The 72,089-nt window shown below is 36.2% G+C and overlaps 2 protein-coding genes across 3 annotated transcripts; one reads left to right on the forward strand and one right to left on the reverse strand.

The window, feature by feature from the left end:
• Positions 1 to 21,298: 21,298 nt before the first annotated feature.
• On the reverse strand, positions 21,299 to 21,796 carry LOC144353134 (uncharacterized). The gene has a single exon (XM_078009760.2). The coding sequence runs from the start codon at positions 21,794 to 21,796 to the stop codon at positions 21,299 to 21,301; it is 498 nt and encodes a 165-aa protein (XP_077865886.2).
• A 10,783-nt stretch (positions 21,797 to 32,579) lies between these two features.
• Positions 32,580 to 53,104, forward strand: LOC146742766 (death-associated protein kinase 1-like). 2 transcript variants are annotated; one of them, XM_085500507.1, is made up of 18 exons: positions 32,580 to 32,731; positions 37,034 to 37,135; positions 38,742 to 38,843; positions 40,265 to 40,363; positions 40,760 to 40,858; positions 41,363 to 41,461; positions 44,802 to 44,900; positions 45,121 to 45,219; positions 45,304 to 45,402; positions 45,913 to 46,011; positions 46,833 to 46,970; positions 47,571 to 47,678; positions 48,015 to 48,134; positions 48,557 to 48,838; positions 49,373 to 49,496; positions 49,584 to 49,747; positions 49,924 to 50,112; positions 50,285 to 53,104. In XM_085500507.1, the coding sequence occupies exons 1-18, from the start codon at positions 32,723 to 32,725 to the stop codon at positions 51,524 to 51,526; spliced, it is 3,273 nt and encodes a 1,090-aa protein (XP_085356633.1). In that variant the 5' UTR covers positions 32,580 to 32,722; the 3' UTR covers positions 51,527 to 53,104. The 2 variants fall into 2 exon arrangements, with proteins under 2 accessions (XP_085356633.1, XP_085356634.1); XM_085500508.1 differs by lacking the exons at positions 32,580 to 32,731; positions 37,034 to 37,135; positions 38,742 to 38,843; positions 40,265 to 40,363; positions 40,760 to 40,858 and having other exon boundaries at positions 41,443 to 41,480.
• The last annotated feature ends 18,985 nt before the right edge of the window (positions 53,105 to 72,089 follow it).

Below are 72,089 nucleotides of genomic sequence, written 5' to 3' on the forward strand. Positions count from 1 at the left end.
CCAAATAAAGACCAAACAACTAAACAATGTTCAAATAATGACACCAAGCTAATTTTGGCGGTATTCTCACCCCATATCTGATGTGACCTGTAGGTGAGTTGCATGTGATTTTCGCGCTCCTGTATATTCCAAGTTATCTCATTTTTGCTGAATATTATATCGATAATCATGAAATCTGAGGACTGTGACATGAAGAGGAATGTCAGGCTGTGCCAGGGTGAAATTATGCTGTGTCCTAAGTGTGAAACTCGGAGATTCAGAAAAGATCCATTTCAAACAGCGCATCCAAGGTGGCGGCACCCATACTGGATAAAGAGCACCGGGCAACAACATGGCGACTCGATCGACATGTAGTAGGTCTGAACCGAAGAGAGAGGAAGACAACATGCAAATGCAGGAGAGAAAACAGAGATAAGTAGTTGTAAGAACTGGGATAAAATTATTGGAGATAATGACAAGGCCCTTCAATGTGATTTTTGCGATCACTGGTATTGTTTGAGATGTTCGAAGATGACCATTGTATGATGTAATAAAGAAATATCAGGATGTGGTTTTGTGAGCATTGTAAAACAGCTTTCCCAGGCGTTAAAAGGATTATTTGCAAGATGTTCATGTTAGAAACTAGACAAGCCAAACTGGAAGAAAGGATGGATGATATTGAAAGTAGCATGGATAAACGTGTTTTTGAGGCTGTTGATGAGGCAAAGGAACGTGATAAGCGTAAACTAAGCATCATTTTCCATCGCTTGCCAGAAAGTGTAAAGGATAGTGTTGATGAGAGAAAAAAATGAAGATATGTCTAGTGTGTACTCAGTACAGCAGGGAATTGGTCTTACTGAACCGGTAAGCAATCTTGTTTGATTAGGAAAAAAAGGAGCCTAGTAGAACCAGACCTCTTCGAGCATCAGTGGTTAATTTTGAGGACAAACGTCAAATATTGATTAATGCTAAGAAACTTAATAACAGTGATAATGATAGTATGTAGATCATATTTATTACATCTGACCTTACATATAAACAACGACAGGAAAACTTTGTTTTTTTGTAGGGAGTTAGATAGTAGACGTGCTGCAGGAGAAATAGGTCTGGTTATCAGAAGAGGGAAAATAATTAACAAACATTCAACTAAGTCTCAGGATGTCCATGCAGTATCCCAAGACCGACCCTTTCGCTCCGGCGAAGACTAAGATATTGAAACCTAATAATGTTAATATTGTAGAAAGTACTGTAAATAAGTTGAAATTTATTATACGAATGCTGATAGTTTACTAAATAAGTTGGATGAACTTTGTGTTGTTATTGGGGAAAGCGATCCTGATATTGTCTGAATATACTTTACCTGGTTATGACTGTTGGTGTGAAACTATTAAGAAGCGTTCTCGTGGTGAAGGGATTTATGCTAAACATGGACTACCAATTACCCTCTGTACAGAAATATATAAGCACTGCTTCAAAGAACATGTATGGTGTAAAGTTCAGTTAAATAATGGAAGTAACTTGAAGCTATTTACCGTAGCCCACATTCTGATGATGATAACACTGAGTTGCTCTTTGATCTTTTAAATAACTGCTGTCTAACTTCAAATAGTTCTTGTATTGTTGGAGATTTTAATTTTCCAACCATCTGTTGGGATAGTTGGACTACATCAAGAAGTGAGAATCATGTATCCTTTCAGTTTTTTTAATGTGCTCGGGATAATTATTTACAGCAATTATTGTCAAAACCTACCCGTTACAGGGATGGGCAGACTCCCGGGTTACTGGACTTGTTGTTTATAGATAATGAGCATAATGCTGCGAATATTATATATGGTAATCCCATTGGACTTAGTGATCATGTTTCTATAATGTCTGAATTGAAGTATTCTTATTTCGTGAATAAGAATAATGCTGTTCATTATAATTTTTACCGGGGTAGATATAATTAACCCTGGATATTAATAATGGATGCGATTTGTTTGATGGGAAGATGAAAAATTGCATTAAACGTGTGATAATAAGGCACTGAGGGCTGTAAAAAAGAAATACAAAGCAAGGACTAGTGGATTGTATTGTGAGAGCTTCCTGGTGTTAAATATTTCTTTGAGGGCACTTGCAAATGTCATGTGAATTTTACAAAGGAAGATGTTCGTAAACACTTATTGAGCTTAGATGTATCCAAGTCATCTGGATCTGATAATTTTCATCCTAGATTTCTCAAAGAGGTGGCAAATGTCATCTATGAACCATTATTTGTTATATTCCGTTAATCGGTTGGCGAAGGAATTGTTCCAAGTGCATGGAAAGAGGATAATGTTACTTGTATTTTCAAGAAGGGTAAGAGGTCTGATCCTGGAAGCTACCGACCTATGAGTTTATCGTCTGTGATTTGTAAACTCTTAGAAAAACTTGTGAGATCAGCTGTTATGAGTTATATGGAAGTAAATAGCTTACTAACTGATTGTCAGTTTGGATTTAGGGAGAAACGTGCTACTATTCTCCAGCTTTTAACAGTTTTGGAGGATTGGACTTATTCTATGGATAGGGGTGCACAAGTGGATGTGATTTATTTCGATTTTCAAAAGGTTTTCGATACTGTTCCCCATAAAAAACTAATACATAAGTTGCAAGCATATGGATTTGGTGGATCACTACTTAGATGGATTGAGGACTTTTTGTCAAATTGACATCAACGGGTGGTTATGAATGGTACATTCGCTGGTTGGTTACCTGTATTGAGTGGCATACCGCAAGGTAGTGTTCTGGGGCCAGTTCTTTTTGTACTTTTTATTAATGATCTGCCAGATGTGGTTTAGTCAGTGTGTGAACTCTTTGCGGATGACACGAAGTTGTACAAGTGTATTTTTAAGTCACCTGGACCAAATAGAACATCAGAATGATATTTTCAGTCTTTGTGAGTGGTCAAGAAATTGGTTATTAAAATTCCATGTTAAAAAAGTGTAAGGTAATGCAGTTTGCCAAGAAGGACTTTGATGATTATAGTAACTGTTATAGTATGCGTAGCAAAGAAGGTTGATATGGTTATTGAAGAAAAGAATCTTGGTAATGTATTCCAGGACAATCTTAAATTTAGTAAACATATTGCTAAAGTAGTGAATAGTGCGAATAAGATGTGTGGTCTTATCAATCGTTGCTTTAGGCATTTGGACCAATCAGCATTTACTAAATTGTACAAGGCATTGGTGAGGCCCCCACCTTGATCATGGTGATAGCGTATGGTACCCCATTACAAAGCAAGATAAGAGAACTGTGGAAAATGTCCAAAGAAGATTCACTCGCTGTGTAACTGGGTTGAGTGATTTATCGTATGACGGAAGGTTATCTGCATTGAATCTACCTACGCTGGATTATAGAAGACATAGAGGGGATATGATTGTTTTAAGATCTTGCATAGACATTGTGATGTTAACCCAGCTGTGTTTTTTGAGTTCTCTACATCTGTAACCAGAGGTCACAGGTGGAAGTTAGTAAAACCACGTTGCTACAAATCCATACGTCGAAACTACTTTTCAACACGTATTGTCAATGATTGGAATGCCTGTCAGTGAGTACATTGTATACAGTACCATTAGTGATTTGTTCAAACGTAGACTGGATAAATTATGGATATCACATGTTTATGTTTATTGATATTTATTAATATTCAGCTGACCCACTGTCACAACAAACCATAATGGGCTTATTTTATTCCTCGAGGATTCCAGTAAACATATGTATCAACTTTGACTTTGTATTAACTTTGTTATTAATGCTCACAAGCATTTTTGTATCGTCCAATTTAGATCTCAAATAGCCCATGCATTAACTACACTAAGTAGAATTATAAACAATTATTAACAATAATCAACAAGCATGTATACTAGATTGTTTGTAAAAAATAATAATAATAATAATTAATACATCTATACACTAAGCCCCCCATACAACAACCACACGTTACATTACGTTACGTTACATAATGTGGTTGTATCAGCTAAACCAAGAATCTGTAATGCGTTTCCTTGACGTTCCAGACCTTTCCACAACATTATACGGTAGTAACAAAATAACCATAATCCACACTATATGCATATAATAAATTGCAAATTATTTGCATATTTGGCTATTTTATCATTTGCTAGCCACCTCAATCGTATCCAATGAAAATCCCTTGCAACATTTCAGTTGCACTCGTTAGAGATGGATATGTGTTGTGCACTCTCAAATCTTGGCTCAACTGACATAATCATTCTATTGAAAAAATTAAAATATGACTCATAACTGATTACATCAACATTGTTTTCTAGCCTGACCATCGCATTATTTACTTTAAAGTAAATAATTCTAAGTAGTTACAATAGCTAATACATCGTTAATATCTAAAATTATGCCCTTTCTTTCTAAATATTATTTCTTTGTTGCAAAGGCCGTAATGCTATTTCACTATATATATATATATATATGAAAATTATGAGCGCATAGTAACCAGATTAATTATAAATATATTTAGTTTCGATCTTCTCGCATGTGTCACTAGGTTCTCCAATATCACAAAAGTTGACTGTGTTGACATCGGTGTAACAAAATACAGTAGCTTGTTTAGCTGGATTTCGACAGTAGTTGTGTTCGTTGTGGCCCATATAATCATATAAGGGATTTGAATGGTATAGTTCAGACCACTTGATGCACTGATCCCCATTTACTGTAACATGTACTTGTCCACGGTAGTCACTACCATCATCTCTTAGAAAGCACCCGTCATCAACACCTGAAACTGTATGATGCAAGATGAACTATGGTGTTGTTTATGGACTGGATTGAAATGACAAGACCAGTTGTTGTTTTATTAAGATGTGGGTTCACTGAATTTGGTGTAATCATTAGAATACACACCATAATAATAGTTAAAATATCATTGTTTTTACTGAACATTCTATATTCTTGATAGAATTTTCCCATGTAAATTTACATTTTTCATCATTTCATTCGTCCGATCTGTCAGGGCAGTCCTCAAGCCCATCACAAACCCATCTGTTTGGAACACAACGCATGCCACTTTCACATGGTGACCAGGACCACATTGAGTCTCTTAAATACAATTGTAAAAAAAACATAATATGAATGAAACTACTAATTTTTAGCCAAAAATCGAGACACAATTTGGGTGATAATAAAACTTACCACAATCCATTTCGTCAGAGTAGTCTCCACAGTCATTATGTCCATTACACAGATATGACAAAGAAATACATTCTCCTTGAATGCCATTCGCACACGTGAATTCATCTACTGTACACACTGTGAGTAAGCAATATCACTATTAATATCAACAGTCGTACAATGCTATCCAGTGTAAATCACACTATAATAATTAATAAATATTTTACTGTTATTTGCAAAAACAAAAACAGCTTATTAACAAACATAAACTATGATCAATACGATTAGAATGTGACTTTGCTCACTCACAAGAACACTGTGGACCATATTCATCCGACCCATCTACACAGTGCAAAAGACGGTCACATGCGTAGTATCCATGAATGCAATACAGGCCATCACCACACTGGAAATCACTACCAGTACAATCTGAAGACAAGACATACTGGTTGTTATATAAAATCGAAAGATTTTTTGAAAGATGAAAATAATAGTAATATAACACAACATTTGTTATCCCCATAGCAACTATACTTGGTTCTAATCGACAATTTTCATTTTCATTCAAAACAATACAGCAGAGTTTAGCGCTATTTTAAGATTATCGCGATAATCATACTATATACAAAGAAACACAGAAATAAAGACTGACATCAGGTGATCAAGAGCTTAAAAAAAACAGGATTAGTGGCTGTTCCTATTTAAGTCTACATAAGAGCACAAGGCTAATGTGTTTTTGATAAAGACGTGAGTTCTTATAGGTGCTGTGTTATCCCTAATTCAAGAAGAAGAAGAAAAAGTCATAGCCGACTGTGGAAAGACCTTCTCGCCTCGTTAAACTATATACAGTATTACAGACAATTCTTGTTCTATAGGTAGCTTACTGTATGTACAAATCATGTTGTACACAAAGGAATGTTACAGTTCAAGATAATTCGGGGGGAAAAGTTGCCCGGAATAACTCATAGATCATAATACACTACGGTACTAAACCTACAGTGAAAGCTATGGAACCCAAAGTAATATTGACAGGAACAGGGTATGACATATATGCAACATATTACTGAGAAAACACAGCAGACCTAACATTGAGCACCATAAAAACAATCAGAGCTGTAAGGATTACATTCACAAATGCGGTATCTTGATCAACATCAATTTCTCTCTTGCAACTCCACAGCCAAACCATCATTCGTCGTTTTGTCCACTGCAAAGGCTCACCGAAGTGGGCGTGAATATTTTACATAAATTCGAATTCACCCTCATACAAAAAATATTGCAAATAAAATGAAAAAAGTTGCATATGAGATAGTTTTCACAAATACTGCTACGTTTGGCTTGCATTGATAGAACCACCAAACGGAAACTGTGATTATGTCTTACTGTATTTTCTGTGGCTCTAAGTGTAAGCTTGCGGGGGAACAATCATGAATATGTAGTTACATTGGACCATCACTTGGAAGTGTCATCTACCTTGTTCAATTAGCTGGCTTTCGTTGCATTTAATTAAATTAAAGGGAAAGTATTGTATATGAAACCAAATGTTGTGGCTGCCAATAGCTGAACTTTTTTTTGTTCAATCAGCTTCAAATTTGGAGATGTTATTCTTCAGTATAATGTAGCAGCACCCGCCTACCATTACATTATTATTATCTTTCAAGGAATATGTGGATATCTGTTTTCATTTCCGTGGCCACATGAATTAGTGTTTCTTACTCTGACATAGCCTGTTCGTTACTAGTTTTAAGTACATTCTATCGGAATAGCGGAATAGTACCGAACACTTCTTTGCTTTGCATTATATTCTGGGTATTGTAATAATGCGAGTACAAATAAAACGTGTTCAGACAACATGCTATTTGGTTTTAGAATTGCAATCGTATAATGAAGGTCCATGTATACTGAAAGTCCAGCCCCAAATCGTGCATTTATTCGTGTATTATTAAACGCCTAGAAACATTTTGAAGATACTATTTTATCTCATTTGCATATTTGCTATTAACAACAATCTCCCTCTCCCAACATTCCTCTTGATACTGGCTTGTCATGTGCGCATACATGCCATACAGTAGTTGCACCAGAGAAACGTAGACCCGACAGAAAACTCTAATCTCTAATCCAAATCCATACACTGTGCAAACAAAGTTACGACCACAAGAACTCAACTAGATTGTTGATCAATTAGAACACGGAGCGTTTCACACGACTTGCCCAGGCTTGTTTTGACACAGCAGCAGCACATGGCCATGACGGTAAAATATAACATTTTCTGCACGTAAGCTTGTCAGTGGTTTCAAACGTCAAACGCATGCGCTCTTGATCAAAATGTACGAATCAAGGTAGCTACTGCTCTGTTCAGCCGATCATTCCACCAGATGTCATTAACATAAACAAACACCATCAAAATGTGACAACTCAGATATACAGAATTTCAACTGACACATGTTTATATTGTGTTAAGTTGTCTCGACATGTTAATTTATGTGTTTTAGTGCATAAACATATTGCGTAGTTTGATATATTGCTTTTTGCAATGATACATTGACTAGACTTTATCTCATTTAATGACAACAATGTAGAATACTAAATATTATAGATTACATAACATGTGTACACACCTCCACAAACCATCTCCTCGATGTTCTGATTAGTTACTTCACAATCATAGTGACCATCACATGTTAAGTGAATAGGGAGGCATGTGCGAGCTTTACAAAACATTTCATTGACCCCACATCCTAGTAAAATGTAAATGATGAGTAAATCAGTAAACACAATAAAACATTACAGCTTGCGGAAACATTAAACTCAGTATCATTCGTATTCTCATTTCAGTTGCGTTGGATTGGCAAGAGTGATATTCCTGTGTCTTTAATCTTTGTGCTGATATTGAAAATAGGCAATACCGCCAATGCATTCTCGCTTTGTAGTGAATATTTTCAAAAATCGTCACGCATACCAGTGCTCGTTTGAGTAATCCCGACAGTTTCTGATTCTATCTCACACATACGAGTGCTACTATTACAAACTTGCCTTCACATCTCAGCTCATCTGAGTAATCCTTGCAGTCTATGATTCTATCACACACATACTTTTCATAAATACAGCCATCGTCATCACAGGTAAATTCATCGTCCCTACAAACTAACAACAATATAGGTCATAATGGTCACAAAAAATAGCTAATTCTATTTAACGAATGAATCAGGATACATTTAACTTCAGAGGTATATATTTAATTCGATCCACGTAGACGAATTATGGATACACACTATGTTTATTTGCATTCATTAACAGAATGATGGCAAAAAAATATGTATGCTCTAATTATGAATAGTCTTACCCGGACACCCTATTTCGTCAGAATTGTCAGGACAGTTCTGAACACCATTGCACTGGTATCCTTTAGGAATACACTGTCCATTACCACATTCGAATTGTGTATACAGACAACCAGCTTCATTTAAAATAAGAAATATAAAAAGGGTAACATCAATATGTGTTTGTATGAGCACAAAGACAAACGTTTTTGGCAACATTTGTTTAGGGCACTTGAAGCTTTACCATGAGAAGACATTTATGCTTTTAAAAAATACTTCTCAGTTGGTGTGAATCAACATATAATCCATCTACGTAGTGAATAAATGAGAAGTGAGTGAGAAGAATTTTTCTGGAATATAAAGCTTGACCCAAGATAACATTTCGAGGCTACAGTTTCAAATATGAAACAATTTATTTTTTGATAACTGAATTTGATGGCGGTTTACTTACGAGAACATCCTTTTTCATCTGATGTATCTTCACAGTTGATAATTCCATTACAATGTAGACGCAGTGGGACACATTTTCCATTATCACACTTAAAATGAGAGGATGGACAATCTAAAACAAATACATATCAGTAAATATTATAAAAATTACAATTTTCCTAGCAAACTTGACACCTGTTGGCGAGTATGATAGAGCATAGAAGTTAAAATTAAAACTGTTAATCACCAGAAGCATGGAACCATCTAAGATTGACTTTTAATTTATAGTGTGTGAGTGTAGTAGGGGTGATTAGTTTTTGTTTTTGGTACAAGTTTGAGCTTCCAATTGGAAATAAGTGTTGCGACACTTGCCATATATCGCCGAGGAGTTGAGTAGTCAACCAGTCATGCAGTCAAAACTCAAAGCATTGAACAGCCATAGATTAGGAATATAATACAAAATACTTTGCAAAAGAGCATGCAAATACTGTCTAGTTTAACGCTTGTAAAATAATTTTTTCAATAAAAAGCATGTAATATAATTGCTTTTCACGTCACATTTTCCAGCCGATTGTAAGTCATTACAAAGACATTGTATTATTTGTGTATACATATATGAACGGGCATGAAAATGCAGCCGGCGAGCGTCCCACATCGGAATGACTGGACTCCGATGCTAAAGGATACTATGTATTGCTACACTATAACCCTATTTATTGCTACACTACAATCCTATTTATTGCTACACTACAATCCTATTTATTGCTACACTACAATCCTATTTATTACTACACTACATTCCTATTTATTACTACACTACAATCCTATTTATTGCTACACTACAATCCCATTTATTTATTGCTACACTACAATCCTATTTATTGCTACACTACAATCCTATTTATTGCTACACTACAATCCTATTTATTTATTGCTACACTACAATCCTATTTATTGCTACACTACAATCCTATTTATTGCTACACTACAATCCTATTTATTACTACACTACAATCTTATTTATTGCTACACTACAATCCTATTTATTGCTACACTACAATCCTATTTATTACTACACTACAATCCTATTTATTGCTACACTACACAATCCTATTTATTACTACACTACAATCCTATTTATTGCTACACTACATTCCTATTTATTACTACACTACAATCCTATTTATTGCTACACTACAATCCTATTTATTACTACACTACAATCCTATTATTGCTAAACTACAATCCTATTTATTGCTATAATTCAGTCCTATTTATTACTACACTACATTCCTATTTATTACTACACTACAATCATATTTATTACTACACTACAATCCTATTTATTGCTACACTACAATCCTATTTATTGCTACACTACAATCCTATTTATTGCTACACTACAATCCTATTTATTACTACACTACAATCCTATTTATTGCTACACTACAATCCTATTTATTGCTACACTACAATCCTATTTATTACTACACTACAATCCTACTTATTACTACACTACATTCCTATTTATTACTACACTACAATCCTATTTATTGCTACACAAGAATCCTATTTATTACTACACTACAATCCTATTTATTGCTACACTACATTCCTTTTTTATTACTACACTACATTCCTATTTATTACTACACTACAATCCTATTTATTGCTACACAACAATCCTATTTATTACTACACTACAATCCTATTTATTGCTACACTACATTCCTATTTATTACTACACTACAATCCTATTTATTACTACACTACATTCCTATTTATTACTACACTACAATTCTATTTATTACTACACTACATTCCTATTTATTACTACACTACAATCCTATTTATTACTACACTACACAATCCTATTTATTACTACACTACAATCCTATTTATTGCTACACTACAATCCTATTTATTACTACACTACAATCCTATTTATTACTACAGTACAATCCTATTTATTGCTACACTACAATCCTATTTATTGCTACACTACAATCCTATTTATTGCTACACTACAACCCTATTTATTGCTACACTACAACCCTATTTATTACTACACTACAATCCCATTTATTGCTACACTACAACCCTATGTATTACTACACTACAATCCTATTTATTACTACACTACATTCCTAATTATTACTACACTACACTACAATCCTATTTATTGCTACACTACATTCCTATTTATTACTACACTACAATCCTATTATTGCTAAACTACAATCCTATTTATTGCTATAATTCAGTCCTATTTATTACTACACTACAATCCTATTTATTGCTATGCTACAATCCTATTTATTGCTATACTTCAGTCCTATTTATTACTACACTACATTCCTATTTATTACTACACTACATTCCTATTTATTACTACACTACATTCCTATTTATTACTACACTACATTCCTATTTATTACTACACTACAATCCTATTTATTGCTACACTACAATCCTATTTATTACTACACTACATTCCTATTTATTACTACACTACAATCCTATTTATTGCTACACTACAATCCCATTTATTTATTGCTACACTACAATCCTATTTATTGCTACACTACAATCCTATTTATTGCTACACTACAATCCTATTTATTTATTGCTACACTACAATCCTATTTATTGCTACACTACAATCCTATTTATTGCTACACTACAATCCTATTTATTACTACACTACAATCTTATTTATTGCTACACTACAATCCTATTTATTGCTACACTACAATCCTATTTATTACTACACTACAATCCTATTTATTGCTACACTACACAATCCTATTTATTACTACACTACAATCCTATTTATTGCTACACTACATTCCTATTTATTACTACACTACACTACAATCCTATTTATTGCTACACTACAATCCTATTTATTACTACACTACAATCCTATTATTGCTAAACTACAATCCTATTTATTGCTATAATTCAGTCCTATTTATTACTACACTACATTCCTATTTATTACTACACTACAATCATATTTATTACTACACTACAATCCTATTTATTGCTACACTACAATCCTATTTATTGCTGCACTACAATCCTATTTATTGCTACACTACAATCCTATTTATTACTACACTACAATCCTATTTATTGCTACACTACAATCCTATTTATTGCTACACTACAATCCTATTTATTACTACACTACAATCCTACTTATTACTACACTACATTCCTATTTATTACTACACTACAATTCTATTTATTGCTACACAAGAATCCTATTTATTACTACACTACAATCCTATTTATTGCTACACTACATTCCTATTTATTACTACACTACATCCTATTTATTACTACACTACAATCCTATTTATTGCTACACAACAATCCTATTTATTACTACACTACAATCCTATTTATTGCTACACTACATTCCTATTTATTACTACACTACAATCCTATTTATTACTACACTACATTCCTATTTATTACTACACTACAATTCTATTTATTACTACACTACATTCCTATTTATTACTACACTACAATTCTATTTATTACTACACTACAATCCTATTTATTACTACACTACAATCCTATTTATTGCCACACTACACAATCCTATTTATTACTACACTACAATCCTATTTATTGCTACACTACAATCCTATTTATTACTACACTACAATCCTATTTATTACTACAGTACAATCCTATTTATTGCTACACTACAATCCTATTTATTGCTACACTACAATCCTATTTATTGCTACACTACAACCCTATTTATTGCTACACTACAACCCTATTTATTACTACACTACAATCCCATTTATTGCTACACTACAACCCTATGTATTACTACACTACAATCCTATTTATTACTACACTACATTCCTATTTATTACTACACTACACTACAATCCTATTTATTGCTACACTACATTCCTATTTATTACTACACTACAATCCTATTATTGCTAAACTACAATCCTATTTATTGCTATAATTCAGTCCTATTTATTACTACACTACAATCCTATTTATTGCTATACTACAATCCTATTTATTGCTATACTTCAGTCCTATTTATTACTACACTACATTCCTATTTATTACTACACTACATTCCTATTTATTACTACACTACATTCCTATTTATTACTACACTACATTCCTATTTATTACTACACTACAATCCTATTTATTGCTACACTACAACACTATATATTGCTACACTACAATTCTATGTATTGCTACACTACAATCATATTTATTGCTACACTACAATCCTATTTATTTATTGCTACACTATAATCCTATTTATTGCTACACTACAAAGCTATTTATTGCTAAACTACAATCCTATTTATTGCTACACTACACAATCCTATTTATTTATTGCTACACTACAATCCTATTTATTTATTACTACACTACAATCCTATTTATTGATACACTACAATCCTATTTATTGCTACACTACAAAGCTATTTATTGCTAAACTACAATCCTATTTATTGCTACACTACAATGCTATTGATTGCTAAACTACAATCCTATGTATTGCTACACTACAATCCTATTTAGTGCTACACTACAATCCTATTTATTGCTACACTACAATCCTATTTATTGCTACACTACAATCCTATTTATTGCTAAACTACAATCCTATTTATTGCTACACTGCACAATCCTATTTATTTATTGCTACACTACAATCCTATTTATTGCTAATCTACAATCCTATTTATTGCTACACTACACAATCCTATTTATTTATTGCTACACTACAATCCTATTTATTTATTACTACACTACAATCCTATTTATTGCTACACTACAAAGCTATTTATTGCTAAACTACAATCCTATTTATTGCTACACTACAATCCTATTTATTGCTAAACTACAATCCTATTTATTGCTACACTACAATCCTATTTATTGCTACACTACAATCCTATTTATTGCTACACTACAATCCTATTTATTGCTACACTACAATCCTATTGATTGCTACACTACAATCCTATTTATTGCTAAACTACAATCCTATTTATTGCTACACTACAATCCTATTTATTGCTGCACTACAACCCTATTCATTGCAACGCTACAATCATATTTATTGCTACACTACAACCCTATGTATTGCTACACTACAATCATATTTATTGCTACACTACAACCCTATTTATTGCTACACTACAATCCTATTTATTTATTGCTACACTACAAACCTATTTATTGCTACACTACAATCCTATTTATTGCTACACTACAATCCTATTTATTTATTACTACACTACAATCCTATTTATTGCTACACTACAACACTATATATTGCTACACTACAATTCTATGTATTGCTACACTACAATCATATTTATTGCTACACTACAATCCTATTTATTTATTGCTACACTATAATCCTATTTATTGCTACACTACAAAGCTATTTATTGCTAAACTACAATCCTATTTATTGCTACACTACACAATCCTATTTATTTATTGCTACACTACAATCGTATTTATTTATTACTACACTACAATCTTATTTATTGATACACTACAATCCTATTTATTGCTACACTACAAAGCTATTTATTGCTAAACTACAATCCTATTTATTGCTACACTACAATGCTATTGATTGCTAAACTACAATCCTATGTATTGCTACACTACAATCCTATTTATTGCTACACCACAATCCTATTTATTGCTACACTACAATCCTATTTATTGCTAAACTACAATCCTATTTATTGCTACACTGCACAATCCTATTTATTTATTGCTACACTACAATCCTATTTATTGCTAATCTACAATCCTATTTATTGCTACACTACACAATCCTATTTATTTATTGCTACACTACAATCCTATTTATTTATTACTACACTACAATCCTATTTATTGCTACACTACAAAGCTATTTATTGCTAAACTACTATCCTATTTATTGCTACACTACAATCCTATTTATTGCTAAACTACAATCCTATTTATTGCTACACTACAATCCTATTTATTGCTACACTACAATCCTATTTATTGCTACACTACAATCATATTTATTGCTACACTACAATCCTATTGATTGCTACACTACAATCCTATTTATTGCTACACTACAATCCTATTTATTGCTACACTACAATCCTATTTATTGCTACACTACAATCATATTTATTGCTACACTACAATCCTATTGATTGCTACACTACAATCCTATTTATTGCTAAACTACAATCCTATTTATTGCTACACTACAATCCTATTTATTGCTGCACTACAACCCTATTCATTGCAACGCTACAATCATATTTATTGCTACACTACAACCCTATGTATTGCTACACTACAATCATATTTATTGCAACGCTACAATCTTATTTATTGTTACACTACAACGCTACAATCTTATTTATTGCTACACTACCACCCTATGTATTTCTACACTACAATCCTATTTATTGCTACACTACAATCCTATTTATTGCTACACTACAACCCTATTTATTGCTACACTTCAATCCTATTTATTGCTAAACTACAATCCTATTCATTGCTAAACCTGCTGTTACATTACAATACAATTTATTGCAAAGCTTCAACCCTATTTATTATTATACCCCAAACTACTAACGATAACTCGACAATCATATTTATATCAATGCTTCATTTCTATTTATGGTAACACACACACACACACCCAAAACACATTTAGGCTCGCAATTTTGTTCATATAATTGCTGCTTATTTTATGATACGATTTTGCATTCAATACACCAACGATTTTTTCTGAGCATGTTACGCAACCTCAAAACAGTGGCATTTGAACATATCAAATTGTTATATTTGTAAGACGTTGCATGTTACATGGACTAAACGAATGCTCAAGTAATGCTTACCAACTGTGGTATGTTCGGTTGTTACCATGGTCGTCGTAATACCAGACGTAGAGGAGGTTGACGGTGAATGAATCAATGCGGTTGTTTGTTTTGGCGGCATTGTAGTTTTGAGTGTTGGACTCTCTGAATAAGGACACGATGAACCCAGATTTGTGGTAGTCCCTGAAAAAAGAATTATCAGTCATAATTCAAAATGGAAATACCACACCAGATCGCCGGAATGCGACTGTGCGAAAAATAGTGGTAGTGTTCGGAAATTTCAGACCACTTGGTTGAAGCTGTTTTCGTGGGCCAAGTACGATCAAGTCAACCAAGTAATGACCTGCATCTACTGTAGTGCCTTTCCTGACAAGGCCGGAAATGCAGACCTGGTTACTGGATCATCAAAGTTTTAAGAAAGAAACATTGACTATCCATGGTCGAAGCAAAAAACATCAAAGCAAATTCCATCTACAGAACTCTACAGTCGTGCCCAGCGAATCAAATGGAACAAGCAGAATAGAGTAAGGCTTAAGAAGCACGAGATAAAAGAAGACAGTTGTTAGCAGCTCTTGCCCAGAATACAGAATCAGATACTGGTGTGGAGACTAGTGGATACTCGAGTCCTAGGGAGCCCACCTCTCACACGCCTCTCCGTATTAAGTTACCATTACCCAGTGCTCGTAGATTGGGTCCTCAGAGAAGGACAATAAGAGCATTAGCCAGTGCTTACAGGAAAATAGCCAAGTTAGAAGGCAAATATACACAGCTACAGAGACGACATGAAACTGTGAAAAAACGTCTAGGACGGCTCAGGAAGAAAACGTTTAAAGAACCGAACACTCCCAGAAGCAAAACTGATGCACTTATACGCAAAGCAAAATTGGACAGGAACCAAGCAAGTCGTGTAAACAAATTCTTCTTAGCAATGTTTTTTAGCAGAGGTCTCGAAAACCAGAAGTCAAACTTCGAAGTCAAAAATTCAAGTTCTGCATCACGTAATTGCTGGGAAGATAGTTAAGAAATATAGATGCATAAAATTGTTGAGTAGTAACAGTGGATTGAGTCGCAACTGCATGTCAAATGTATCCAGCAAAGGAAGGAATTACCTGGTCAAAGGGTAATTGTATTCGGATTACAGAGAAACACAAAAACACTGTTGTGGAATTTCTGGTGAGAGATGATAACAGTAGATCACAACCTGGTAAGGCTGATGCACGAAAGTGGATGATGGTCAAAAGTTTAATCCGTCAAAAACTAGAGTTTTGACGGATTATATTTTACATTTGTATGCCAAGTTTCAGTCAGAGAACCCCGATATAAAAAATGTCTCTTGAGACATTCAGACGTATGCGAACTAAGCATATATTACTGACATCACTAATAAGTCGACACAGAGATTAGAGCTGGGGAATTCTTCGATGAATTCAAGAAAAGCCCCGGATCATGATGTCATTGTTCATATGGATTTTGCAGAAAATTATTCATGCAAGACAGTAGATGAAATTCAAGTTGGTGTTACACTGCACCCAATTGTAGTGTACTTCAGAGGAGATGGAAATCAGCTTGAACATCAGAGCTTTGTTGCAGTGTCAGACGAAACGACTCATTCATCAGCAACAGTTCTTGAAATAATTCATAAAGTAATGCTGAACATAAAGACTGGTTGAATATGTTGAGACCATTCACTACTGGACTGATAGTCCTAGCAGTCAGTATCGCAACAAAGTAATATTCAATACAGTTGCTAACCATGAGAAGACATTTGGAATAAAAGCATGCTGGAATTACTTTGAAGCAAATCTTAGGGGAACTTGCAAACGTATGGCTGATGAAGCTGTTCGCAGTGGTAAATGTGTTATTCAGGATGCCAATGACTTCTATACATGGGCAAGCAATTCTAACATGAAAAGTGTGAAGTTTATCTTTGTTGCCAGTGAAAAGTGTAAAGATGTAACCAGGAATATAGATGTTATGAAACTGCAGACAGTGAAAGGAACCATGAGATTACATGCAATAGATGGTAAGGGTGAGTCATGCAGTTAGTGAAGTTAGCTGCTATTGCCCTTTGTGCGTATCAGGTGAGCTGTGCAGCAAATGGAGGGAAGAAAATGTGGGGATCACTGAAACACCAGCTTCAGACGTCTTAGTGGATGTACCAGTTGTTACCGACTTGAGAACATCTGAAATGCCAGTGGCAGGTAGCAGTGGAGCAGGCACTGCAGACAAACATGGGTTCCAGCAACCGACAATAGCTGACTCTGACACTGACATGTTAACCGGGCACTATGTAGCTGCAATTTATGAAGGCAATAAATATTGATATGTGGGAAAAGTATTAACTGTTGACAAAACTAACAATACCTTTGAAATTACCTTCATGGAGAAGAAAAAACAGTTATTTCAATGGCCGTCAAGAAAGGATATAATATGGTGTTGTAGTGAAGATATTTTGTGCAAAATAAAAGAGCCTAACCCAACTGGAAAGTCGAAAAGAATGCTGAAATTACATGAAGAGGACATTGGCATGATTAAAGAAAGGTTTCACCATTAAACATAAACAAGTCAACAGGGCAACAAAATATTCCGTTTTTCTCAAAAAATTCTCATATATAAATGTTCGTTACCATGAGTTAAAGTTCAATTAAGTTTGTTGTTATAAACATATTATACAACCAATATAGTATTATATAATGTTCGATATTTTACAAGACTTTAACAGTTATAATTGAATATTTTCAATAAAAATCTACTACATTTTTTACAAAGTTCATTGTTAACTGATAGTTTGCAGTTTGAAATATAAATTCACTGTTTTCGTTATATAAAAAGTGGAAACATTGACTTAGATCAATGTTTATATCACCCAATGCATATGGTCATATTAATTTCGTTGCATTCGCTGTAATTTTATCTGAACACGCGCCAAATAATATCACAAGAGCAGAACTTAAAATATCGCTTCAGTAAATAAGCGTTACGTTGGTTTCCAATTACGAATGATGTGTAATGTATTTAGTGGGTTACATTTACGCCCCATAAAAATACCATAACGTGATATGTACGTTAGTTTCAAGTATCAATGAATATTGGAATTTGAGAAGGAGTGTCGCCATTAATATACTGTTATATTGTTTTGGTTGATAGTTGTTTCTCGCATTAGCTATGCGTACAATTAGTGACTTACCATTTAAATTGTCTAAAATTTAAAGTAATATGTGGCTCAACACAGTGTGGCATAATCATTTAATACCAGATTAGTTGTTTGTTATTTAGAAGCCCTTATGCTGCAAGGAACGTTAAAGTAACACATTGGTTGTTGGTTATTTCATTCTGCACAATGTGTGGGTACACTTTGCCTGTGATTTTAGTATTATGATATGGGATGACCAAATGATAATGTCAACCTTTATTTAAACATTTGTGTGGTAACGTACATTTTTAGAGCATTTATCACTATTTTGCATAGTCTTCTCGTTCACTCGTCTCATAAAAATCTACAACAGTTAACTTGGAATGCTTTTGCGTTTTTGTTCTACAAATGTAGCCAAGTTCAAATAACTTATAATTGTCATGGTTTGATAATCTTTGATTTTCTGAATTTTCATGAGCGACTTGCACCCCAGTATTGGGTTTGGGTGAATACGCATTTCATCAGATGGTTCAAATCTAGATGACTTTGATACAGAAAGTGTTGCAAGATGCTGGATGAACAACAGCAAAAGACCAAAGGGAATGCAATACACTGCTTGGCCTGAGGACTAGCTACCCATCAGTATTGTTCAACATGCTTGATATGTGATATTTATCAATGTAGCCAAATAAAAAACTGAAATGAAACTTGTTTTGGTATTATGTTCTTTATTTTAAAAATAGCTAGTTCTGGTGACCAAACATTTGGCTTGGCGGCTAAAAATTTAGATTGGCCACTAAGACATTTCACTTGGTAGTCAAGGGCCACTGAAAACAATTTCAAGCTTAGAGAGAGGGCTGCTATAACAACATATATACATTTTTTTAAAGATTTTTAATCAATTAGTTTATTTTCAACTCAGTAAATATACATATTTGACGCAGATATTCTGTGGCTGTTATTAGAGGCAATATCGTATGGTTGCTATGGTTTCCATTCAATAGAGTATATACTTGTTGAACATTCAGTATACAAACGTTTGTATGTAATTAAATCCTATATTTGCACACAACGTATATATTCCATAACTCACAAGACTGCAAAAAGATATACATAAGAAATAATTGGAAAAACTATCAAAGGATGTGTTGCAGTGAGAAAAAAGAAAACATTGTTGTTGTAAATACAGTCGAAAAAGTAAACTCCAAGTAACATGGGTTAATTAAACTTTCGTATGCGTAACACAATGTCATGTAATTGTACAAGCGGTCATTCTACACGTTGCCACAGAGTAGCTACCATTCACATTTTGTACACTGCATTCTTTCGCTGATTTAGTATGTAAGAGTCGACGGTTAGCCCGGATGTTCAACAGCTTTTACAAACTAACAACATCTAGGTACTTCAGTCAAAAAATACCTTGATTTCCACTAAGATGTCAGTTATGAAAGTGGAGTTGTAGTCTCACCTCAAAAAGGCGTGTCAAAAGCAGTTAATGTGAATAAGTGCTATACTGAAATAACAGCCAACCAGTTCAAACACACTTTGAAAATGAGCGACACCCTGTGTCGAAAGATGCGATGGAAATGACTAAATACGATATTGTTAACTGAAGGTATAATTGTTTTGGTAGAAAAAGTTGCTTCTTCTCACAGATGAGCTACAGTGCAAGAATATATTTGTCATGATTAGCCAGGGCCAGTTGAAAAATAAAAGAGAAGACGGAGATAGAGAAATACAAAACTCCAACATTTCCACAGTCAATGGGGTCAGCAATTGTGGCTTTAGTTCCCACTTTCTTTGGTAGCGGTATGTATTATTGTATATTAGTCTAGACTGTTGGTATACACTTTAAATGACTTAAAAGTTATTACATGAATCTGTTGAACTTAGCCTGATATTGCACAGTATAAAAATGGCTCTATTGACAACGAGTGTATTTAGTAGCATACCTAACTACTAGGCTTTAGCGACATCTGTTATGTAGTAATAACTTTAATCAAGTTGGTTGAGAGAGTCATACACAATTACTAAGCAGTGTGTTGAAATCACGTGTTACAGTTTTTAGTGAATGCATAATGAAGCAGGTATTCCTGTATCTAACATCCATTCATGACAATAATTGTTGAATCCGCCAATCTATCAAGAAATATGGCGAGTAGCCCGTAGTGTCATGCCGGGTGCAATTATAGGCATGAACAAGCGGTGCAACATACGATTTTCAGTCCTTCTTCTGGTCATCACTGAGGGTACCTAACATCCCTAACAATGTGCGGTTAAATCTCTCCACCTGTCCATTACCTTGTGGCCGATAGGGAGTTGTTCTGGTCTTCTGTATGCCAGAAATCTTGCAGAGCACACGAATCACCTCACTCTCAAAATTTCTGCCCTGGTCCGAGTGCAAGCCATAGTGGATGATGAAGTAAGTCTTGCCGTTTGGTTACGAGTTGGTATGGCAACTGCATATCTCGTAAAATGTAATATATTACCAATATATTACAGATTCCACCCTTGGACTCTTCAAGTGTTAAATAGTCCATGCACACGAGCTGCATAGGTTGAGAACTGTGGATACTAACCATTGGCGCTATTGTTGGTTTACCCGAGGAGGCCTTTCTTAAAATACAACTCGGACAATTTCTGATCTTCTCATCCAAATCATGTGCCATGTGCGGCCAATAAAACCGGGAACGTAGAAGATCTAAACCCTGTTCTTTCCCAAGATGACCTATCTTATCATGAAGTCCCTCCATGGCTACTTGACAATATTCTGGTGAGAGGACCAACTGCTGGTGTTTTTGTCCATTACTATCAGTACGTTGACGATATAATACACCATCTCTAAACAAGAAGTGGTCCCATTCCTTCAGCATTAACTGCACATCTGCACTCTCCTTTCTCCTTTCTGCAAAGTTAGGGCACTTGTTTCTGTTTGAGATAATGGATGACTCTCATTATCGTAGGGTCTTTCTGTTGATGATGTTGCCATTCTTTCATGGTGATAGATGGTAAGGGTTTTGTGCCTTGAGGTGAAGGCGGATCCTTAACTGTTCTTGGCACTCCATCAGGATCTCTGCACACTGACTCAACTAGTGGTAGCGACTCTTTTAGAGCTTGTCTGTAGTTAACGCTACAAATATGGTATTGGCAAATCGCTTTGATGGCATCCTGTAGGAATTCTTGACTGACCTCTGTGTGTTGGTCATCATGATGAGGTCGCCGTGAGAGCCCATCTGCATCACTATTTGTCTTTCCTGGCCGATAGTGAAGAGTAAAATTGTATGTGGACAATGCTGACAACCATCTATGACCGGTTGCATCCAGTTTAGCTGTGGTCATCACGTAGGTTAACAGATTGTTATCCGTAACCACCTTGAACTGGTTACCATAGAGATAATCATGAAACTTGTCTGTAACTACCCATTTGAGGGCTAAGAACTCCAACTTATGTGCTGGATAGTTTCTTTCTGATTTTGATAAGCTTCTGCTGGCATAAGCAATGACTCTCTTCTTTCCCTCTTGTTCTTGACATAACACCCCACCAAGTCCTGTGTAACTGGCATCTGTGTGGACCTCAAACGGTAAATCATAGTCAGCGAATGCCAAGATTGGAGGTGATGTCAGATGATGCACCAGCATGTCAAAGGCGTGTTGACATTCCTGTGTCCATTTGAATTCTGGGGGCTGTACGTTTGCACCCCTAGTCTTTTGTCTGCTTTTGCCTTTCCTACCATATGGTCCTCCCGTGAGAGCATGAAGAGGAGAAGCAATGTTTGAAAAACCCTCCACAAAGCGCCTATAATATCCGGCAAATCTCAAGAAAGATCAAACTTCTAGTACATTCTTAGGTATAGGCCAGGTCTTCAAAGACTCAACTTTCTCTGGGTCAGTCTGGATACCCTGTGCAGAAACAATGTGGCCAAGGTACTTTACTCTCTCCTTAAAAAAATCACATTTAGAAGGCTTAACCTTCAGGCCATATTCATGTAGATGAGTGAGGACAGCTTCCAGTCTTTCCATATGCTCCTCGAAAGAGGATGAATAAATGATGATATCATCCAAATATACAAGACACAACTTCAAATTGTAATCACCCATACATTTCTCCATAAGACGCTGAAACATACTCGGACTATTACATAAGCCCATGGGCATTCGGCTACACTCGAAAAAACCTACAGGTGTTGTGAACGCAGTTTTTGGCTGGTCTTTCTTGGCCGCTCCAATTTGTCAATAACCACTCTGTAGATCAATGGATGAGAACAAACGAGCCCCCTTAAGATCATCCAAGGTTTCCTCAATTCGGGGCAAGGCGTAGGAGTCACGGATAGTGCGTGAATTTAACCCACGGTAGTCAATGCATAATCTGGTAGAATGGTCCTTTTTCTCCACCAGAACTATGGGTGCTGCCCAGGGACTATGGGACTCATGGATGACCCCACTGTCCATCATATTCTGTAACAGTTCTTTCAACTCTTTGTACCGTGATGGTGGTATTCTGCGGTGACGCTGTTTGATAGGTGGGCCTGCAGTTGTTGGTATTTCATGTTCAACAGCAGTTGTAAATCCAAGCTCATTCTTATGCTTAGCAAATACATGATCCATTCTCTGCAACAGCTCCTGTGCTTGTTCACGCTGACTGGACGTCAATGGAGACTCACTCAAATCAAAATGCAATGGATCATTGGGAGTCTGACTGTAAGCACGAGCTCGGGAAGTAAGCCCTGGATCAACCCCTCTCGCACACTGACCATAGGTCTCATGGTAAGAGTTGACCGTGTTCATCTCTACTTTATCAGATTGTCTGTGGGACACTGCTTCATAGTTCACTGGGTTTCCAGCCCAAGTGACAGCATGTATCTCACCGATCACATCACCTGGTCAGATGATGCGTTGTGGATGTGTACCGGAACAAATGACTTCCTACCCTTACACTTCAATGTAGCAGCCACAGGGGCAACCACCAAACTGCCTGACAGCCTGGAACACTCTGTTGATTCCACCACCGTAACATATTGATCACCAGATGGACCACCCTTAGTTTTACCACTGATGATAGTTGACATTCCTGGCTCAATTTGAACAGGTCGCCGCAAGTTGGCTCTCACATTTCCCAAGTTACCATCACTGCCTAAGTATTTCTCTCTTGCACACATGCGGCGATAGGCAGCAGCCCACGCCAAGGATTCGGTTTGCTTTCTGGTTGATCCTCGCTGGTTCTGATGATACTGATGACACTGATGGATTAGGTTAGTACCAATAGTCAAGGGCACATGCTTATTGTATCCGTTAGGACACTAAACACGTCATCACTTCCAAATACCTTAGGTGGAAAACTAATATCAATTCCAACGTAACCTAAGATTGGAACCTCTTGACCACCAGCACCCTCTACTTTAAGTTCTGCAATGGGCCTGATTGGACAATCAAACAGATGCTCCTTGTGAAATGCCTCACTGATTGTAGTCACCTGTGAGCCAGTATCAACTAGACTGGTACATGATACACCATTAACAAAGGCAGTCTCTTCATTTGGATCACCAACAATCTTCCCCAGAAGAGGTCTGACATTACCAAGCAGAATAGGTTTAGTCTCAGGACTGTTGGTACCCTGGAAATTACTTGTTGACTTAAACTTCTTACTTTGTTGCTCTGTGGTTGGGTTTCTACAGCTGGTAGATACATGGCCATCTTGACCGCAATTGAAGCATTTGATGGGTCTACGCAGCCTTTGCCGTCGACCCTGCTCCCTTTTATGGTCAGCAACATTCTCTGCACTCTGTCCCTGCCAAGGTTGAGGATTTTGTTTCCTATCAGATTCTCTAGCACTGTCTGGCTCCTGACCACTGAACTCCAACCTAGTCAGTCTATCTTGCAAGGCCTTCACAGTAGCAACCAGTTCCTGGACCATTGTACTGTCCTCAGACACCATGGAAGTGGTGTCTGGTGTGCTTGGCCCTGCTGTCTTTTGGTAGCAATTGGTGCACTTGGTTGCTCACGAACTTCTTGCTCGGCAACTCTGACAATTCGTAACAATTCATCAAAGTCCCTTGCTGCCTCATAACGATGCTTGGAGATATTTTTAATTCTCTCATCTTGTATGCCTTTCCAAAAAACTGTTCGTAGTGCATCATCAACTGCCAATGCAGCAATTCCACCTCGCTCACAAGCTCTGTGGATGTCTGACTCAAGTCGACAACTATACATAGCTATGGTTTCTCCATCTTCCTGCCTGCTATTGTAGAACTTCTGTAGAAGTGTGGCTCCCGTATCTACAACACTATATATACCTTCAAGCTTGTGTATCATTGCTTCTATGGTAGAGTTGGTTCCCATACGCATGATAACTTGTCCAGCCTCACCTCTCACTGATTTGCGAATAATAGGAGTGAGCAGTTCCTGGCTGTTTGTGTCTGCCTTATCTTTCAATAAACAATGTACCTCATGTTTCCAAGACTCAAAATTTGCATCACCCTTCGCTTTAGGATCACCCGAAAAAGTAGATACTCGTGGTGGGTGTATCAAACTAGCTGGGAGAATAATAGGAAGTGAACCAACAATCGTGTCCTGTTGTCCAACAGGTGGACTTGGTTTAACATTACCATTACTTGATCTCATCACCGGAGTCGCTTGTCTTCCAATGTCGGGATGAGGTGGCGGTGTGGGTAGGCTCACTTCAGGCTGTACATCAGAGTCTGTTTTAGAATCACTAACAGTAACCTCATGACCAACCATCTTCAGAAGTTGAATCATTTTCGCAATGTCCTCCTGTGACAATGATGGTGAAACTTGACCATCACCAGCAGATTCTCTCAAGGCAAAATCACCAGATGCACCCACAGCACCACCACTAACTTTATGTGCTGGTGCAAAGTGAGACAACATAGTAGCCGGAACACTAGAAACAGACAACTTCCCATCACCAACCTGCTTAGCATGCAATGACTTAATGGCACTGGCTGCGATTGCCTCATCCCGATACTGGCAAAACCCACAACCTGTATGTCTACCAGTCTCAAAATCAAAAGGTAATACAAACTCAACAACTTCACCAACCTCTGACAATATTGTCACCATCTGATCCTTATTCAATGATGTAGGAATATGATCAACCATAACAGTAGAGGCCACATTCTCAACGGAAATTGTTACTTGAGATGCCATGATGCTCACAATAGAAAACGTTACCTATGTTAATAAACGGTATAAAGATGGTTAAACATAAAGCATGTATGAACCAATAAATTACAGGCAGTATGCACAACAGTTCAGAAAAATTACAGTGCTCAGAAAATAATGAATAACTAATATGTAAAATGTTGTACATGTACTGAAAAAAACTACACTAAGAGTCCTGACCACATGTGCAAAAAAAAAAAAAGTGTACTAAAAAATGTCTACTCTAAGTAAATACACTTGTAAAAGTACATTACATGTATTCAAGTGATACAAAATGTCTGCCCATTCGTTTCCCACGTTGGGCGCCATAAATATGTAAGCTACACACACAGTAACGGTAGGATACAAGTAATATTTCGGGGCAGTGGGCTAAATGCGGTCGTGGGGACTCGGGTTCGATAACAAAATACCCAGCTCAGTGTTGCGTGTAAAGTCAGAATGTTGTATTAACGCATAACAAGCAAAAACACAATCGTAATGATCGCTACGTGGATACAGTAATACACAGTAATGTGTCACGTAACGCAGTTATTTCTCAATAAAAGTCTCAATAAAAAGTAGAAAATACAATTACAAGTATTCTGTAATGTGCTATGAAAATGTATTACAATATACTACTCATTACGTTGTTACTATAATGACTAACAGGAATATCTATGCACAGTAATGTATAGTGCCACTAACTGCTAAAACCATATAGGCCAACACATCAGTACAGAGTACTGAAGAGAATGTATGGCATACACAGTAATCCTAACTTACTCAATACAAATGACTACCACATACACAATACAGTATTTACTAACTAGAAACACTAAATGCAGATAGATACTACGTAATAGGTACTAAGGCTATGAATGCCTGAGTATTCCCTCAGTACATAGAAGTATATGCTAGTAACAACAGAGATCAGCACTCGGATACTAAATACAGGTAAAATAAAAGGAAAATACTTCAAAGTTACTATAATTGAAAAGATTACTTATCTAGTCTTATGGTAACAAAGGCGTACTAAATACAACAGTATGCATTAGCTTTAACTGTAAAATACTAAGACTATCGTAATGCAACGTATGCTCTCAAATAATACACAACCAATGCAGTCAGCTACAATACCGTAACAGTAGGGAAGTACAAATAATTCCCTCACAATCACTGAAATAGTATATTCACAAGTTTATATAAACAGAAAATAGTTAAGTATTCAATAATAAAATATTGTTTGAGTTCAACTACTGAATACTAAAAACATCCAAAATACAAAATGTTTTAAACATGCAAAGCAGACCAAAGTTCCAAATTATGCATGTAACACTACAAGTATCAACTATAACAATAGGATACCTCAGAAATAGTTTGGTTTAAGTGAATACCAAAATGACACAATTTAAGGTAATTATTCAGTAATAGCACTCACCAGAATGGTAGTCACAATATGTATGTATAGTAACATACACAATCCAGATAAAGTACTCTGGACTAAATAAATGTATACGACACAAAATAATTATCGGTAAAGAAATATCATGCAAAATGCAAACTACACACTGGCTTACGCAATGCCAGTGCAGGCGAATTACACTAAATGCAGACTAACGTTATAGAAGATAATAAGTTTGATCACAACGTAGATCCGGGAAATGCACAACAGTAAAATGTCACAGTCAATTCATGCACTTTCTACTTGATGCTGAATGTCCCACGAGTCAAAGTTTGGTAGATGTCTGGGACGGTAAACAAGTCAGTCCGACTGGATGTCGACAACAGAAAGTCACGTGATACGAATGGCGGGAATTTCCACAACGAAGAACAGTCTTTACTTTAGTTGAAATCTCGACGGGACAACATAATTGGTCGAGTCGATCTACTGGAAACAGTTAATACTGGCGTACAGAACTCAAAATGTCAACGATTGTATTCACAGGAACCTGGATACTTGGTTCAACCACGGTTTCGTTCAACACAATGGTAACAGCAGACTGCAACCTCTGCGGTAGCTGCAGTTCTGTAGCTCGCTTGGTTTCGCTGTCGGTTATTTTGTTCGTCGTGGTGTTAACGCGAAACCAGGGAGCTACAGTTCCATCCTATGCGAGTTACCATATTTTACCGACCTGAAATCAGGTCGGGCCATAAACAGCCGTTTTTTTTATTATTTTCGCCCCAAGTTTCTATCTTTCTACTGTCGATGGGTCCCGAAACTATTTTACAAATTATTCTGAGAACGATGGTCCGAAATTGGTCGATTTCACGACAAAAACCATGCAAAACTACAGCGAAATCTCCGCGTTTGCCGCCATCTTAACGTGACGTCACAAGGCGTCATAGTTTTTCCATTTCACGTGGTTTTCGTCGTGAAATTGACCAATTTCGGACCATCATCGTTTTCATTCCGGTTTTTGTACAATTTGGATTGTAAATTGCCCATTGAAAGTACAGTTGTGAAATAAACCAGTTTTGTGATTCATCATACTACTTGTAACTGTGGATATTTGACGTTCAGCTGTACTTGGTTCGACCGAAGTTTGAGACGCGGCGGGACGCGGTGTATCATGTACGGCGACCTCAGTTCCAACATCTGACCTGGATTCCTTTGGTATAACCAAAGTTTTGTGACAGTATGACTGAAAACTGTTGTCGTTGTTCTGGGGTAAGTTTGATGGTGTAAGATTGGATTCTCGCATCGTTTTTGTGACACGTACATGATATGCCTTGTCTCAACTCCGGCCGAAAAAAAGACTTTGCAAACCGTTGCTCCAATACAGTGGTTGGTATACATATGGCAATTAACTAGAATTCGAACGCCGCTACGGGACACCGGTTGTTATTGGTGGCATTCATTTTTGCCTGTGACTCATAGTTTTTTGCATTTTTTTGTCATTCAATCCCTCAATCTTATCTAGTACTTAAAGATCATGTTTTCTTTGTTGGAGGTTCGCAATCCATATCAAAGTCGCATCACGCGATCACGGAGAACACACCTCACGGTGTTGAGGGAGGGGACTGCCCTATGTTCCGACACCTCAATGTTCCGACATCTCTATGTTCTGACACCCCTATGTTCCGACATCCGTATGTTCCGACACACAGTATACTTGTGTCAAACGTAATCTGACAACATTCTTTGTTTGCCTCCACACGTTATACGTGTTCCTATCAATCTAAGACATTGATAGTTCTCAGAGAATTATCGGAGAATTATATGTTTAAAAAAATTAAACATCACCCAGCTGTAGACCCTGTCTAATATCAATCTAAAACATCGAGAATTATCAGATATTTATCCGATAATTCAAATGTACAATATGCCGACTTCCTCTAATGCGAGATGCCAGGATATTGCACAAGTTTATACTACCTGCAAATTTGATGCATAATTCATCGTTCAAGGTCCATATTATACAGATTTCCTTAAGGAAGTCAGAAAGCACTATTCTATTCTATTCTATTCTATTCTATTCTATTCTATTCTATTCTATTCTATATTCAAGTCATGTTTCCTTATGTCTCCGCGTTTTACTTTGTTGTTCCATTGCATTGTTCTGATATTCCGATTTATTCTGAAAATAATCTCATATGTTATAATTACAGTTGGTATTATAATAATACACAATTTAAATACTTGTTAAAACTTGTATATCTTTTATTTTTTATATTATTTATTTGTAAATATCCTTCATGTTCTGCAGATGTATTTGAAACTGCCTATTCGCTCCATTGTGCAGTCGTCGATTTTGTATTTTACGTTTGTGCAAATTACCCCCAACTTCTTTGCTACATATGTTTAATTTACTTATGTAAATCTTAGGTCAGGCAACGTCTCGCCATCTTTTTGAATTCCATTTTCTTCTATATGTAATTTATTGGCAGTATAATAACGTTCTCTTAAATAAATAAATAAATAAATAAATAAATAAATAAATAAATAAATAAATAAATAAATAAATAAATAAATAAATAAATAAATAAGTAAATAAAGTTTAAGAAAACATAGAAAGACTTATTTTCAAATGCATATAAATATGTCATAACTAGTTCATTTTATCATAGACAGAATTTGCCCAGAAAATGCCGTTTGATGATTTTGAATAATGTATAATAAAGTTAATGAATTCATAATGTCAATAAGAATTGGATTATACGATGTAATAACCAACGTAATACTTGTACGCTACACCAATATAGCTTTAATTTGATATATAACATGATGGTGTTTGTCTGAGGTATTCCTATTTAATATGTGACAGGCTTATACGTAATTATGCAAATATTTTGAAAAAAAGGTGTCTGTCACTTAAAAAACTTCCAAATCCAGATTCTTTGTATAAGGTTAATCCCATTTTTTAAAAGTAACACATTTACCCTGATTTTCGGCGGCAAATTATACCCTTTATATCTCAAAAACGGCTCAGATACTACAGCCAAAATTGACAAAATAAATTCCCATGTTTCTGTCTATTTTATGGCATGTAAATTTGACAGCTTTGTCTTAAATATTAATTCTACAACCAGTATTCTGTAACTAGACTCATCGCATTGAACAGAGAAAAAAACATGTTGCTTTGTTCTCCCATGGGGAGGGGTATTTGGCCACATTTGGCTTCCAACCACTAGCGTAGATATTTTCATTCGGAACATAGGGGTGTCGGAACATAGGGATGTCGAAATATAGGTGTGTAACCTTGAGGGACGGTGGTTTAGGTTTGTGTGGCGAACGACAATCACCCAACGACCGACGCTCACAACTTGGATCCCACCATTAACAACAAGCAATATTATGGTTATATAACTTTTCAGATGTTTTTAATTCAGTATTTTTTTCAATATTCTTCCAAAATTCAACCACTATATTTCTCTAAAAATCAAATAATGCCGGTTGTATGCATTTCCGTATTAAACCTGTAGTCAATTCATGTTCCAGGGCCACTTAGTTTAGCCGTGCATTATCAGCCAATATACCATGGATTGCATATGCAAATTTTGTGTTTGGACCAATCAAATCAATGGATTAACACCATCAATATACTGGTATAATATAATACAGAATAAACCATATTTATATATAAAAGAGGTTATTAGATAATCAAAACTTTAAACTCGTACTCAAATATACTAATCCATAGATGTAGCAAGCCATATACTCTACACACTGTCATGCAGGCATATCACCATGCACATGAATGTTTGGTCGCAGATCAACATTTCAGATAAGACGATTTTTGTGTCGTCCTCATAACCCAAAAAAGTCGGTTTGTCGGGTAGATAACAAGTAGGGTCTTGTACATATTGATTGATAGGAATGTGTGCATTGACCCCTCCCTCTTCCATGAGATGCCACAATTGGGTCACAACTTTTTACTTTTCATATGCAACATTTACAGACGACATGGTTATTATATAGCATCCTTTTTCGGGTAAAACTGTCCAGGTTTACCAATGTACAACTGTCTGTTCCAACGTGCAGATAAAGGCGCGATTTTGCCATATAAATCATTATCGTCTAATCTATCTAATGACATGCTGACATCACCAACTCTTGTTTTTTCTCCGATATTATCGATAATATTAATTTAGTCTAACAAAGTTATACTTCACCTCATTTTTCGGTTTTATTTAATATTATCGTCTAAGCTTGTCTAGGTTAGATATCCCATTCAACAACCGCATCGATGTTCTTATGTTTTTTTAAACTGTTTGTCTAATTTATTTTTGTATACATCACCGTACATATACATCTTTCGTTAAACACTCAATAAAGAGTCAATTCATTTACATTGTATATATGTCACTTGTAAATATTTTTATATGATACTTTCATCTGGTCAATACATTATATTTAAACTAATCATGTAACATGAAATCTTTCATGTAATTTTGCATACACCACCACGTGTTGTTTCAATAAATACCGGCCGCTCCAATGGTATTTAAGCATTATGTGTCTGTCACACTTTTTGATGTATTGTTTAAGAAGAGTTTTATATTTAATTTCAAACAATGTCAGTCACTTTCAACTTTGTTTATTATGCATTTTATGTTTTGCTAGTTCTTTAGAATTATTGCTTGAAGCGCGAGTTTACTTTATGCAAATGTGTTTTGAGTATTGCTCATTATGCTTTGTTTGAGATGTAATCCCCCCTTTGTTTCTTGATTTTCTTATCTATTCAAACCAACCTTAGCATTGACAGTTATTTATGCTACTCAGTCTGCCCTGTATTTCAGTTCAACTTGGCACCCTAAGAGGTCAAACATCTTAGTCTTATATGACGTCATAATTCAATGGCCGCTGTGGATTATTGCAAATGTAAGCGATTCTGCAATATATGTATGAATAACTTTCGAAAACTGTCATTGAGATGATAAACAGTAAAAACAGAAAAATATCTAAAATTAAATAAAATTAAATTTAATAAAATGCCACGTCCCTTCTCATCCGGGTATTTTTCCCACGCCCTCTAGTGGTATACGTTAAAGATATCGAAAGAGAAAGCAAGTTGAAAGACCGATAATTGACATGTGTAGAGGGTGTCGCCGATTAGTAACTACACTGTATGTGACAAAATATGAACGGCTGACGTCATATTGAATCTATATTGAATCAGTTTGGGCGAAACATTTGAACAATGTCAGAGGTGGGTAGAAATTTAATTTACTGTCTACTTCCGCATTGAAACCAGCTCAAGCTAGCAGGCACGACAGGTCATGGATTACAGATCTTTTGTTTAATGTGGAGTGGTGGGGTCTAAAAATTATGATGAATTTTTCTTTCAAACATAAAATACATCGTTTGCTGGAGCTATTATACGGGCTACCGCGAGCAAGAATTTTCCATTGTATTTTATATTCAATATCTTTTTCTTTGAGTGACCAGACGTGTTTACTTAGTTCTGTCGCATTTCTGGAGGCCTGATTGCGAAATGAGGCCGTGTGGTTTCTGTATCTTGTTTTGAACTCATTACCAGTAAGTCCGACGTACGTTTCACTGGTGTGCTTGTCTAAACGCGTAACTTCCGCTTGGTATACGACGCCGGACTGCAAACACTTCCCGTCTAGTGGGCATGTTGTTTTTTTCTGGCAATTACACAACTTGTTGGCTTTCGTTTCGTCAGTGGTAGTGTTATTTTTGGTCGCGAGGTGGTGTTTGTTTTTCTTGTTGATGGTATTTTTGATGTTGTTCATACAGCTATAGCTGACTTTGATTGTATATATATATGCTAGACATGTGCTAGATATATGTATATCAGACATTCCAGACAGACATTTGAAGCTAGCATATAAGCTAGCATTATGCACTATAGGAATACAAATCTTCCGATTTGCTATTTTTACGTCTCCATTCATTCCGCAATATCTCAGATTACCTTCATAAGTTGGTACGACGGCCCCTAGGCGGTGAGAGCGTACATTATGAAGATATACAGACACATGTCTAGTATGCAACGCTTAATAGGTTTATTCATAATAATATACAGTAGATCCAATCCACAGCTGATTTAATCACTAAATATAAACGAGTCCAGTATGATGGCCTAAGCAGAGTGGTAAGTTTGGACGGTTCGCTGACAGTCCATTTGACAGCAGCTCCCCTCGTCACACATCGAGTTGATGTCACTGTTGACTAACTCGTCGTTGCTCTAATGATCCTCCCTACTCGAAAACAGTTCTTAACCTCTATAAACATAAACAAGTAAATTGCATAGTTTCTAATTTTAGATATCTACATGTATTCATTTCATCATGACTCGGTCATAGTTCAAACTCATTGTCAGTTCAAGGGTTGTTTAGATTGAGCAGTTAATATCAATTTCCATTCAGAAGTAGTATACAATGAACGATTGACGTCAAGTTCTAAATCGTTTTCTAAATTTTCGGTTTAACAGTACATATTTATGACGTAACACAAACTTGATACCAGTGCACACTTATACGTATACTGAATAATATTGATAGGACTGTCGAATATAACCACCTGCTGCAAGTACTGGCTCTAATACACCTTTATAATTGTGTCTAAAATAGTTGAAATGAGGCTAATTTATACACTGTATGATCTAGATAATTTTCACATTTCTATAATATATTGACTGGAAAGAATCTCTGATCCAAAATGAATCTCATAGCATATTAGTATCGACAACATTTCTCCTTTTGGTGAAAATAATTATGCTTTAAACCAAGAACGAACTGTTTGTTTGTTTGAATATTGTGTTAATATATTCATTCTTGTGATCATTTTTCACGATAAATTATTTACATTGACCAAAATGTCGGATAGTCATGCCGATGTTCGATAGATACATCAGAGTTTGCTGAAAATAACGTTCAATCGTTTAGAGTTCGCCGAGTCCACACAAGTTGCACTGATTTATGGCACTTCATGAGTGTGTTTTTATGAGGCAAGATATTTTTTGGGAACAAGCAAAATGGCTGGAGGCTATACTTATCATGGTACTTGGAAAGAACGCCGAGTATAATACTAGAATTAGTGATGCGTTGCAGTGTGGGTTGCTATGGTGACTCCATTTCACACATGCACCCTTTGAGTGACTGCATTTTCAGTGATCGTTGAATGGTTGAGTTTCGACTAGACATGGAAAGGCATAGGGGACTATAACTAGTGTATCCAACCTTGAAAATGCGGCTTTACCCAGAATCACGTTAAATGTAAAATAACAACTATTTCCACGTAAATTGTATCAAAAATGGTATTCTAAACAACAGTCGTTTGAATATATGAACTGATTTGCTGAGCTTTTCGCATTTTGGAACTCTCTAGTCATATCCTGAATTTTAGTCAGCTTATATATTATGATACTCCAAAAACATGAAATTAGTGCACAATAAACTGCAACGTCAAATGAATAATATTGAAGGGGCTAAATTGTAATCAGTACATATATTATGTCATAGCACAAAAATTGTGCGCAGAATAATAGTCTTCCATTGGCCCTAACCCTAACTTTACATATACCCTCTAGCGCTCCATAATTTAATTAATTGAAGCTTTTGTAAAATCAAGCAGAACAAGCATGCCCGGAATGTCTTTTACAATGAACCCACGCAATACATCATAAACTAAACGCGTATTTTCACCAATATTCCGTCCTTTTAGAAAACCCTTTTGATCACTATGAATAATACTAGGCAACACTTTCCTCATTCTACCTGACAAAACACCCGATGCAATTTTATATTCTGTATTTAACAGTGAGATAGGGCGCCAGTTTTTAAAGAAAGATCTATCTTTATCAGATTTTGGGATACATGTAATTATACCACGGCCCTGTGTTTCCGACAGTGACCCCGAAGTATATGCTTCGTTTAAAGAATTTAAAACAAAATGCCTAATGTCAGACCAAAAAGACTTATAAAACTCGGCACTAAAACCGTTCAACCCCGGACTTTTATTATTTTCCATATTTTTAAGCACCGTTGTACATTCGGTCATTGTCAGTAACCCTCCCACGGTTAAACGTTGGGTATTATGAGTGCTGTCAGGAGATAGAAAACAGTCAAAGAACCGTTCTTCCATATTGGACTGGTACCAGAGTGGTATTGTATTTCTATCGGATGTACTGGATGATAGTGGCAATTTCCTCACCTTTAAAACTTGCTCAGACAAATATAACATATCATCAAATCAAAGTATTTGGGTTTTATTGATGCTATTCCTGGAAATTGGTTTCCTTGAATAGCAGAGATAATGAAAATGAATCTACCCTTACCCATATTAAAAGAGCTTACTCAGAAATCGTGGAGAGAGTATATAGGTTAAACCTAAAAACTCAAACCTGTGTTGAATAGTGGGAGAGATTATTTGGCACAAACCTAAATTTTGAATATTATTTCAAACTACCTTTCAGTATTACTGATGATGTGTCACTCAGAAATTAACAATACAGACTGATTAATAGAATTACCACTACAAACAGGTTTTTAAAAATACGTAATATAGTTGATACTGATAAATGTACTTTTTTGTAACAATTTTCCTGAAACACTGCTTCATTTATAGATATGTACAAAATAAGGATATCAAAGTCTTTCAGATTATATTGGAGTTTATTAGATCAGCTATTGTGAACATATGTTGTTGTTTTTTTGTGTTTTTTTCCATTGCTTTTTCTGTGTGTCTTGTATTTTTTATTATTTGGTGAAATAATAATAAATAAATAAAAAAAAATTCAAATTCCATGAATTATAGTGAGATATTTTTTACGATCATTATATCAAGTCATGTGCATATCTGAACAGTGTGTCTGGTAGTTTATACTGTGTGTTGGTGATGTCAGCCAACTTCAATCGAATCGATGTGTATCCCAACTGACATGCCAGTCATAATTCTTCATGACTGCTACAAACATGCCATTGTAATTAGTTGTCTTATGTTCAGTAGATGTATACTAAAGCTCACATCGCAGTAAAGTTAAAACTAATTCAGAAATTCAGCAATCTATGTTGCATGATGAGTCTGACCCCTTATATTGTAATAGAAGTGACATACATATTGCCCCAGATCCACAGCGTTGTCAGAGTGGTCGTTATGTACATTTCATCGCTGTCTGCCCACTCAGACATGCGTGACCAAACAAACGATTTGTGAATGCCTTTAGACTTTAAGCAAATACCGTCAATCGTGAAATATGCCCAAACCCCTTTTTCATATGTTTAACGAACAACCATACTGTTTATAGCATTTTTGCAGTTCAGTACAAAAACCCAGCTCTATTAGGACGTTGACCCAGCTATATTAGAACATTGACCCAGGCGCAAACTAACCACATTAGCATATACTGTATAGATACAATATGCATCATACATTACCCAGCATTCTATAGTGTTTAACTACATTATACAAAATACATAACCAATACGATTTTTGCATCATGATTATTAAAAATTACTATATATTATTTTTGATACCATTGTCATAGAAATACAATGCCGTGTATGAGGCTGCTAAGGAGAATGATGTTGATGGTGTGAACCGTTTACTCAGTGCAGGACGACCAGTAGATGAACAAGATAAAAGCTGGGTATGTGACGTCATTCTAAATCATGTTCTTTTTAGTTAATTTTGTCATCATGTTTTTGTGAAAAGTTTGATTTAGCTATTTTTATTGAAATTTTGTTTTGTATATCATTTTGTTATGCAAATTTACATTTACATTACAGTTAGATAGGGATTGTCGCTCAAACTTTGTATTTCTAATTAGATTTTTTAAAGGACAATTAGCTGACAGTGACCTCATTAATATGCAACACTGTTACAGATAGGAATATATAACCAATGCTATTTATATATCATATCATATATATTATGATCACATATTGTTGCGACCTCATCATATCTTTAATTTTCGATTTGTTATAAATATTTTTATGTGATTTTAGTAACAGCTCGATTGATTTTATGTATGTCAGAGATCAAGCCAAGCTATATCAAATTTATTCATTTCATGTCGACAATGTCACTTCTCTATTTTTAGTAGATATTTTATAATTTGTTACCATAAAGTACAGTTGCTTTGATAATTTATATAAGTGTACCCTGGATGGACCTTAATTATATTCCTTTTTGTGATATTAGTGGAACACTACCAATTCACTGATGTACTTTTCAACCAGAGTTGATGAATCCACTACTTGGGTATTATTACATTTATCCTATCAATTATAAGATAAACATTAGTGTTGAGACACCTATAATAGATCGTAAACAAAGCCAAGCCCATTTGTTTTTCCACTATGTTTATGTAACTAACTATGCAAGGTACTGTCGGTCGTTTGTTTTCCACCTCTAATAGAGGTTAATGTTAATTTGTGAAATTTTACTTGGTCCACTGCTTTTGGCAATCATATTGGATTGAAATTGAGATTAAACCGGAGGTGGTTATAGGCAATTTGAATTCACGTTAACAGACGTGATGTTTTCGTATATAACATTTATGGCCAACGCTTCTGATGGGAAAATAATAATAATTAAGATCAGTCAAGTTGTTTGGCTTCCATCTTGGCTTTCTGGCAATAATAGCTTCAAATTCATTCGTCCTTAAACATATTAACTGAATATTTTGTGTGTTGCCTGGTCAAACTATCGTAAGTGAAAAATAAATTTAATGTTGATCAAACAAGTCAATTTTCCGCATTTTGAATTTTTGAAAAAAAGGGCAACAAATTGAGTCACTTCTTTCTCAAGAATATTTCATCTCATTGAATTCAATGTTTTGTATGTATTACATGTCTGGTCAACGCTTTTTACGAGAAATACTTTATCAGTTTGTATACATATTTTCAACAAAAAATGGTCACAATTGGGGAATTTGTTTTCTGATGAGTGCTTCAATTGATCAACTTAAAATTTTGCATGTATTATATCTTGGCACTGCTTTACATGAAATGAAATAATATAAATAGTCACGTAATTTCGTCGCTATTTTGTTATTCAGCAAAAATGACCAAAATGTATAGTGTTTGCTTAAATGTAATAACTTCACAATAATTGCATTTAACGATGGCTTGGATGTAAATGCATAACATTCACATAACATTTATCAGGTCATAAAATAATCCACTTCTGTTCAGACCCCACTGATGTCGTATGAGGCTTTAGTTATTAACCCATTTATCATCATATTACAGGGTAATTGGACTGCATTACATTGGGCGGTTCGTTATGGATATTCAGATATATCAGAAGTGTTGATCAAGTCACATGCAAATGTGAATGCTACCACCGACATAGTGAGTATCTGAATAATATTCTTAATCTACTCTTGAAGTAAAACCTTAAGTAAAAGTTGTAGTGTAATTTTTTTTCTCAAAGGAATATCTAAACAACGCAATGAATAGAATTATGAGTAAATAAAAATATAATGTTAAAATCAATTCTCCACACTCACTGTAATTACAGGTTATCAAGTGCTGGCTGGTCATGGCCGTTTATTAAATTATTGTGCTTTCACGTTTCCTGTACAATTTCATGAAGAGAAAACATCGATTCTATGCAAGCGACTGAACGAACTTTTTGATATAAACCACAGGGAGCCCAGGAACTATAATCAACTGTAATAGCAGTCTCTATGAGCGGGGAGGGGGTATCGGCTGGTATCTAGTGTAAGAAATAGACAAGGGATGAAGGCTCCAGCCAGCTCACATTTTTTAAACTCGAAAAAACAGACGAAAAAAATAAAAAATAAAATCTAAAAAAAATACCAGGTTGAAGAATATTAGTTGCTCCTTCGAATTTCGCCAAAGCCTTACCTACATTTTACCGATATCTGCAGAATAAATCAAGAAAACTACACAAATTGACTCCATTTAGGAATTCCTAATGGTTAGTCCTTGAGGCAGTCCAGTTTTGGGCGAGTCTTGGTTCAACCTTGTGAGAGTCTTGGGGACTTTTCCCCAGGGCGCTGTGTCTTATAGAGTGCTCCACAGATCGACTAAGACGAGAGTTGAAACGTATTTCGTTGCGTGTGCCTTATTTGACTGTAAAGTTAAAGTGACATTCCCGATCCCGTACCTCAAGGGGACGAGATAGAGAGACGAGACGAGTTTCCCCCCTGACACGTGTGGAGAACCCCGAGAAAGAGATTTTACCCCCTGATATTACTGTGATAAAACACAATTGAACGTACGTTGTTATATTATAAGCAAACGTTACAAGCCTTTGTATTACCCCTCGCATAGGGCTTTTTTGCTACTAGCAAACGATACATTTTACCACTCGCATATGCCGTTTTTACCACTAGCATATGGCATATTTTGCTACTTGCGACTCGCAACTTGGTACTCGCATACGGCACTATTTCTAGGTCGTACATACCTCCCCGTCCGGTGTGAAATATTGAATTAGTATTTGCTTCTCTGCGTTTACTGAATAATCTTCAATTATGCATGTACAGTGCTCGTGTGATCACTCATAATAGTTCGCAATAAACAAATTCAGGGTCACTACTTTGGTCGGCTGTACTTTCAGTCGGTCTTTAGAATACGTGAATACTCGCATACTTCACAGTTTGTGTGCATCTTTGTTTGCATGTATTTAGGCTATAATTCAGATGGGCGATATAAAGACGTTGGTCGGCGTGTTTAACTACCACAATATATGAGTAAACTTCTGCAAACTTTTGGTATAATATTGCCTTTCATTTGTTTGCTAGCGTCTGCAGACTCCATTACATAAGGCTGCATATTATGGATTTACAGTTCTAGTAGATTTATTATTAAATAATAGCGCAAATGTCCGTGCAGTTGACAATGTGAGTATATCATGTTTTTATGCTCGACGTAGCCGAGCCATTCATATACGTGATTGTCTGTCTCTATGTTTGTCCATTTTGTGACAATGTCTTTAATAACGCAAACATCACCAGCTCAATGAATCTGAATTTCTGCTTTGAGGCATAACATTAAGTACATTGTAAAGGCATTCTATTCGTAATTGTGTTGGCCATGAGTGTTATATTCATACATTATTATTATGTCGATGCATACAAATCACTGGTAAACAAATATCCATGCCTATAATGATACTCTATATATTTGTGATGTTTGTAACAGTGTTTTAGTCGATTGTTTTTCCAAAACATTTATTTCCACATCTGTCATATAGTGACAGAAAATTCTCAAAAAAGTGTTAAATATTTCTTTCCCAGGAAAAAAATACTCCATTACATGAAGCTGCAAGAAATGGACACACACAAGCAGTTGAGATGTTAATAAATAAAGGGGCTAATGTGAATGTTGTCAACAAAGTGAGTGTCGTGTTAGTACATATGTATTATATCAGAGTGTACTACTGGTTCACTTCAATATATCTCATGTCACTATTAAAATAAAAAAAATATCTACTACCTAGGCAACTGTTTCAACACAACTTCACATACCACTCGTGTGATTTCATAATTTTTGGAATCTTTCGCTCATTCAACAATGCCAAAGCAATTTGAAAACCAAAATTGTAATTTCTAATTTAATGTTAATTCACAAGTATGTAATAATAAATGTATGTTTTGACAACATTAAGTTCTAGTTGTGTAAAATGCCTCATTTACCACAACTCCAACTCATTCTTCTTATCCACAACTATCATTTATCATATTTTCCTATAATTTCAACTGCTCATTTGGTACAAAATAAAAAAAAATACATTGCAGTGTGAAAAATGTAGAGCCGTCAAAGTTTTATTATTGAAGGTTTTGTCAACACGTCATGTCAAGTAGTGTATGTTTGACAGTAAACACTTATATGTATTTCAGTTTAACAAGACTCCGCTTCACCATGCAGCTGAAGATGGCAATAAACAATCAGCCGAGGCATTGTTATCTACTGGGGCTAAAACAAGTATAGTTGATGAGGTATTTGTAGCTGAGCTTGGTAATTATAAATTAAACTTTATGTAATGGTATGATTGCACAACATTTTTGACTCCCATGTGCGAAGCACAAAATGGGAGTCTTTGCAGTTAGTGTGTCTGTATGTGTGTATGTGTGTATGTGTGTGTGTATGTGTGTATGTGTGTCCGACTGTTCCACTGCTATCTCAAGAACCATACATCGGTTTTTGATGAAACTTGGTGCATAGATGCTCTGGGCCAATGCGCAGATTTGATTAGGTTTTGATAAAAATCCATGCTCGTTAATTACCTAATTTGCATGATAATTAGCTAATTTTTAGCTGTTCTATGACTGTTCCACTGATATCTAAAGAACCACTCATTGGATTTTGATGAAACTTGGTACATAGATGCTCTGAACATATGCGCAGATTTGATTAATTGTTGGTAAAAATCCGTGCATATTAATTACCTAATTTGCATGATAATTAGCTATTTTTTAGTGGTTCCATGACTGTTCCACTGATATCTAAACAACCACTCATTGGATTTTGATGAAACTTGGTACATAGATGCTCTGAACTAATGCTAGGTTTTGATTAGTTTTTGGTAATAATCCGTGGATACTAATTACCTAATTTGCATAATGATTAGTCAATTTTCGGTTTTTCCACTGATATCAAGTACTAATCATCACATTTCAAATGAAACTTGGTACATAGATGTCATACGACACTGCACAGACCTGATAGTTTTTATGGTAATATCAGTACATATTAATTACCTAATTTGCATAATTAATTAATTTTCAGCATTTGATATAAGTAGTTAGCATTACATTTCAATGAAACTTGGTACTTACATACTCAAGGACTATGCAGAGATTGATTGTTTTCGATAAATATTTGTGCATATTAATCACCTAATTTGCATAATTAGTTAATTTTCAGCTTTTCCATGGGTATCTCAAGTACTAATCATCGCATTTCAATGAAACTTGGTACATAGATCCTTTAGGACTATGCAGAGACCTGATTAGTTTTAGGGTAAATAATTGTGCATATTAATTACCTAATTTGCATAATTAATTTTCAGCTTTTCTACTGATATCTAAAGTACTAATCATCACATTTCAATGAATCTAGAATTATGCAGACCCAATTAGTTTCCGGTAAATATTTGTGCATATTAATCACCTAATTTGCATAATTAACCAACTTTCACACTGATATCTCAGGTACTATACATCACATATCAATGAATGTACATGGATGCTGTAGGACAATAGACAGACCTGAATAATTGTGGGTTACAATCTGTACATATTAATTACCTAATTTGCATAATTAGCCAATTTTAAGCTTTCACACTGATATCTAAAGTACCGTAAAAACTCCAAAATTTCGACCGGTTTTAAATAATTTGTGTTAGAAATGTGACATGTTTTTAGAGTCAAAATTAAGGTGCATTTTCGGACGGTCGAATTTTTCAGAATAGAAATCAGCAAATGAAAAAATGGGGATGATAGACAGTGTGCTTCATTAGTTTTAAAAAAATGCAATGTCCGTCAATTGACGTAAACTTCCTCATGTTTCACGGTAAAAGCAAAGGTCGTGGCCGAGTTGTAACTCAAAATCTAAACAAAGTCATCAATCAGTGAGTATTATGACAAGCAAAACAAAACATCAAGACGCGGAGAAGAGGTCAGCACAAAACTAATAGGTCAAAAGACAAAGCTGTCTCGCACTACCTAGGAAAACTTGCGAATGTTCGAAGTACAGGTACCCATTGGACAAAAGATACATGGAAGTTTAGCAAACTATCTCCCCGACCCAGTGCAATGTATCCGGTTAGAATCAAAGCTCACGTGTCCCTTATTTGAGGGGCCAAATTCTGCCGTAAATTCGCCCTTGGATTCAAAAATAAAATGGGATTTAAGAAAATAAAATGGGACTTTTAAGGTGTATTTTGGCGTCATTTTTCGGACATTTCAATCAATCCTGCCGGCTAAAATAGAGTCTAAGTTTTACCGTAGTCATTGACGTCTGTCTATTCAAGAGTACACGTGTATGATTTTTATCGTGACTAGCGTGAGCGGGTAAGCTTCCTTTCGAGAATGAGCTGTTATCACTGTGAACAATGTTAAATTATTCTTCTAATGACCATTTATTTTTTAAAAACAACTAATTTTTTTATTTAATAAAAATCATGCCGTTTTCGCATCAAAATCCAAGCCAAAATATCGTACTACAACATCAATCTCTTCCGCATTGCGTTCAATAACATTAACATATTTAAATAAGCTATGGTAATTTGAACACGTTGGCATCATCCAGCTTTTTGATTGGTTAATTAGCGATTTGACCTATTTGACCTAAGAGAACATGGCGGATATCCTACAGCATCAAACGTTTGTACGAGACCGGAATCAATCGCTTACGATGAAACTAAGTTGACTTTTATTTGTATTTCATAACCATTCAACAAATTTATTTTGTGTACATTATTATAATCACTACTGAGTACAGTAATAATCAACAATTCAGAAACGCAGCATGCCGAGATTTTTGTGTTCGTTTTTATTTGAAACTTCGTTTATTTAGAATATATTTTCGTTACCAATAAAATAAAAATCTCTCAGTCAATCAGAAACCCGGATTCATGCCTTCGAGGAAGGTCCCGTTTGAACGCTCACATCGGTTTTTTTTCGTTTGGGGGAAAACTAAAACTGGTCGCAATTTTCGAATAAGAATGAGTCGGCAATTTTTAGTGGAGTCGAAAATTTGGAGGTAAATAAAACACCGAAACCCGGCAAATAAATAGGCGTTCGAATTTTTAGAGGGGTCGAAATTTTGGAGTTTTCACGGTACTAATTATTCCATTTCAATGAAACTTAGTACAAAGATGCTCTAGGACAATGTACAAACCTAATTAGTTTGGGGTAAAAATCTGTTCATATTAATTCCCTAATAAGCATAATAATTCATAATTTTTTGGTTCTAATCACATTTCAATTAAACTTGGAGACATAGATTTTCTGTTACATTGCGCAGACCTCATTAGTTTTACACTCAAATCTGGTCATATTAATTTTCTGATTTGCATAATTAGTTTTCAGCTAAGTAATTTCGAATTATATTTAATGTGTCTCCAATACTCTCAGCACATGGGAGTTCTTTCTAAGCTTTCTTTGATTTTACTTTGTCATTTAACATCATCATCATCTCAGCCTGTCACGTCACTGCTGGTGGGTGGCCTCTACAACAGCCCCCACGCTTGGCGATCCTGTGCAACGTGAGTTCTCTTCAATTTCATCTCTCTTCTCCATCTTCATTTAACATAGTCCTCTATATTTGTTTCAGGACAACAAGACCGCACTTCATTATGCAGCGGGCCGCGGTGATAATAAATTAGTTGAAGCATTGTTGTCGGCAGGAGCTGACACGAATGTTATTGATATGGTAATTTGTCGTACAAGCTTACATGAATTACAAATTCATATTTGTGTTACTAATTACATGCAATGTCGATGAATCATTTTCAGTTTGGAGTAGCATGTATTAACTATAAATGAATGAGTTTAATTGTTGTCAGCAAGACGAAGTATTTTGTTTTCAACCCTTTACAAACAACATATAATATTATGTACTATTGTCTAACACAGTAAAATATTTGTTTCAGGACAAAAAGACCCCACTTCACCTTGCTGTGGAACACACTGACAGCAAGTCAGTTCAGGCATTGTTGTCAGCAGGAGCGAACACAGACGTAGTTGACAAGGTAATTTGTAGTCTAACCCTGTTTTTCAGTTTCTTTTTCCCCGTACTAATGTCATTTAATGCAGTTACATTAATTTTGTTTCAGGACAACAGAACTCCACTTCACTATGCAGTTAGACTTGGTGATACTAAATCAGTTGAAGCATTGTTGTCCAAAGGAGCCAAAATAAATGTAGTTGACAAGGTAACGTAGAGCCCAGCTTTTTTTAGGGGACAAATTCAAATCTATGTTGCAAATCTGACAGTACCAGAGACGCAAGTTACACATGCGCATTACCAATTGTTTACAGTTTGTTTCTACATTTTAAATCGGTATTCACAAATAGTTTGGTTGCAGCTTAAATGCGAGGTTATTTTATGTTTGTTTTAGGAAAAGGGTCTAAACAATCTGAGAATATGCCCAAGCCTGTATATTCTATGTAAACTGTTTTCAATAATGTCTGAACTTTGCTAGCACTTCAATCAAGTAACATGACTGAGCTGAGTGGTGGGATAGCCATCTGGGTGACTCGTATATAGTATTACAGTAGTGTTCAAAAAAAGCTCAGTGTTGTGGCACCTTGTAAATCAATAGACATTTATCTTTCTTGTTTCATAGTCGCAAATATACGATATTCGATTAATATTTTAATTTGATTAATTGTATGAAAATGATTTGCTATTTATTAATAACTGGACATGTGTTTTTTTCCAGAGTAACAACACTCCATTACATACAGCTGCTGGGGATGGTCTTCTGTCAATAGTGAGATTGTTAGTGAATAAAGACGCCAATGTCAATGTTATCAATGATGTAAGTAAGGGAAATGCTGCTCAATGCAGTCAACACATTAGTCTCTATTGAGACTAAATTCCAGGTCATTCTAATTAATCATTGTCAGTAATACAGCGTCATGTTTATTTTTGTTGACTTTTCTCAATGTCAATTCTGAGATGATTGTGCTGTTCTGCGGTTTAATTAGAATTTGTTAATTTAGTGATGTTAGCTATTTGTTTACGTCAGGTGTAAAAAGAGACGTTGACCTTCATATGTGATACAGACTAATTGGTGTACTTTTAAAAAAAAACACCTTAATATATACCGGTATATATATTAATGTATATAATTTAATACTTGTTTCTCATAAATATTAAATCTGATAGTGAAACATGAAAGTGATCTACGAAAACAAAGGTCAAACTATCGTAAAGCTTATATTTAAAACATGCTCAGAATATGCATAACTGTCAATTGTGAGCATTCTAGTTAGCATTCTAGTTTATGGAAAATAGGATTTCATAGACTGAGATACATATGGTACGAATGTTTTAATAACTGTATTTGACAGCGAATTACAACGTAAATGTTATATAATATGCCTATTTTGATATCGCTATTGAAATAGATATAAAAATCCTTATGGACTAAAGTCGTATCCAGGCCATTAAGATTTTATCATATAGTGGTATTTATAACTTTACCATTGTGTGCTCTCAAACACAACGGAATTTAAAATTAATTAATTAATTTAAAAGTTTTGTTTTGTTTGTTGAAAACCGAGCGCTATATATATATATATATGAGGTATATGATAATGTACAAATCACTCTATGCAATTATTATTATTATTTCAGAAAAAGGAAAATGCTCTCATCAAAGTACTTCAATTTCCAAACAGAAGCTTGGGCATTTTTAATGAAGATAAAAAGCGATCATCTCTTGATATTTTGAAGCTGCTTTTGGAAAGGAATATCGACTTTGAATATGTTACTGTGAGTTTTGATTTGATATTCATTACGTAATTGAACCATAGATTTACAGTTTATACACACTTGTTTATTTTCAATATTTCAATTTAGTTAGTAACGCGCCCCTTATTTCCAAAATCTGCCTACAAACACTTTACATTCAGAGATTGTGAAATTATGGCTAACTCCAAATCATTCATGACAACGTTGAAAAAACAATGACTTGTCCAGTTTTTATTGGTTACATATATGCTGCATAAATCCAGATTAATAGCAACGTCATCTAAGTGCTAAACCAAAGAACATTTTCATAATTTTATATCACTGTAGATGGACTACACAAATACTGCGATGTTACATTTTCCCAGGAGTGGTATATACAATTTGGATATTGCAAAATTTTGAAAAACTTGAAAGTAGATCTCTCTTGATATCAAAATCTGACTTCTTCACACTTATACTACCATAGCACATGGCAAATTAAAATCACACTTAAAAAATAGTATTCATCAAGTATTTCAAAAAAGGGTCCTCAAAGTTAGAATCAAAAGCACCTATTTGTTTACCAAATTATTCATTAAATGTGAGTGGAGTCCATACACACTAATTTATTTCACATTACAGAAAGACGGCAATACACCTTTACAGTATATTAATTCCAATATATCATCAGCTGGTATGAAAACTGATTTCTACAAAGACGCTAAAATATTACTAATGAAGGCAAAACAGGTGAATTATTTCTTGAAAAATCTTTTGCTTTTTGCCAAATTTCTATGTTGAGTTCATCGATGAGTTATATCAAAGTATTGCTATACATGTCCTTTCATTTTTTAGGTGTTGACTTTCAGGTGTAAAAACAAACTGGCGTATTTCCCCTGTACTGTTCAATATAAACCCATGTGATCTTCTGTCAGTACAAGTAGATCAAGAGAGGCAGAACAAAATTCTAGTCTAAACACGTTGCAACAGGCGTTCACTTTTTGCTTGGTTATTTTTTTAAATAGAAAATGACGTACTGTTTCCCCGAATGATTTCAAATTATGATTACTATTGCTTTGTAAACAGCAACGACAACACAGTGAATTACTAATGAAACAGTGTGGAGATAAAGTTGACTCAACAAAGATGTATTTTTGTGGACATGGTGCAGTTGGCAAAACAACACTAAAGAAAACACTAAAGAAGGTGAGATGTTTATCCTAAACGTCATCAGTAGAACTGTTGTGGTAAAATAGCGCGGTGGTCGTCGCGCAGCGCGTGTTCGAATTTCATGTAAATAAACAATGTATTTTACACGCGTTGTATATGTCGCTATGAGTCCCATATCGAACAGAACGCGGCACGACGACTGGCGTCCTTTAAACGTCATTATCATCGTTTGTTCACAATCACTCAATGGGTGCAACACGTGTCAAATTAGCATTGTAATCGCAATCACGTTATATTTGTTCACCCAACTAGATGATAGAGTGAAAACTTTAGCATAGGCTCATAACGCCAGTATAGTCATTTAAGATTTATATGTTATCAAATTTGCTAAACACTCGTGACCGCTGTACAGCTAAACAATATGTCCTAATACTAAATATGTTGTGATTTCATTACAGTCAGTATTATCTAGCTTTCGTCGACGTGCCCCTAAAATTGGCAAAGATGAGCATATTCCTACTCCTGGCATATCAATTGAGAATGTTAATCTTCCTGGAGTTGGTAAATGCAGCATATGGGACATTGCAGGTCAATCTCAATATTTTGTGTCGCATTCCATGTTCTTCGATGCTGGTAAAGCCACTTTTATCGTTGTGTACAAAATTGTTGATTACAAGAAAACGAGTGATGGATACATACTAATAAGACCCATGGACATAAAACAACTAGCCATGAATCAGGTATAAACAAATTCTGAGCAAAAATTAGATATTTGAAAGTGCAGTGTGATGTCTAGAAATTTTCATCATTTAGTAACCATTCCTGTCATTTGTGGTGAAAGCGCTACATCCAATAATTGGATTGATAAACAGTTAAACAAAACTGCAATTGTTAATGACGAAAAGTGTCAAATTCGCCACTTAAAATATGTGGTTCGTTTTAGTATGGCGTATAATAACGATTTGATGAGTTAATGAATTGCATTTGGCTCAGGTTACGGTGTACGTATAGGTGCAGGCAGATGCTATGATTTGTTTTAATGTAGTACACATTATACAATAACACATTCATATACGTCTCAGCCAGTTCGCTTTTTTGCTAATCAGGTTTCTAATAAAGAATAATCAGATAAATTATTCGTGTCTAAATGAGTCCTAGACACAATAATGTTCTTCTCACTGAAAACAAAATATTCTTATTAGAGAAACATATATTGTGCAAGAAATTGTTTTATACTTTTTATCTTCACACATTATGTACTGTGTACATTCTAGGTGACATTTTGGTTGAAATTCATACGAGGTTTATATATACTTTCCACCTTGAATGCGACCGATCAGCCATTGATAATTCTCGTAGCTACTAGAGCTGATTGGACTGGTGAATACAGACAAGAAGGTACATGTGTATATAAATATATTTTAAAAGTTATTTTCAATTATTTGATTGATTATCATAATTGATTATCAATATGTTTACTTGCAGCTGAGATTGTTGTCAGTGAGATTCTAAAGGAGTGTATAGAGATTATGAAAGAAGATTTAAGGATTCTTAATGAGTGTTTTCTAATCAACGGCCATGATGGAAGATGTGCTGATATGCAACGGTTGAGAGCAGCATTGCATACAAGACGAAATCACGTTCTTCAGGTATATTTTATTACCCATCTGTTAATGCTTATTCTTCAGGTTTGTGTAAAAGTGTTTTATCTAAAATGTGAATAGCATACATTTAAATGATTGGCAAATCACATCATAAGTTTCACAATGTGACTTCTTTATGTTGCTGTATCTAATGAATCTATTGTGTATATCTTGCTATTTAGAGTGAACTGCCAATGCCAAGAATTTGTAAACACATACTTGAATGTAAACGTAAGTGGGTTGCAGAGAATGCAGGTTTTCCAGTTATGGATTGGTCAAGTTACCTGGAGTTCATAAGGAACAAAATAGATTCTGTTGTCAGAGAAGACTTTTTAAAGAAAGCAACCAATTATCTCCACAATGGCGGTGAGGTAAGGGAAAATAGTAATATTGTTAGCAGTATTACATATGATACAGTAGTAGCTCTATGTCAAGCTTTGAATATCCAAGTTATCTCGAATGGAGAAAAGGAAAGTGTTTCTAACGGATGCATCAATAATACATGTATTTGCTTCTAAAATAGAATCCATTGTTTTGTTATAGATAGTACAATTTAAAGATGTGATACAGCATGGCGATATTATTGCCTGGATTCCTCTGTGGATATGTTTCAGAGTAATTGGTCCATTACTGGCATCTAAGGAGTTTATTCAATTCAGCAATACGTTGCCAAATCAAAAAGCATATAAAGTCAATGAAATTGCAAAGGTTTTTGATAAATCCATTAACATTCCGCTGGTACTGCAACTTTTGCAAAAGCTAGAGTTACTATTTCTTTTAACACGTGATTCTAAAGGCGTTTCCATGAATGATGTATATGTCATTCCAACCCTACTGCCCAATGATGTGCCATGTGACCAATGGATGCCAAGCTCATACAGGTTAAATCGAGGGATCAGGATTCAATGTCAAAAAGAAATTGACATGCTCCTACCACAACTATTTCACCAAGTACAGACACGTCTTTATAATAAATTCTCTGAGCTTGGATATAAACCGAGTGGTATATGGAGAAATGGTATTAAGATTTTTTATGGGGTTGAAGGATTGGTTCATCTGACCCATGACAGAACTGCTATAAACATATTTGCAAGGTGTGAGAATGAAGATGGCCTTGGAGAGTGCTATACACTGATGAACATGGTGGCACAGTGTATTTTTGACATGCGTAATGAAATATCTCCAGGGTGTAATGTTGAAAAGTGTGTTATCAGTCCTATCTCTATCAAAAATGGCAGGTCATTTGAGGAAGTAGTCTTCTACCCACTAGATGCCATTCGTGAAGCTGAACGTAAAAGAAGCTTAGTATATGATGAGCACACTGGCACCGGGGAGAAAATTACAGATTTACTTTGCACTGGATTTGATTCCATGTTTGTTGATGAGTTTAAGTCTGAGTGTGATGTCAAATGGATACTATCCGGGACAAAACTGACATTGATTAATTTACTTGAGGTCAAACGTGATGATGGAACAGACCACCGGATGATGGCTCAACATATGGGAATATCCAACAGTGACAGGGAAGCTATGGAAGCCAAGGCATCAACACTAAATAAATATGTGACAGAACAACTGTTCGATGAATGGTCTCGTAAATGGGAAGAACGAATTGTGCGAGATGGAACACACGCCAATAGGTCCGGAACTGAAGGATCCCCAGAGTATGCTGTCTACTATGAAAGTAATATAGAAAACCTACTTCGCATCAACAATGATTTCCTGGGAAGTAGAGCAGACGTACGGGAAGCAATAAATAGTATGTTTCAAGTATTGCATGCATGACAAGTCCAACAAATTGTTGTGTATGAGCCTAAAAAGTTCTAGTTCCACCATAGGATGAAACTAGAATGACATTTCCTAGGCATCATAACTCATCATAACATGAGAAACAACAATTTGACGACTCATGATATTGAATTGAACTGAATCATGAAGTTTTATCCTAAGGTAGTTGACCTTAACAAATCTGCCTAGTACTTTATTTTGGACATATGCACATGGATCGACTGGCAGCCATTTTGTTTTATAAAATTCTGATATCTTGGATAGCTGATGATTAATTTCATGTCAAAGATGGTCAACTGCTTTTTGGCCATACTACTAGTAGACCATACCATGCCAAAAATTGTGGTCCATTTTCATTCATATTTGGCGCATACATGTTCTTGTCAGTTTGATTCATAATCAGAACAAAGATGGCCGACTGACCACCCTCTTGTTTTTTTTCAGAAAATATAATGTTAGATATTTGGTACATATATTACACATGTTTAAAATGATGATATCAATGTTAATTCATTTTGTTGTCGAATCAAAATGGCTGACTGGCAGCCATCTTGTTATTTTGAAAATGTATTTTTTTCACATACATCATAATACACATCTATGTTTATTTGTAGTAATCGTCTAAAGGTTGTATTAATGTCCATAGTCAAATTATCAACATAGTGAAAAATGTACATATATCACTTAGTATAACATGATTGTGTCTGGCAGCAAATGAAGTCATCATTAGTTGTATTAACTTGTCCAATGCCTTCAACACTGCACCAACTTTACTGAATAATTAATTATAGTGCTTGAAGTATTACATTAGTACATAATAATGCATTAGATATATGTCTTCACATCATAGCACTATTTGCATGTTACTATCTGTAACTGCGTGAAATTTATGTGACCACATGACCTTGTTAGGCCAAACTTTTATTATCCCTTGTTTCGCGAACCCACAGAATGAACAGGAGCCAAAAATGAAATAAAAATAAAATTTTATTTCAGCGTAATTTCTCGCGCCCGCCGACTTGTAAGTGCAAAACATTGCTAAAAAAAACTTATTTTTATATTCATTTTTTTTCCGTCCGCCGCATAACAAACCCAAGTTGCATTTTCGTTGCAGTTATGATGAAATTTGTTTGTGCGTATCTGTTGATCGACTTATTTAGCTGGCTGTGTTATGTCTGTCATCGTTTAGACCCATGCGAGGTTCTGGACGGAACTTGGTTCAGTGATTTGGAACTAATTACGATATAACCGTCGCCATTCGGACTACTATTTCTGACAGTTGGTATTCGCAGTTATTAATATAGTGAACGATTAATCAAAAGATATGACGTGATTGGCTGTATGTGTGAAGGCCACGCCTTAGAGTCTTTATACTCTTTGTAATTGGTTAAGGTTTTGAAAATGAATAAAGTTGTTTTAGTTGGTCTTGGCGAGTACACCAGGACAGACACAGTCTTGAGACGCAGTCTAGAGAGAGTCTTGGGCCAGCCTTGCAATAGTCTTGGGGACTTTTCCCCAGGGCGCTGTGTCTTATAGAGTGCTCGACTGACCGACTAAGACGAGAGTTGAAACGTATTTCGTTGTGTGTGTCTTATTTGACTGTAAAAGTTTAAGTGACGTTCCGGATTTGTCGCATACGATTTATGTACCACTTCCGTGTCGCTGAGAATGTTTTAAAACCGTACTGTGTCTGGGTGGAATATTCTAGATTTTGTTTAGAAACTGGTTGAATAGGTAATAGAACACTGTAGGAGGCAATAGAAGGTAATGGAACATTCTAGAAATTGGTAGTAAGTTCCAGACTCATTATGTATGCTGATGTAATGGTCTATTTATAGACAGTGGGGGTATATATAGGGGAGTTGTTCAGCACTGAGATCAGATCGGAGATCTCGTTGAATTGTATTGGAGTTTAAGTATCTAGTTATTGGAGTAGTGGAGTTTTACCGCGTTATTGTACTTGATGTTTGCAGAGTATAATAATACCAGTACCAGTTGAAACCTCATCTGTTGGCTCCGTGTTCGTATGTTATCATCACCGCCAGGGAAGTCTTTATGTTGTTGGTATTTGAACCATCACATCTGTACTATACCAATTACGGTAATATTACGTTGCGTGTGACATCTGGGGGCTCGTCCGGGAACAGTGAAGACATATAGAAGACAACATGGCCAGCGGGATGAAAGATATGTCGAAACAAGAGTTGATGGAATGGGCGGATGAACTGGGAATGACTGGAGAAGACAAAAGGAAATTTATTTTGGAGCAATTGAGTTCTCAGCGGGCTGACAGACAAGCGGCGAGGGAAGAGAGAAAGGCAAAAATGGAAATAGAAGTAGAGGTGAGGAAAATGGAGATTGAGGAAAGTAAGGAAAAGTTACGGCTGGAAGCGGAAGCAGAACAGCGAGAAAAGGAAAGGGAAGCAGAGGTAAGGAGAATGGAGATTGAGGAAAGAAAGGAAAAGTTACGACTGGAAGCGGAAGCAGAACAGCGAGAAAAGGAAAGAGAATTTGAGTTGAGGAGATTAGAGCTTCAAGCAGCAATGCCGGGGTTCCAACAGGCTGATTTTAGTGGTCAACGAAATGTGGTCAGTGATGCACAGTCACCAAAGTTGCCTGCATTTGTTGATGGTAAGGACGAACTTGATAGTTATTTATTGCGGTTTGAGAGGTTTGCAACGAATGGGAGTTGGCATAGAGATGGATGGGCCACAAAATTGAGTGCGCTGTTGACTGGTAGAGCACTGGAAGTATATTCCAGGATGTCCGACACTGATGCAGTTGACTATGATCGTGTGAAGGTGGCGCTATTGACAAGATACGATTTCACAGAGGATGGGTACAGGAAGCGATTCCGTGAAATTAAACCTGAAAGTTCCGAGAGTCCTGACCAGTTAATTGTGCGGCTTAAGAATTATTTTGCTAAATGGGTTGAGTTGTCAGGCACTGCAGCAACATATGATGGTGTTACCGACTTGATGGTGAAGGAGCAGTTTATTGGTGCCTGTACAAGAGATCTTGCAGTTTATCTTAAAGAAAGAGCACCCAAAGATTTAGATGAGTTGGCAGTAATAGCAAAGCAGTACCTAGTGGCACATGGTCAACAGTTATCCACGAAGGACCAGATGAAGAGTAACGATAATAAGATTGCCATTAGAAATACTGATGTGGGACAGGGTAGTAGTATCCGGTGTTATGTGTGTCAGGGTGTTGGTCATCGAGCAGCACAAAGTCCATCCCGCGTTACTGATGTCAACCATGACAAAGGTAAACAGTGCCCTCAGTGTGGTGACATAGGACATGTGGCTAAGTTCTGCCGTAGTGGACAACACAAGGGTCAAGAAAGAAAGGGTGTCAAACCCAGCACTACTACTGGTGCAGCTGCAGTGGTTAAAAAGGAGTCTAATATCAGTGCTAGCTGTGCTGTTCAAATTGACAGTGATGTGCCTAAAACGATTGAGAAGGACCATTTGTTGTTAGCATCGGGGGAGCAGTTAAAGGTTGTGAATGGTGCATGTATGGAACGGAGTGGTGTTGTGGAGGACAGGACTTTGCCTGTGGGTCAAGGGAAGGTTGGTCACACAGTTGTGACCATGTTGAGAGACACTGGGTGTAATGGCATTATAGTCAAGAAGAGCTTGGTACCAGATGACCAGTATACAAAAAAGATGGGTCATATATTGATGGTTGATCGTACTGTAAGAAGGGTTCCAGTCGCCATGGTGGAAATTGATACGCCATATTTGAGAGGCATGGTTGAAGCATTATGTGTGCAGGACCCAATATATGAGTTAATTGTTGGGAATGTGCCCGGAGCAAGACCACCAGATGACCCGGATCCAGTGTGGAATGTGAGTGGAGCAGTAACAACCAGAGCGCAAGCAAAGAAATCTGGTAAGGTGAAACCGCTCAAAGTGTGTGATGTAAAGACTGGAGCACATGTAACAAAAGACAAAGTAATCGAGATGCAGCAAGCAGACACATCGTTGAAGAAATATTATAATAAGAGAGAACCAGAAGTCAGGGGGCACCATACAACCGAGTTCCAGGTATATGGGGGGCTTGCTATATCGTGTGTTTCGGGATCGTTCAGTTCCAGGAGGCAAGACGGTACGTCAAGTGGTTGTGCCGAAACTGTTGAGAACTCGTGTTATGGAGATTGCCCATGATTCAATATTTGGTGGACACATGGGGATAAAGAAGACAGAAGACCGGATTGTGACTAGCTTTTATTGGCCTGGGCTACATCAAGATGTTACCAGTTTTTGTAGGTCGTGTGATGTGTGCCAGAAGACTGTATCAAAGGGATCAGTTGTGAAGGCCCCTTTAGGTAAGATGCCTTTAATTGATATGACATTCAAGCGTGTGGCTATAGATTTGTTTGGACCAATTACGCCAGCCAGTGAGGGGGTCATCGATACATCTTAACTATGGTGGACTATGCTACACGGTATCCAGAGGCAGTTCCACTTAAAAATATAGATACGGAGACTGTAGCCGAGGCGTTGATTGACTTTTATAGCCGATTGGGGGTTCCAGAAGAAGTACTAAGTGACATGGGGACTCAGTTTGTGTCAGAATGTATGCAAGAAGTATCAAGATTGCTCAGCATTAAGAGACTGATGTCTACACCCTATCACCCCTTTTGTAATGGACTGGTGGAAAAGTTTAATGGTACTTTGAAGAAGATGTTAAAGCGGTTGTGCCATGAACAACCAAGGCAATGGCACCGGTATATTAGTGCTTTACTCTTCCCATATAGAGAGGTACCACAGGAGTCAACTGGTTTTTCCCCATTTGAGCTATTATATGGTCGAACGGTTAGAGGCCCAATGAAGATCCTTAAAGAGTTATGGACTGAAGAGAGCGATACTCCTGAGATAGTTAATAGTTATCAGTATGTGTTTGAGTTGAGAGATCGGTTAGAACAGACTTTAGAGATTGCTCGAGAGGAATTACAAAAGGCACAGAACCGATACAAGTGTTACTATGATCATAAAACGAAAAAGCGAGTGCTTAAGGAAGGAGATAAGGTGTTAATTTTGCTGCCAACTGACAACAACAAGCTATTGATGCAGTGGAAGGGTCCTTATGTGGTGGAGCAGGTAATAGGTGAAAACGATTATCGAGTGAGGGTAGATGACAAAGTGAAGACGTATCATGTAAATATGTTAAAGTTGTATGTTGAGCGGGAGACGTCACCTCAACCAGATGGAAGTGAGACAAGTTACTCACCAAATACGGCCATAGACTTGATGAATGCTGTGCGCGCAGCTACAGCGGGGTGCAACGAGTCAGATGAAGAGAATGCTGTAGACGAAGATGATCTAGAGTTAGGAACTTGTAAACCAAAGGAGTCAGGTAAAGATGTTCAAATTGGTACAGACCTGACAGAACACCAGAGAAAAGAACTGGTGGGTTTAGTTAATACTTATGATAAGGTGTTTACTGACTTGCCAGGAAAGACCAAGATAATCAGTCATAAGATTGACTTGGCAAATGACACACCAATACGATCTAAGCCATACTCACTACCATATGCAATAAGGGAGAACCTTAGGCAAGATATTGAAGATATGTTAAAAATGGGAGTAATCAGGAAGTCTACATCACCCTATGTGTCACCGGTGGTGATTGTAAAGCAGAAAGATAGATCGAATCGCATATGTGTAGACTATAGGAAATTAAATAAGGTCACTGTAATCGACCCTGAGCCAATGGTAACAACAGGGGACATGTTTCAGAGGCTACATAATAGTAAGTTCCTGTCAAAAATTGATTTAAGTAAGGGTTATTGGCAGATACCAGTAGCTGAAGAAGATATACCAAAGGCAGCATTTGTTACTCCTGATGGAACTTATGAATTTTTAAGGATGCCATTTGGAATGAAGAATTTGGGAGCTACTCTGGTGCGGGGAATCAGGAAATTATTGTCAGGTATGGAGGGGGTTGGAAGCTATATAGATGACCTGATAGTTTATTCAAGCTGCTGGGATGAGCAAGTATTATCTGAGTTGTTACGAAGACTAAGGGCAGCAGACATAACAGCTAGACCATCCATGTTCTGGGTGCAATATCAGTAGAATTTCTGGGTCATGAAATTGGAGACAATTGGGTGAGTCCGAGTCATGACAACATGGAAAAAATTCGAGAAGCGCAAAGACCAGCGACCAAGAAAGGTGTCCGATCATTCTTTGGGCTGGTCAATTACTACAGAGACCACATCCCCTTATTCGCAACTATTGCAGCACCCCTGAGTGATCTACTGAGGAAAGGACAACCCAACAAAGTTGTATGGGGAGAGGCCCAGGAGAAAGCATATAACACTTTGCGGGAATACTTATTGGGCAAACCAATTTTGAAGTTGCCAGACCCACAGAAACCATTTGTGTTGCGGACGGACGCGTCTCAGGTAGGAATTGGAGCAGTACTTATGCAGAATCATGGTGAGAAGCTTCATCCAGTTGCGTATGCAAGTAAGAAGTTATCCGATGCAGAAAAGAAATATTCAACTGTAGAAAGGGAATGTTTAGCCATTGTATGGGGCGTGAATAAATTTCGCCTATATTTAGCCGGTGTGGAGTTCATTTTGCAGACGGATCATAAACCATTGTCTTACCTGGATAAAGCTAAGTTTGCAAATGACTGAGTGATGAGATGGGCGATGACTGCAAGGATATAATTATCGTGTTGAGGATATTCCTGGACAGGACAATGTGGTAGCGGACTACCTGAGTAGATTGATGGACTGAGGATCTTTTGAACAGTATAGTAGAATGTTATTCGTTTATGACTGTATTTCATATTTTATTATATTCTACTGTATGTGATTTTCGAATTTATGTATTCAGAGCTTTATTCAGTTCGATTTGATATGTTGTATTGTTGTTTTATTTGAAATAGTTATTGTATTCGTATTATTGACTGTCACACGCAACGTAATATTACCGTAATTGGTATAGTACAGGTGTGATGGTTCAAATACCAAAATGGCAACAGTAACATAAAGACTTCCCTGGCGGCGGTGATAACATGTGAACACGGAGCCAACAGATGATGTTTCAACTGGTACTGGTATTATTATACTCTGCAAACATCAAGTACAATAACGCGGTAAAACTCCACTACTCCAATAACTAGATACTTAAACTCCAATACAATTCAACGAGATCTCCGATCTGATCTCAGTGCTGAACAACTCCCCTATATATACCCACACTGTCTATAAATAGACCATTACATCAGCATACATAATGAGTCTGGAACTTACTACCAATTTCTAGAATGTTCCATTACCTTCTATTGCCTCCTACAGTGTTCTATTACCTATTCAACCAGTTTCTAAACAAAATCTAGAATATTCCACCCAGGCACAGTACAGTTCTAGAACATTCTCAGCGACAAGTGGTAAAAGTTGATCATCACCACAGCAAAGTGACGTGAAAGTGAGTAGATAACAGCCGATTGGAATTATCACTGACCCACTTGTGCCAGTTACCCAGGAAATGGCATACAGAATATTCTATAGGTGTAGTATATGAAACAACATCACTACAAAATATCTCCATTTAGAACCAGATAATACTCGTATATACCAGTGTGCCTTTCACACTGCTATCAGGATTGCCCTCAACGATTTCACATGACGTTCATCAGAATTGCCCTCCACGATTTCACATGACGTTCGACAGGATTGCCCTCAACATTTTCACATGACGTTCATCATGATTGCCCTCCACGATCTTTTCCAGAGTATTTATCACCTTTAGTGAAGAGAAACGTTGTGCTGACCCCAATTCTGTCTATCACTTTGTGTGATATCATCAGATTGGCGTTTGTGGTCCGCAACTACTCTTATTGTGTATTTTCTATCCACTTTTGGAGAACACAAACCCCATTTCGCGTGGAATTGGCCTAACTGGAGAATGTTTTTTTTACCTTGCCCGAAACATAAATGAGAAGAGTAAGGGTATAAGAGGGGGAATTTTTTTATGCGGCGTCTGTCGTTGGTTATGTTAACTCTGGCTTGTTAGTGCAATGAGTCAAAACATATTTATTCAACTGCTTTCATTTTACTATATATTCTAATTTAATATAAATACTTGGCCAAGTTCAAAGTTTGTGTGTCTAGCTTTTATATTTTTTCAGATATTGGTAAAAATTAGCTTAAAATCGACATTGTTTGACATGGGGTCAATCTCAACTGACAGATCTGGGTTCAAGCCCAGGATCCAGCTTCATTTTTCCCCCTCTTTGTTTTTGTTATTTAACTGTTTGTATTTAATCCACTTGTATAAGCAACTGATTCTAATTTAAGTGCAATGCAGCTTGCAAAGCTTGTTGTTCAATTGTGTTTTGTATATATATTGTGATTTAATATAAATACTTGACCAAGCTCAAAGTTTGTGTGTCTAGCTCAAATATTTTTTGAGATATTGATAAAAAAGTAGCTTAAATTCTGCATTGGTTATACAAGGAATCCAGCAAACCTGGGTTAATTCCTTTAACATAGGAACAAGCTGGCAGCTCTTCAACTCTCTCCATCAATTTATTTTCTGCTTTGCAATTTTCCTAGATTTATTTTCATTTTAATGCTTTGCATAAATCATTTTCTGTTTTTGACCTGCAACATGTAAAGGTCAAAAAGTTATTCGTGTGAAACTGTATTGTGAAGTTCAGTGGATAAGTCAAGGTTGAAACTTGGGTCTGGGTCAAACATCTACAAAACTCCTCTGTTCCTAGCAAAGTTTCAAAATAGTGAGAAATGTTTTCTAATTTTCATTTTTCTGCTTGTATTCAATTCCGCCGTTTCTTAAAAAAAATGTTTAATATGACTGCAGGGCCATGTTCAAAGCAGTGCTTAAATGACTCGGCATGTGATTGAAAATATAAAGTTGGTTAAATGGGACCGGGGGCATTTATACACTCATTTGAAAGATATATTTTGTTCAAGTCATTACACCTCTCTTGGCTGTGGAGACATAATGTTTTTTTATTTTATTTTACATTATCCTATGGGATCTTTATGTTGCCCACAAATAACTTGTAAATGCGAATATCAATTTTAGCATAATTGGTTGACCTAAATAATAATAATTTGTATTGAAGAGTGCAGCTCTGACCATCTGCCACAACATAATATCTGTACAGTTGACAAGTCTTTGAGAGTATGTACTTGGGCATGTACTTGGAAATGAACCGGAAGTGTGTATGAATACCCTTGGTTATAGGAAAAGTGAATACAGTTTGTAATATCACTTGAAATAATGCAGACCCAGATGTGGTGTCATACATGTGTATGGATATAGGTAGGCCATGCTCTTAAATGGCTTCAATGCATTTCTTTTGGTCTGCTCAAGCTGGACTTTGTGTTTTGTGTAGTTATTTTGTTGTTACGGGTATTTTGACTGGGTACTGTGTAACAAGAAGTTGATTCATTACTCATTTAATTTGTTACTACAGTAAGTCTGTTACTCAAGATATTAAGTCAATTTGTTACTCAGTACAAAAAGTTGATTTGTGTTGCTTAAGTTCATCATCACTATAGTTTTGTTTATCTTGCATACATCCCAGAATTTGATTTGTGGTAAATGTAACCATCTAGCTGAGAAAGAACAAAAGTATGTTGGAATGTCCAACATTTTTCTGTAGTTCAGCTAACTTGTCATGTGATTACCCATGTTAAAAACTGCTTAAAATGAACCAGAAGTACCATTATATCTTTTAATTGCAGTGTTCATCATCATAACTATGGTGTAATCTAGCAAACTTTGACCATTTGGAAAGAGAAATGAGTCGGTCAAGGTCAACTTTAACCAAATCTGAAAGAACTGACTTTATTTTTTAGCTGAGATGTTACGTGAGGTTTCGTGCATGTGCTGTTCTTATTTGTGGATGGCATGAAGACAGAAATGATCATCGCGTTTCTAAGCATGTCAGACTGGTTTGGAGTCTCAATGTTATCAGATACTGGAATAAATGACCAATAGCGAGCAAGTTCCTAATGCAAATTGATTTTCATAGGTAAGTCTTGTTCGAGGAAATCACCTAGCCAAATGGTTGTTGACTTTGAATGCGATGACTGCCTTGTGGCGACGAACCACATGTATATGTTATGTTGTCTCTGAAAGTGACTTGATGCTATATTTCAACGTCCAAATTCCCAACAAAGACGCCCACAAGAAGCTTGGAGCATGACAGTAGCGTCTTCAGTTTTATAGATTTCATAGACGCCGGTGTTAGCCCTGCGTACAGTGATGCGTGTACGGGAAAGCGTTCGGTTGATAGATGTCCCCCACCACAGCCCTGCGTACCTCCATAGACAAAGTCCGGGACCTTGACAAATATAACTTTTTTAAATGAAATAGCATGCCCGGGTACCAACAAAGGATGATCGATTAACACATATGTCCAGCACTTCCAGTTCGGAGTCCAATTGTGAATGATATCGGCTACTTTGCCCTAAAAACAAACTATTAAATTAATGGCCGTGTTTGAGTCGTCGGTACCTACGCGTTTACAATTTTCCAGTCTTTACTAGTCATTTTTTAATAACATTCCAGTTTCAGATAATTTATGGTTTTTATCGTCATTATAACCGATTTCGGCTGGGAAACTACTTATTTTCAACTTTCGCACAAGCTCTGGTGCGCTCCTTGACTTTTTCTATGGAGGTACGCAGGGTTGTGGTGAGGGACATCTATCAACTGAACGCGTCCCCGTACACACAGCACTGTATGCACGACTAAATCCAGTGACAGTTTCACCATGATGTGAAATATAAATAAATTAACAAATGCTGTTAAGCACTGGGAGAGATCTTGGTGTTCATCAGATTGCAGACGTACATCATTACAAAAATATAGTAGGTGTTCACCAGTGGACTGGAATTTAAAATGAAGATGAATTACTTGCCAAATATTAACGATGGACGTAGAATACTTGACTATCATGTTGTGTGATATGACAGGGCAGAGAATTTGCCTTACACAATATGTGTGTAGGAAGCCCCTACATGTATATCAGGCTTGTGAGTTAACGATGCATGTTTTACCTTTCAATGATATGTAGAACTGAACGACGCCGCCACCATGCCAGTATGGACACAGACCTGTGGTATAAAAAGCTTGGAATACAACCAGACACTTCTGTTTAGGCGCTAAATGAGCAGAATGGAAAACAGCGCCATCATGGCGAGAATACAAAATGCGAGAACAGAGCTTGTGTAGAATAGTGTAAAGTAGTAAACAAAATAAACAAACATAGTCCATATTAATAATACAATAATATTGCTAGCATGCACACAATTGTTGAAGATTTGTTTTTGACTTTAGCCATGTCGTGGAATAATTTCCACTACCTCACCTGTATCTTCGTCAACTTTGAATCGCGATTTCTTTCCTCTTCATCCATTATAACCAGTTCATCATACTGTTAAACTGCTTTCAGTTTTGAGTTTCTAGCACTCAGCGTGCTATGATGGCTGGAATGTTTAGCACATAAACATCATAGTCGTTTAAAGAAGTCCTCGTCAACACTCACATTATATTATTCAGCATCGTTGAGTTAGACATATCCCTTTCTACGTCTGTATATCGTGTTAGAGTGGGTTTCTACCCACGAACATTTGGTCCATTTACAGTTTGATGTATGTGGACAAACGTCATCGATAATTTCCAAAAGTTCGCCAATAATATTAGATTAGTACGAGGATACCAACAAGTATACACAAAGACAGTACAGCGGGAATATTGACCGTCGCGCAGCAGATGTCGATGCGCCATGTACTGTCCCAGTCAGTTATCGATGACTCAGTCTCGATACCTTGCACACCAAAACAAAATTATTTCTCAAATATTCCTTGTCATCTTTTTCAATTGAAACAATCGTTTGCTGTATTTCTTCTAGCTTTGGGCTGACACCTATTGAATTGCCTAATTTACTGCTACGATCATGATTTAGACTTGGCATTAGATCGTATACTACTCACTTTTCAACTTCTCCAATTCGATCCGAATCAGCCTTCATTCCTTGACGCATATCACACATTTCGTTCTATATATTGCTTTGCCGAGGCAGCATACCATCTTATGTCGTATACATAAGTTATACACTTCGAATTTTAAACTTAAGAGGCAAACTTGTATTGTCTTCTTTTGTAACGTTACTGTCATTGGAAGATCTTAGCTTTGGAGGACCAGGATTCCATTCAATGCTACCCGAAACACAGCTTAACAAATGATGACATGCGAGTATTCATACCAATGGTAATCAAGCTGGCGGCCACGAAGCCTCCTTCCATTTGTCTTCCAGGGTCGTTGCCAGAAAATTGACAGCTATTCAATCGAAACTCCCAATCAGTTCGCCCAAACCTTACATTCATACAAAATCCTGATAGAAGACAGTAGCTCAAACAACTCTAACTCTAAAAAATCGTAATGAAAATAGTCATAATGTTGTCAAAGTCCGAGGTTGATATATACATACTATTTCATCTATAGGCATAACCTAGAGTTTCCTTGACATTCAGTGCTGTCTTTGGAAGTACCACTCAAAAGTCTTTGTTTAACAATGGCAAAAAATCAAATTCAGTTTTGAGGCTGAACAACAAAAGTCACCAAAACCATATTTGCATATTTATTCGAGGATAGTGTTGACTACCTAATCTAGGGCTAGTTCAAATTGTTAGGCCGGCCTAACGTGTGGATTGGCAAGTTAAAACAATTAGGGAAGTACATGGTTGGGATGTCCTGTGTGTGGTTATGCTGATGAGACACACGTTTTACGTTTATTTCTTGTTGAAAATTGTTTCATAAAACAATATTTAATTCCTCCCTCACTGTAACATGTCACATAGAGCTCATTTCGAAAGGAGTACTCTGCTTAGAGCCCACCCCTTCAAAATCGCGTTTAGTTTGTAAACACAGAATAACGTTATGGCATGTGAAAGCTCCACCAATCCTCATTTTTTTCTACGATTATACACACTGATGTTTTTAACCATTTCTAAGACATGTCTGTGACATTTGTTTTTCAAATTTGAAATATATAAACAACACACATGATTTGATCTTATTCCCATGTGTCCTTGACATGCGTTGCATCTTCCAATCTTTAATTTGACTTTAATGAATTAGGTTACTCTCTTTGCAAATTGTTAATTTACTATCAGTTAATGTTGGAAATAAACCTTTTGGTAATTCTCGATAACAAAGATAAGCCAGGAATATGTAAGTTTATTCAAAGATGGACGTAAAGTAAAATGCCTTCACAGTGGTATTAATCAAGGACTGAAACAAATTTCTTGTAAGATTGACACGTGACATGGTCATGCGCGGAATGGAAGTGTAGATATCAATCACAACCGAAGATCAGCAAACACACTTACCTGTATGGGAATGGAACATCCTCATTTATTCTCAAGTTCAATAGAATTTGGACACTACCAAAGAGACGTGTGGCCGGTCACTGGTAGCATAGTGGTTGTCGCATCAGAGTCATGAACCAAAAGGGTCGACCCCTACCCTGGGTGAGTGTGCCACGGACTCAATGGGAAGGTCAATTCCACTGGCCGAGATTCATTCACTAACGCATGTGACTTTGGGGAACCTTGGTTAAGGTGCTTGTGTTTGACCGGGTCTGGTTGACGCCAGGATAGCGTATTACAAATTGCCACATTGCCACACAGCCCTGTCATGTAGTCCCAAACATGAATATGACTTCTGTGGCAAAATGCACTGTGTCGTCACTAGCACTCGCAATTTGCACATACAAAAAAAAGTCAGGAGACAACAGTGACACTCAATGTCCGAAACTGTCGCCTGGCACAAAATATATTTAAAAAAAAAGACGTGTGGTTTATAAATATCAATGATAGGACACCAAAATATTAATGATATTGCATTCATCAAGTAAACAAGCACTTGAAATAAGATGCATCCTAAATTAAAACACTTAATACAGGTACTCTGGATAATGTGATATTGGCGTAAAATGGCTAGCACAAATACATAATTTCTAGAACGGCGAATTCGCTGTGAATAAATTACTTAACTAACAATGTTCTCACTGGAACCGAAACAGACTCTAGAAAGCATGACTTTTAGCCTAGCCAGCATAAACCTGTCAACATGTGGCCGGGCTGTTTCTTAGGTGCGTTCGGAAGATATCCAGTATCCTTTTAACAATAGAATACAATCGTCAATTTTAGTGATAGGCAAGAAACAGATGTAGGCTCATGATTCTCTCCAAACTTTGTGAAAAGATGTTTGTATTTAATGCAATAACGTTGCCATCTGATCAAAAACGTCTAATTGAGTCTGTCTTCCAATCAAAATAAGCAACAATTTCAATGAGAGGAGTGGTCATGTTTTCGTTGTGTTTACATGGAACAATATATATATATAAATATAGTCAGCTGAAATACGAGCAATCAATCTTGTTTATATTTTATAGGATTTAATAGATATGGTGCTGTTTTGTTTCAGAAAGGTGAGTATTAATGCTTCAGACTAAAGTACAAGAAAGTTCTGTTCTGTTCTGTTTACCATTCCTGTTATTTTCATTGCCTAATTAGCAGTGAGATTAGAATACTAGCATTATAACTATTTCCTACATATATTAAATGCACACACGCACGTTAGTCTGGTTCCAATTTCAACGCTGAGGGTGGTTAGGAAAATAGAGTTGGGTACGACCACTATAATTCTGTTAACCCTGATTGCCCGTTGACTGGCTGGAAATTTTGATTTCGTGAATCTTTCTATTATTAATTTGCCCCGAAATTGTATTTATTGTGCATATATATACATCAAAATAGACCTACTACCTAAAAGGAAGCGTACACGGTGACTGCATTATCTTGTTAACGACAGGGTATGGCAAAGCTTTGATTTACGAATCATTACCGTACATGAGAGTCGATAGCTACGCCAATAGTACATCTACTGTTATTATTATTTCGCCGCTTAATGCGATAATTGACGAACAATGCTTTACGCTGGGCACAGAGGCGACAGTGAAGATCGGGCTTAGATGCAGGTTCGTGTGCACTTGCGAGTGAATTTTTTTTGCTTTTTATTATCCAAACAGTCTTGGCTATAAACATTTCACAGCATTATGAATAGTGGAACATACTCAAAAGACGATTTTACAAAATAGAAAACTGGTACAAACATTCTCTCTTTTGAATGCTTAGCAAGATTTAGCAAGGCTGTTCATGAATAATCAAAAAGAAACATGGTGAAAAAAAAGTAATGACGAGATCTCCATATTATGCACTATATTTAACCACAGTCCCTCTACCCCCGGTCTGGAAACGACTAGCGTTCTTTTGTCTCGAACCGCGGTGCGGGTAAACAAACCGTTCACACCCGGGCCGAGAGAGCCAGGAAGTCAGACAGATCACAATACCGTCAAAATAATCATTAAAATCGGAAAATTTACCGTCATGCAATGCGATACCTCCTTGTATGACTTCACTTTGACTTAAAGGCCAAATTCACTTGCGCCGGGCAAGTGTGAATTGGAGGTGTGACTATGCTAATGAGTGTTGTTAATCACTTGCATAGCCTATGACGCACCCTGTTTCATCGGTCCAACATCACGTGACTTTGATTGACAGTAGTTAATTATTCAAGATTAGTAGCGTGTCCCTTTCCCCGGTTCGAGTTTTTGACTTTTATCCGCCAAAATCTCAGCTCGTACACTATTTATTGTCATAAATACTACATACAGTCACTGCTGTGATATTCATAGTCGCATGCATCCACTTTGGCATGACATAATCGACCTGTAAGTTCGAGAAAACGCGCTATTACCGGGGCTTGGCTGGAGCTGTTTACTACAGCGTGACAAGCAAGGAAATAATCCCTATTGTTTAGGACCGTATTTATAGTATACCTGGGCCTTTAAAATTTCGGGCAACCACAACGTAAACAAACATGTAAACAAAATTATCACTATGAAATTTGGGTTTTTTGAACCCTGATACGCATCACAACCTGCCTACCAACTCATAAACATCCAGTTCCTGCAATGCAAAGATTAATATCGGGAATTATGTTCATTTTCTAGTTTTAATAGGGAAAAAACTTCGCGTGCCAACATGCTGACATCGCTAAATAAATCTTGTCAAAATGGCGTCGTTCATGTAAACGTAGTCGATCGAAAAACCTGTGATATTTCCGATTCTTCGGGGTTTCATAACAGTTCAAGTCAACTATACAACAACTAATGACTTTAATTCTATGCAAAAGTATATAACAATGCTTCGATGTTTGTATATAAATGATTTTTTTAGCACAGAATTGAGTACATTGTCATTTCAAAACGTCGCCATTTGCATTTACGATTTAAAAAGCATCCATAAAAGTCGTTCAATTTAACATTAATAAAATGCGGTGTGACAAATAACAAATCAGCCCACCAATTTTTAATGATATGTTTCGATCATAAAATGTCACAATCGAAGACAAATTATGGTTTCGCGCCGAAAAGTATGGTAATCATCCCAAAATCAAAAACGACAAATATCTAGGTAAAGGTATGAAAATTTGTTTCGAAAATGTGTTGCTGCTGGTGAAATAGATGAATTAAAAAACTACTCGCCGGCTAAAATATGACCTTATACAAATATCCTGATTAAAAAATTATGTGAAAAAGCACGAATTCTGGAATAAACAACTAAGTTGAACACAAAAAATACATAACACTGACGATGTCAAAAATAGTGGCCGGCTGCGTACTGATCACGTGATAATGCTTTGCCCATACCCGCAATGCGCCTTTGCCAGGGAAGGAGGCCAATTCACACCTAATAAAATGACCGTTTCCAGACCGGGGATAGAGGGACTGTGATTTAACTTATTACAAAACGATAAGTTTAAATTTGGAACTGTTACAGCCATTTTAATTATGAGCATTAGCAAACTTCTTACTGAGTGAATGGTTATGCAAATCAGCTATTACCTCCACTTGTGGTTTTCAGTTTACCATGGAAGTTCAAATCTAAATAGCTCGCACAATTCATGTTTATTTTGAGTGAAACTTCCACACAACGTTAATCAGTCGTTTATTAACAAAGGGGCGTCCAGGCGTATATTTAGTATGTTTTGTTTTCATATTACAAAGTTGTCAAGCAGAATATGTGCCGTATATTCAATCCCGGTCAGTATTTCACACTTCGAATGTCATTGTCCGAGAATGCAAAGCTTTAAAAATAAGCCCAGACGTCCTTTTGTTCGTAGAGACGTTGTCAAAATAGTGTGAAAATGTCAAGACAAACTGACAAAAGCTGTGGGATCTAATTAATTTTCAATCTCTCTGACCAACCAGAAAACACGAACGGAGATAATGGCCGTTTTATGAAAGTGACGTTAATCGTCCACAAAAATGGCTATTGCACCACGACGACATGCCAAAATCCATCATATACCGACGCTTGCTAATGTTCAATCGTCAGATACACAAATAAAATAAAAATATTTACAATACTAGAGAAACGGAGGTAAAATCGTCCGCGGAGTCAAAACCTTGCGTGAAAACTGTCATGGCGTTGTGTTATCTTTTCCACTTAGGGAGGGGCGCAATGGATTACGTAAAGCCGGTGAGATATTCATACAGTTATAGAAACATAGCGATCCCCATTGGTTGGGTTGAGTCTAAATTTACCTTTTCTCAAACCTTTAAAAAATACTTTTGTACTCAATCGCTCAAACGCCGGTGAGAAAAAGTCGAAATGGAAAACAACTATTGTAAATCGAAACATGTTTCATTCAACTACGAGCAGACGAGACGGGTCGAATTAAAACGAACCCTGACCTCTGGAAATACCTCATTCATAGAGTGCCATAGGACCAGAGGTCGCCGAGCACGGCCGTACAGCGTACTAAGCGACATCGCTACAGATGCATGCTAGCTGACAATGGGGTTTCCGATTAAGGTAATCGAGATGGCATCGCAGAGTGCGTGATTTTTCCGCGGTGTTTAAAAACAGCATCTCGTTGCCGATGTTTCTGTAATTTTCGGGGTATTTTTTATTTTTAATTAACCGAGCATTTCACGTTTGTGTATTTTTCCACTGAAAAGTTAGTTATCGGTCTGAATGATGTTTATCCACTATATCGCAATGCAGGGCGATCGTTACAGCGAAACGATAAATGTATAATTAGTCAGTTTTATAATGCCTGAAAAAAAAATTAACAGTACTCCACTGGGAGCTTCCAGGCTAGAAGTTGTCGACATGTTGTGAGATAATGGTGAAAAAGTTTACTTATCATTTACAACTGTATGTTTTTTTGTGTTCCGCTTGCATGCTGGAAGCGTCTACGTCTTGCCTTTTTTTGTATTTTGCGAGACTGGTTGATAGCGCTTGAGGTAAGTTAAACAGGGTCGCGGACAGGAAATTACACATCGCCGCACCGTAACTGAAGCCAGCAACTCATTTGCATATAACATCAACAGTGACTTGTCAATCAAAGAGCAAACTTTCGGGACTTTAATCACATACGCATGCCTCGATTCCCTATATTTTAAAATCAACACTATCTAGGACTGTCTGGGTAAAAAAATCAAAAAAAAAAATCACTACAAGTGCCGACGAACCTGCATCTATACCTTAAGCGATGAAAGATTCAATACGTGCGAGTACATGTACAAGTATATATTCTCTCACCCAGAACAAATTCTGAAACCAGAAATGTTTTGTATGCTCAGGCATCTCTGACATATTTTGATCATCTACAATCCATGGTCAAAATCGAATTCTTTTATAGTTTTAACACTATCCTAACCATACATTTTTGTGATATTATGAACAATTTACCCCATTTTTTATTGTGAGCAGCTAAATTATTTTTCTATCAGCAATAGCAAATTCAATGTTTTGTATTGACCGAACATATCTTCTAAAATCTATGAAATCTGGTTTATTTTGTTTATTTAGATATGTACACAAATCTTTTGCCAAGTAGAATAAGGTAATTTACAAGACAAGACACTTCAGGGTCTCCTAAAATAATTTGCCACTGTTTTGGTCTATACCGGATTTTTAGTTCCCCATAACATGAAAAAACTTTCCCAAAATATTCACATAAAAGAAAAGATAAACTAATGTGACATTTTCTTTTTGACAGAAAGTACAAAGAGCGTTTTCCACTCTGGGTGGCTTCATTTTCACTAGGTTTACATTGGTAACCAAGATTTTATGCAATATTTTGAATTGAAAATCTCTTAGCTTATTGTCAATAGTACATTTAACTGATAAAATTCTTCCCAGCAATCAATGTTAATTTCAAACAGATGAATAAAATAAATTTCAGTCCTTGGTCGGACAAAGATACTATTTATCATTTTGTGATAAACATTCCTTATTGTGCAGTCTTTTAATTTTAATGATTCATCTCCAAATATTAAATTAATATCATCAGCATGATGATTTACCCGTGTGTTATCTATCTGCACCTTTGGGATGGCATTTACCAAACCAAATCAAACCATCTCGAAATTGGTGAATAGGCAACACCGTTATTTTGTATATAAGTCCAAGTCTGTTTTTGTCCATTATTTTATTATACATCTGTTTGACATACATCAAACCCACATTTACAAAATTCTGGGTAATATACTTATTTTTCTGCTAGTTATATTTTTGTTGTTCCATATAATTGGTTCATTAACATTTTTATTGGTTTTTGTGGGTGGTATCTCTATCTTAATGTCTGTCCATGCTTTCAACATTGCATGAAGAAAACCAGTTATTTTATATTGTAATTTATCTATGTTAAAATTACATTTCAATAACAAATTCCATGGATGTCTGATCGATTGGTCGTAGTATGCTCTTTTCAGTTTGCCAAGCCACATGGCTTCTGATTTTTCAAAATTGATTTGTAGCCCTGAAATATCTTTAGGAACAAGTTACATAATCTCCAAATGCTGCATTCTTGATTTCTTGATTATTTGACTCCCTTGATATCTTTGTTGCCAAGCAATGCAATCAAGAATATTTCTACGCTCATGTTACCAAATTTCAAGCAAAATTCAGCTGAAAATATATATCTCTCAGGATGGGGATCAAGGGAACACAGTTGACTTCTGATTTCATGTGAGTGTGTACATAGTAACGACATACGGTTGTGAACACCAGATAAGACACAGGTCAGATATGTTTAAATATATATTCACCATAAGCAAATGGAAACACATCAAACAACGCATAGGCAAATCACAACTTCAATAGTTAGAAACCCCTAAACTCATGTTGGTCAGTCCCTGACTATACCAAACACACTGCCATAACAGTTATACACACTGTATGGTCACTAAACAATATTGTCTCTCAATACTCAAAGGTATAATTACAACACATAAATATTTCTTAACTATAACTACGTGTTTTACACAACAATATAATGATTACACAAGAGTCACTGTAACCCCATCTAGTCAACATACAGCAACACACTCCTTTGCTGGATACTAAACTGAATGTCCTGTCACTACGGTAGTATACACAACAAGTACTGTACAATCGGTGATGCCCTGCAGTTCGGTGTCTATC

Source organism: Saccoglossus kowalevskii, chromosome 6 (assembly GCF_978046115.1).
Source record: "Saccoglossus kowalevskii chromosome 6, keSacKowa6.1, whole genome shotgun sequence".
NCBI lineage: Eukaryota > Metazoa > Hemichordata > Enteropneusta > Harrimaniidae > Saccoglossus > Saccoglossus kowalevskii.

Coding starts and splice junctions, on each gene's coding strand:
- LOC144353134 (XM_078009760.2), bottom strand. CDS start 21,796: ATGCTGAAGGAATGGGACCACTTCTTGTTTAGAGATGGTGTATTATAT.
- LOC146742766 (XM_085500507.1), top strand. Junction 44,901..45,120: donor ACACGAATGTTATTGATATG/GTAATTTGTCGT, acceptor TATTTGTTTCAG/GACAAAAAGACCCCACTTCA. Junction 46,971..47,570: donor TCGACTTTGAATATGTTACT/GTGAGTTTTGAT, acceptor TTCACATTACAG/AAAGACGGCAATACACCTTT.